The following is a 51,312-nucleotide window of genomic DNA, read 5'->3' on the forward strand; positions in this document are numbered from 1 at the left end:
GGACAATTAACCTGCAAGCGATCCGTTTTATTTTGGCAGTGGCTTGTCATTCGGGCCATCCATTCTCGATATGGTTGATATCGGTTTGCCCTCTAGGTAGAGGTAGCGATCCGCAAATATCAAGGGTAAACATGAAGGAACTTTTCAAAATTGTCTTCAATTTTGCACTATTGGTATACTGTTGTGGATAGCACCTAGAATCAGGTAGCCAGAAGTTTTTCAGCACGTATCCGGGCCGATCAAATCCGGTCTATTTTACAAAAAAACTTGAAAAAATCCTGGCATTTGATTTAAAAATTGACGACCAGAAATCCAGTAGATATCCGGGCGAATTTGGTCAAAGCCCAGAAATGCTTTTCATCAAGACTCATCGACAGATTTTAAATGGTATTTTTGGCTTCCCAAAACCATTAATGATTATTTTTATAAAATTTGCTCAAAAAAGTTCGTTTTGGATGCATAAATTATAAAAATCTATAAAAAAAACCGGGTTAAACATCCGAGCAAACCCGGATAATATTGGACAGCCTGACAAAGAAAAAAGAATGGTATTTCAAAATTCAAAAAAAAAATGGAAGTTCAAAATTTTCTTAAAAATTTCATTTGAAACTTTTCGGGGATTTCAGTACGAATCCAGAATATTTTTTTACATTAAAAACTTCAACCCAGAATTCTCCATAATTTTCTGCATGAACTTGAGTTTTATTAAAATAAAGAAAAGAAAAAAGGTTCAATGTTTATTGATTGTTTATATTGTCTGTTCAATGAAGTGTCAGATTTATCATCAATCCTGAGGCAGAATTGTCCGCAGTTGCATCTTCTTGGGGGTCGTAAAATTTGTTTACGCTAATTGCCGTGACAGCGAAAAGTGGTTTTATGTGTTCACTCCACATACATCGTGTTTAAGATTTAATGATAAGTTTTTGATAGTCAAGGTTTTTGTTTTCTTTTTTTTTATTGAATAATTTTAAATTTTTTTTTTGTTTTCAGGGATCGTTCTATGATTACTGAAAAACATTCTTTACTTTTTTATTTTTGAAATTATCTATTGGCGATTTGCAGCTCAAAACGACTCTAAGATGGCACTGAGATCAAAATGATGATGGATGAATGGATGAATGGATTCAAACGTCATATCGCATAGTATTTTTTCAAAACAAACCCGAAAATTTGAAAATTTTGCTATTTAAAGAAATGTTTGATAAGAAAAGATTAGAGAATAAGGTAAGAAAAATTGATTTACCTAATCCCTCATGGTTTTACTATCCAATCTCTGATACTTTCTAGTTCCCGGAAGGAAATATCTTGTGGAAACTTGCATCAGCATTGAAAGCTAATCTGGGATACGGCCTTTGGAAAAATACACTATTGAAATGAAGATGAAAAAGAACGTTTCGTTTGTAATGGAAAGCTGACGATTGCACGCGCAAAACAAGACCGAAACTGAAAAAATGGAAAGTCAGAAATTATTTAAATTGAAGTCGATAAGGATAACATCTACCCTGAAATCCACTCAGAACATTTTGATTCATGCATGGACAAATTAAAAAAAAAAAAAGATAATATTTTCATCAAGTGTTGTAGAATTAATTCAAATTTTTTATCCATAGTATCGAGTTCTCACTAGAAAGCAAATATCGTTCCGGTCAAACTCGTGATCCAATTCGTCAACCTAACTAGAATAAAACAGAATGTCGAAAGAGGAAGTAGTTGTGTGGATGTCTGAGGTTTGCAGAGGAGCAGGTCGAAAAACTTTTCTCTATTGAACTCTTTTTTCTCTAGACAACTAGCTTTGAAAACGTGATGCACATTTTTGTTTTGCGGAAATTTTTTGTAAAATTTTCGAAGATTTTTTATATTTAATAAAATCAAAGTTCAGAATATAGCAACTCTGTGATTACAAGATATTAATTATGTTCATATTTTATATGAATTCCCTTTAAAGTAAACCAAATCCCTTTTTTCCTTACTTCTTGTATTAATTTGTGGGTCAATTTTCAACCTGTTATGACTGCTTCTGTTGCCTACATTCTAATCTTCGGAACCTACATAAATAAAGTTGATTGATTCATAACATCAGGTCAACAACTTTATTCATAATTCAAATCTAAAAAGAGATTTTTGATAAAAAGAACGTGAAAATTTTTTTTCTGCGTGAAAGAAAAACATAAAAAGCTTCTAATTTTAAGATTTCTTATGCAGTACAACAATTATTTTTATCCGGAACTTAATAGTTTTCTAAAAAATCACAATTTTGAAAACGATTTGTATTCACTCATGTGTTAAAAATCAGATATCATAACCCTTTTGTTAGTTCTGTAAATGAGAAGTAGTTGGCGCTGCATGTCAAATAGTTTTGCTGCAAATCGCCAATACCTAGGTTCAAATATTAAAGAAAACTAGCCTACTTGTATAAGTGTTTTTGACAATTTTGAAAAAAATAAGATGTCTGTTAAGATTCGTTTTCGTCACCCACTTAGCTTTTTACTCTGTTCCCGTAACATTTTCGTAATGATTTTTTTTTAACAGGAAGAACAAATTGTCAAACAGACCTGTGAAGCGGTCTGTTCTTAGTGGTCTTGAATTCTGGATGGTTTTTTTATGTTCTCTGTATACTCGAAAAAAATATCTTCCTGGATTTAGGACTACTTTTTCCAAGCTGCCAGACGTGATGTGCAGTAACGTCCATTACAAGAAGGTTCAAATGAGCCTTTTGGTGTAGAGAAGTGTGATGGGCTGCTAAAAAATAAATTCAAAATAAAAAATTGAGTGTCTCAAAATACAGAAGGGTAATCATTCAAAACTTGTAAAAACCTAGCATTTTTTTATGATTCAAAGAAACAGTATGCGTACTAAGTTTGTAGAAATATAACGTGTAAATTAAAGCAAAAACACTATTTAGGCGGAAGTTACAAAAGCAGTGTATAAAACAGCTTATAAAAAAGAAAAAAAATTATAATTTCAATACTATTTTAAGGTACGTAAAAGTTAAGATTTTGATAAAAATCAAAAACTTATCTGAAATATGGTGAAAAAGTGTAGATTTCAACAGATGTATGATTTAGAGCGTTCTTAAAAATTAAAAAAAAAAAAGTTTTTGCAAAATTTAGCATAATTTTTATACTGTGACCTTAAGTGCCATTTCTGACTAAATTCATTCGAGTTTTCCATGGTGTTGACTTAAGTATCATGTTTTTCAAGGCGTATATCGATTAAAGGCCAGTGTTTTTCAATATGTCGCAGTTTGAGCCATTTTGATGAATTTCGGTATTTTTCGATAAAATTCACTTTTTTCTTGGTTCAGTCGATAAATGGTATGAGTTGTAAAATGATGAGATTACAAATTGGGCAAATGCAATAAGAGTGTTGTTATTGCATTGTTAATGTTTATTTAAATAAATATGTTAATAAAAATGAGCCAGAATAAAATATGTTAGTTTAATTTTTCCAGAAAGTCTCTTTGTGTTTTGAAACCAATGTAAAAATTCAAAGCGCTTCAAGTCGTAAATACAATTTTGTACCATTTATGTTCACATTTTTTTTTCTTAAATGCATTTTAGGTCTGATGACATATCCTTTTAGTACCAACGTTCAAAAATTTCAAACTAGATTGCCAACTAGTGTCAAATTCGGTTAAAGTTTCATTGTTCTCTAACTACCACATTTTTTTACAATGTTGTATTTTGAAAGAACTCGTATAAACAAATACAAATACGAAAAAAAATTAAAAATATTTCTATTGGAATGACGATGAGCAATTTTTTTTTGGTAATTTCTTAGAAAAAAAAATACGTATTTCTAGAATTTAAGAAGCTAATGGTAGCTTCCTCTTTATTTCTATTACCTGATCTCTTTTTGAATCTACAAGAAACTAAATTTCTGCAAACACCTTAATTATTAGAAAAGCCGAAAACTTCACATCCTTCAAAATTTTAATACATTTCTGAAAAAAATATTTTGTCGCACATCATTTGTGCAGAATTTATTTGTCCAACGACTGCGATTGGTTCACTCCACCTTTGCCAGCTTTAATCCAATATTTTTAACCTTTTTTCATAATTTTTACAACTGTAGCTGGACTTACTTCAGCATATTTAATAGCCTGTGTCCACTTTCTTTCGTAAATAGTCCATTTTCTTTTTTATAGGAATTTTACCCATCAGGGTCATTTTTCCTTGTAATTTATAAACTACCAAAAAGTCTTCTTGTCTCTGAAAATAAAATTCTAGGATTAATCTTAATGTCAGACTTGAGCATGCGAATTCTTACAAAAAAAAATATCACTTTTAGTTTATATTTTTTTGTTTTTTACTTTCACCCTATGTTAAAAAAAAGCTCTTCTTCTCCATATTATTTAAACAAGAAATTTAGTCAAAAAATATCCAGTACTGATGTGAAAATACAATATAAATTGCATCTTTTTTTATAGGAATTTAACCCATTAAAGTCATTTTTCCTCATAATTTATAAATTTTGAAAAAGTCTTCTCATCTCTGAAAATAAAAATCTAGGCAAATCTTAAAGTCAGACTTGAGCATGCAATTTTTTACAAAAAAAAATCTCAACTTAAGTGTAATTTTTTTAGTTTTTTACTTTCACCTCCTGATTAAAAAAAGGCTCTTCTTCTTCATATTATTTAAACAAGAAATTAAGTCAAAAGCTTAACAAGTACTGATTTAAAAATAAGATAGAAATTAAATAAATACCCCGGAAAGCAAACGATTTTGAATATATCGTTATCAACTCTTCCTTGCTCCAATCCAATCCTTATAAAAAAATATTGCAACTGGACGTTTATTCTGGTTGAACTAGTTAATTTTATCACATTGAGGTTTTCTAAATCAAGAATTTCTTTAAAAAAAATTAGTCTCAAACAGCAAAACTTTAAAACGAAAGATCGCTTCTGCTTTTCGAATTTAAATCCGCCTGCCGTTATGTTCGAATAAAATAACAAAACAGCGTTGAAAGCTTGAAAAATAAACTTGAATCACACCGATAGAAATTATACACTAAATTGGTAAGAATATCACAATATTATTCGTTAAAATATTTCTGGGAAGTTTGAAAACCAAATGATTTACATTCATAGAAAGTAGTGATGAACCTTTTGATACACCTTGTAGAATATTTCAAACATTGTATAAGTAAGCTTTTTTATTGATTTATTTTCGATAAATTCGATATCCTGTTGCTTTATTTGAGATATTACAATGTTGGTGAAAACAGTCTATTTTCTCCTAAATAAAAGCTGATAGAATTCTGTTCGGTCTTGTCAAAGCCCTGCCAATTAATCTGACTTTAACAAAATATGTGTGTTTTATGAAAAAACGAACAGGTAATTCATAAGTGTGGAAGTGAATATGAAGAAAAAGTAGACTGAAGTGAATTCGTACGATCAAGCTTTATCTGGTCGCAAAACATAAAAGCAGAATGAAATATATTTTATAGCACCGGGTTAAACGCCTGTTGGGTAGGCAATGCATTTTAGAAAGTAACGTGTCTTGTTAAACCTCTTGTGAATCTTACTTTGGCATACCTGAGGATAATGCTTATATCATTAATTGATTTTAGATAATTTAGTCTCGCCGTCTTTCACAGGTTTTGAAAACATGTAATTAACAATGTATATGTTCCGTAAACCGGGGTAACATTGATCAACATGAATTTTTTCCACCCATCAATTACTAAGTCTAAAGTTAAAATATCTCAAAACCTTTTCAACGTTTAAAAACCTATAAGTGGAATTTAGAATTGGGAAATCAAAGCGTATAAAAGTAACAGGTTAATTTCTGTGAGAGTTCAACTATTTTCCTTAGTAAATTGTATAGTTTTGGTGTAGTTTTAACTGTATTTTGAGGTTTATTTTTGATATTTAATAAAATAGGGACGGAGTTAGCCAGTCTAGAACAAAAGGCTTGAAACCCTATGAAATGGTTTAATTTGAAGGAAAAAATTGAAGGGGAATAGTGCGAGGTCCTAGTGAATTGACTGAATGCAAAATTTCATTATTTTTTTGTAGATAAAATGGTATAAATAATATTAAACAATTTAGCCTCTTAATTGTTAGCATTGTCCATCTTTGGATTTTAATTATTGTTCGGCCTTAACACATTAAGGACCGCAATGTTGTCTGTTTTGGACCGCGAAAAAATCTAAACCAAGAATCACTGAAATGCAGCATTGTGTATATCAGAATTCACTGAACCAAAAGTCTCAAATTTAGCATTTTGAGCCACCAAAAGTGTTTTGTTTCATTTCAGTATGTCCCGAACTGCCGTAGCAATAGATAAACTAACATTTGTAAGTATTATGGAGGTGTTTTGTATCCTTTATGATCAAGAACACTCATTAAACCGTCAATTAGAACTAGAAGAAACTGATCCATGTAACCCCAAAGCATTAACTTCTAAAATAAGACAAAATCGATTTTTAAATCAAATTTCAAGAAGTCTAATAAATTTTTGCAACAATGTTTTACGTTCATAAGAGTCCAGTACTGGTTTTAAAAATTTGAAACATGCCACATTCCCCTGAACAGAAAAAAACAATCGAAAATATTGAAAAAAGTGATTAATTTTACCCCGTTTTACGGTTATTCAATCTATTTTTTGTAAATTTTCGCAGTAATTTAAAATTTTTAGTATTTTTATCAGTAATATTCTGATTATATTTCATTTGAGATGCGGTCTTTGTAAATAAAATTTCACACTCTGACTAACTTCACAAACTTAAAAAAAAAACTTTCATATGATTTTTTGAGAAAACTATGCAGTAGGTAAACTCTTTTATATCCTGATTTCTTCCAAGTCACATATGTACTTAGGGTATTACGAGAGCTACATAATATTCAATGTTTTATAAGAGAGAAAATTGATAAAAACTATACTCTTACATTATAACCCATTGTGATTCTTCAAATGAAACGAACACAAATCATGGTGAATATATTTATTCACAGTTGCTCAGCGTTTACATAATTCCTTATAAATGTATTCAACAAAAAATCTATGAACAGAATATGTACAAAATGATGCATTCATAGACTTTTCGAATGTTAATAATAGTTTAAACAAATAATTTCCTTTATATTTTACGGAAATCACCAACTAACTCAATTTATTTAAAACATACTAATTCTCGTCGACATCCATAGGAGTTGAAATGCTCGCTGAAGTGGTCCTCCGAAATTCCTATCCTTCTGGCTCAGTCTGAAAAAAAAAATAGAAAACAAATTCAAAATCAAGAAACAACGTTCGTCGCTTTACTGAGAATAGGAGTTTATTTAAATCTCTCGAATCGTGTTCATGATCAGTGAATCTGCATGTAAGAGACGTCGACGTGTGAAACCCAAAATTCAAATCTATAAGAAAGAACTGTCGAAATCGATTGCAATCGATCCAAGCATTTCAGGGTGAACCAAGATCAACATATCTAATAAATGCAGTTTGAGGGAAATCCGCTATTGACACATGGCAAGAAAAAATTTGATTGATGTATAAAGTTAAAAAAATTTAAAAATTCAAACCAGATTTTTAACAGATTTGTTAAAATATATTCAACTTTAATACTCGTGCCTACAGAATCTGTATAAAAAAATGTTAATTGTTTTTCTTTCGTATTATTGGAATAAGATACCAACTAACCGAACATTATTATAACTTTAAAATACAAAAATCAGAGAAACATTTATTTATTTATTTATTTACTATTTATTTATTATTTATTTAGGACAATGTAAGAAATCAGGACGGTCTTTCGAAAATCAGTACAAATCCTTATTTATCAGGACACCTGGCATCTCTGCAAGAGAGAAACAATTGATGTCTTCAAAATATTTCTGTATTACATGGAGCTTATTATAGTATAAAATAAGGTTGCCAGATTGCCCGGTTTTATCCGGGTTTGCCCGGATATTTGATACTAAATTTGGGAACAGTCCGGCCCGTCCCGATTGTCCGGATTTTATTGCAAAAAGCCCGGATTTAGCTGGGATTTTTTCACTTTATTTGGCAATTTAAACAACAAAAAAACAAATTTTGTTTTAATTTTTTTTTATGTATGCCTCCAAAACTAAATTATTTGAGTAGGTTTTTCAAAAATAATCATGAAAGGTTTTTGGAAGCCTAAAATACAATTTAAAATCTGTTTATAAAATTTCAGGAAAAATATTTTTTTTAATCTTGTTTTTTTGTTGGGTAAGTTATGGGTTTTGACTAAATTTGCTCGGATATTGCCCGGATTTTTGGTCATCAGTTTAGAAATGTTATGCTCGGATTTGCATTGATTTGGGTGTTTTTATTTAATATTTGCCCGGTTTGTCTCCCGGATACGGGCTGAAACAATTCTGGCAACCTTAGTATAAAAGCACCGGGAAAGCGGGATAAATATGCTAACTTTTTTTCAATTCAAATTAGGACTTTGATGTCTTGGACGAAGTTGTTTATCTGATTCAAATACATAAATTTGACAAATATGCTAAAGTTCTATCCAAGGTTGCCGAAAAATTTTGTGTTTTGACGAAAAAATATTCTGACTTTTTGTGATTATACTCGAATATTCTGTGACGGTTTTCTTTGATGCTTTTCCCAATAATTTAATTCAAAAGTCATGTCAAATTGCGTCTTTTTTATGTTTTACTTAACAAAAATCAATAAACATTACCAATTTTATAAAAGGTGTCTTTAAGAAACACAATTATAATAATAATCATCTTAAATTTATATTGAAATAAAAAATTGAAAAATTGTACGGAAGCTTGTATGCAACAATCTTGCATACAAAATCATTGCTCAAAACCTATTAATCAAATAATGTTTTATCGAAAAAATCTATAAAATCACACTTATCTTTCAAAATTTTATTTTTTTTCTTGTGATCTTTCGGATATCTGATTTTTTTTCGAAATTTACATAAAATACTTCAAACTTTATTCATTCCCTCCTTCGGGTTGTCTGGAAATTTCGAAGGGGGGAGGGTGACAAAAGAAGAAATTGATATTTGTTCCAGCCTTAGTATAGGGGAGAGTGGGGATACTTGATCCCCTTTTCTTATTTTCACCATACCTTTTTGGAAAAATTTAGCAACTTGCACTCTTTTACATTCTCAACTTTTTATGCTCCTAAAATTAGAACGATACTTGAACCCGTTGATGAACTAGAAGCATTTTCGTGGGAGTAAAAAAATTGCGATATTTTTGAAGTTAAGGGAGACTTGATCCTTTATTCAGGAAGCTCTAATCCATGGAAAAAATCAAACAAAACCCCAAGATAGAATGTTAATTGGCTATTTTGGTCATGTTTGTTCTCATTTCACAAACTATAATTGTCAGAAAAAAAATTCTATAGCTTATTCTCAACCCTTATGATATTGCAAACTTACGGGCGCAAATTTTTATAAACTAGAGAAAATCAATTATTTTAGCCCTTTTCTTCAGATAATTGATGAATGAATATTAGCAATTGGATAAATATTAGTAATCTCGTAATCAGCAATGACCACGATCCATTGAGAAGAAGAATATACCGGGATCATTTGTACCCATATACTAGGGATCAATTGTACCCAAAATCAACATTTTAGAAAACTTTTTCTGAAAAAAGTTGGGAGTTTTCCATCGCTTTGAAAATATTGAATTTTGAAGTTCATTTTACACTCGAAAGATTGATGTATTGGAACAAATATTTTTGTTATGATATTTCCATGTTAGGAACATTTTAAAATGATGAAAAAAGATCTTCAAGTCACATTTTGTGAAATTTTTCAAACAAAGTTCAATAACCCATAAACTTATTTTGTTAAAAATTTTTGAGCTTCAACCATTGCTGTTTTGTTCCATTTGGCACATTTTTCTAGAACATTTGATCTTTGTACGACATTCCAGTTTGGAGATATAGCTAAGGAATCAAGTATCCCCAGGGATCAAGTATCCTAATTCTCCCCTACTAATAGAGAATTCGTTTTCGCTTGGTGGTGCACCGGGGCACTACCGGTAGTGCACTTTTTGCTGTTTTCATGCCCGTTTTCACGATGAGTAGTCCACTGGTAGTGCACCATAAAGTGGACAGTGGAACACTCTGAAAATATTCGGTGTTGCTGGCGCTCTCACCAATACTATCATGAATTTTGACAGGACTTGCTTCCCGATGTAAACAAATATCAGCTGGTCTTGTTTATTTCTATACCGCAAAAATTGCATTCTAGCTATTTCCACATTGTTTTTTTTTCCTTAATTTACGGAAACTTGTTCCGGATTCAATACCAGTGCCGTTTCCAGCAGAGGCGGAGAATTTTACCCGGAGAAAACGTTCTAAAGCAAACAAACGAATCTCGGCCCTCAAGCAACTGGAGACAGCCGGTAAGCTACCAAGAGTCACTCGTTTTCATATTCAAGCAAAAATGGAGGATGCGGATCGGACGCTCCCAAGAAGAAATGTGCCCAGAAGGCTTGCTGCAATCGGTTCCAGGAGATGCCGAAGAAGAGCAGCAAATCCGAGTGTAAAAAGTGCAACCCAAAGATCTGCAGGAATCGTCCAAACAGTTGGCTCGCGCAGTAAGAAGCGTTAAGCTGCTTCGAAGCTACTCTGCTACAAGCCAGCTTCGAGCATTGAAGCCCCCGAGTGTGTGAAAATCGTGAAAGAATTGTGCTTAATTTAGGGTGACGATGCTCGGTTGCGTCAAGTTCCGGATTCCAACCCGTTGCTCTTCAAAAAAGGCAGCTGGAGACTGCACCCGCATTGGGGGCTTGAATTTCTTTTTTTTTTATACGGGATGCTTGAATTTTGTTCGTTTCGGTATGTTATCAAACTTTTCCGCGATCCAAACTCACCGTTTTGGATTATTTTTTGTAATCTGTAACGGAAATACTTGAACGAAGAAGATGAGATTTGCGAGGAATAAACGCTACTCTCAAGACAAAATATCGGAACCACCAAGCTGGGGTAACTGCAGTCCAGCAGCAACAAACATAGACCGCCCAGAATCAGCCGGTATTGCAGTTATTATCATCAGGGCCAGAGGCGAATCTACCAAGCAAGCCTCTAATAAAATAAATCTGAAATTTTCACAATTTGACATAGAACCTAATACATAAATTCATGCTAAATTTTTTATATTATTTGCAAGACAATGATCAACTAACGTAAATTTGATTTAAATTTTCGAAATTAAACGAAAACAAATACCAGCTGCAATGGATTTTTGAGAGCTTGATATTTTCTGTTGACACTGCCGATTTCACGCACACCAACAAAGGTGAGGGCAAAACTCGATTCATGCTCGTTTTCAGCGTTGATGGTGCAACACTTTCGGGTGGTGAAAACGAATACGGTATAAGTTAAAATTCAACTTTTCAAATGTTTAAACACAAAAATATTAATATAAATGTGGATGTAATTTATCGGCCTAGCGGTGAAAAGTGATGTCCTTTTTAGTAGGGACATCTAAAGATTATGAAGTTTTTATATAGGTGGATAGAAGGTTAGATGAAAATGAAAGATGTTGAAAATGAGCGGGTAGAATTTATTTAGAAGCATATCATCACATATCAAATTTTTGTTCCTCACGGGCCTACTACTATGAAGCGGTAAAAACTTCATAATCTTTAGATGTCGCTACTAAAAAGGACATCACTTTTCACCGCTAGGCCGATAAATTACATCCACAAATATAAATTACGGTGATTAATTCTTCATTAAATTAAATAACTTTGGCCAAAAAGATATAAAAAAACACGACATCATGGCATCGGTGATAGGTCACTATCAGACTATCGACCGTACTGTTTCGCATCCAAACCCCGGATGTAACAGAAGCGCGATGATAACAAACTGAGAAGACTAAACATCGATAGATGCGTTTCTGAGTTAAAGGGAGTATATCTGAGCGATCACATATCATCTTTTTTGTTCGTCCGCACTGCAAGTTTTCCCTTGTGGGGCAGACCACGCTTGGCCTACTAATGTGAGGTGGTAGATGCAACTCTATTTGTATCTACCGCTTCATAGTAGTAGGCCCGTGAGGAACAAAAATTTGATATGTGATGATATGTTCTAAATAAATTTTACCCGCTCATTTTCAACATCTTTCATTTTCATCTAACCTTCTATCCACCTATATAAAAACTTCATAATCTTTAGATGTCCCTACTAAAAAGGACATCACTTTTCACCGCTAGGCCGATAAATTACATCCACAAATATAAATTACGGTGCTTAATCCTTCATATTAAAAAAATAATGTGTCAAAATTAGCAGAGCACTTAATTAGAACTCGATATCAGTTAAATGAATAAAAGATTCAGTTTGCCAGTATCTGCTATTAAATACTAATTTAGAGCTCTATCAATTTGACACATTAGTTCCATTAATGTTTGGAGTTTAACCTTCCAAAGCCGTTCGCTAAAAATCCGTTTCGGGGAAATTTGAACTGTAGTTTAATTTCGTTCTCCTGGCTGCAAATGTTAACCGATTTTGATGATATTATATTCATTGTCTAGGTAATTTATTCTAATTACTCAACATTTCAAAATAAAGTTGATAAGTATTACCAGATCATCAGAAACTGGTCCAGAAAGTAAAAAGTCCGAAAAATCAATTTTATTTTTAAAATACTCATAACTTCTGACAGCTTTTCTGTATTTTACTGATTTATTAATGTTTGAAATCTTCAAGAATCCATCTATCCGACATTGTATTGATATGTTGGGGTCCAATGAAAGTGTTGACCGCTATGACTAATCTTCCGGTAGAAAAAAATCTTACTTTAAAAAAACGACATCCAATTTTGGCTTTGCTTAGCTGTATTTCATTACCCAATGAACCGATTTTCAAAACTCAAATTTTAATTTTATGGCGTTGATTTGATCACTATTTTCATAAAACATACTTGGTCTGTCAAAATTACCAGTTCATTAGTATATTGGAATGATGATAAAGATGTTTGAAATGTGCGCTTCGGGTCATATTGACCCGAACGGCTTTGGAGGGTTAAAATATTTGAAAAATTATATTTCAATTTAGTTTAATAATTCAAAATATATTAAAAAAAAAGCAACACTTAATCAATACATTCAATATTTTCAACGGTTTTTCGGTTTAAAATAGTTAATTTTGATAGAAAAAAGAGTATTTTCAAAAATTCTAAACTCTGTTAGTTCCACCGCTTTCCCCATTTATTTTAAATGAAAATGGTTCCACTTGTCGTGAAAAATAATCACAAAAAAGCTGGTGTTGCAAAAATGTAAAATGATAGAGGATCCTTCTTAAATTGCCAATAAAATACACTGGATAAATTGTTACTATAGAGCGTCAGTAACTTCTAAAATCATCATTATGTATGAGACAATTCTAGATCTTGGCTTGTATCTACTTAGTTTCGAAAACAGCGAACCATTTTATCCATTATACAATGTGTCAGATTGAAAAAGCTGTTTTTTCAAGGTTATTTTTTAACATTGACTGTAACTCCTGAGGGTGATATAAAAGGACTTCAACATATTCGACAAATTTATGTATTTTAATCAAATAAACAACTATGTCGAAGACATCAAAGTTAGCATTTTTATCTCGTTATCGGTTGACCCCTTGGCAAAACTTTTTTACTATAATACGCTATATGTAAAACTTAACAATTTTGCTTAAGACTTCAAATTTTTACCTCTATATCCCTGGGCGCTATTAATTTCGTACAGCTAGACTGCCCCTACTCGCATAACAGTCCCATATGAATTTTCGCCATTTTTCATCTAACCTGACAGTTCGTAATTTTGAACAAAGGGCTTCAATAAAAAACAGTAAAAAAAAGAGATTTTGTTCTATAAATTTCGTGAAAAATATCAACTCGTTGTTGTCTCATATGAAATATACCCTCATAACAGTCCTATATGTGAAATACCACGGATTTAGTTACTTTTCAATGTTTCTTTCAGCGAAATAGTCTTTGTTTTATTGCTTTGAATCATTTAATAAAGATTCAATTCATTTGATGTCGAATTATGCACACTAGTTTTCTAAGGCAAACCAGTAAGAAGGAAGGAATGTCTTCCTCAGCGAAAAACTATTTAGGCTGGAACAAATATCAATTTTTTCTTTTGTCACCCTCCCCTTCGAAATTCCCAAAATCCCGAAGGGGGAAATAAATAAAGTTTGAAGTATTTTAAGTAAATTTCAATTAAAAATTCAAATATCCGAAAGATTACAAGACCAAGAACCAAATTTTGGAAGATGGAAGTTAATTCACATCTTGTATTCTTGTTTTTATTGAATTTTTCGATATAAAAAAATACATGATTTATAGGTTTTATGCAATCATATAGTATGCAATTTGGTTGCATACAAGTTTTCGTACAATTTGTTCCAATTTATTTGTTTTTCGCATTATTTTTTATTGTCCCCCCCCTCGCGATGTTCCAACTCCGAGTGACAAAAGAAGGATTTGAAATTTTTTCCGGCCTTATCAGATGCAATCAAAATCCTAAAAAGATTGAACTTCCATTGAGGAATTCACGATATATTCCAAAAATATGTTTGTTTGTCTGATAACTGCGTTTAGAAGTTCTGAAATGATCAAATTTAAGTCTCAGGAAGTAGCTTGGTGAGCAAAACATATTCTGTGTGGGACTGTTATGCGAGTAGATTTGAAAAAGGTCTCAAATATGCTCACATAACAGTCCCATAACGAATAAAAATGGTGCTCCTGACCTTATCAATGTCTTCATTCAGATCCATCGGATTCAACTATCCGGTGAATGAATTAAAAGCTGAACAAACTGTCCCTCCTGGCACTAGGAATCAAAATTCGACAGGCCTCAATCTCGGCTCGTGTTCCAACAGATCAAAACGGAAGCACTCATCAACGGTACAAATGCACAAAACAAACAGTTACATTGTTCTGTAATGAAATTGACTAATTTGACGTGGAACATGACGCGGCACGATCTTTAAACACAGTTCCATTCACAAGCATCGATCGAGGTACAGATACACATATAGCCGAAAGGGTACGAAACATAGAATTTCGACTGACAATTCGATTAGCATATTAATAGCTTGTTTCATCTGCGGAGATCACATCTCCGATTGAAGAGGCAGCATAGTGCATCTGACATTCGAACAACTTTCCGTTTTGTGGGTACCGTTTTTTTTTCGTGTTCTAGAAGTACAAGTGCAAATAGTTTCCATTCGAGTGAAGACATTTGCACCTTAGGAGGGCTGCGTATTTACCTGCAATTAACTTCACCGGTTCAAGGTCTTACCATCAGATTAGGGTTCATTCATCAGCCGTAGCGGTTGTAAGAATTTTGCTGGGTCCCAAACGGTTGTTGACTGTAGGCTTGGCTAAACTTTTGCGATACTGGCTGAGTGGCAGCTATCAGTGCAAGGGATTTTTGTATCGCTTCCGGTATGGGTGGGGGTGTAGGTAGATGTGCTCCTTCCGCTCGGAATCCTGCGGAATAGAATAAATTTTCTTAAAATATTGATAACAAACCTAAGGTATTTTACCATTTTCATCAGCGATGTATGTGACCGTTATCTGTTGCCCCTCGGGTGATGTGTACGAGTAGGATCCCTGGACGGCTTGTGCTTCCAGGTCCTTTAAGCCGGGATTCTTCAGATATCCTTGAGCCTGTTGTTGTTGTCCATCTCCAGTAGTGTAACTATAAGCATAGCTACCATCGTAAGATACATCGTTATTGTACGATGTGATGGGCACGAAGGGTCGCGATGGGTTGAGGTAACCTTGCTGAAATGAGGTTAGCAGTCATGAACAAGCTTCTTATTTTGAAAAATAAAAGAAATCAATGTTTTTCGGTCAGAATTTTCAATGCCTTAATTGCCAAAATGACTTGACTATGAAGTCTTCTAGGCTAACGATCATGAGATCAAATCTCGATGGTGACAAACTTACCACCTACTCTTTCTATGGTTCAGTGAGTTATGCATGCATGCATTCATGCACGGAAAAATGCAATGGTTGCGGATGATCTTCTGCATTTCCAATTTCATGAAAATTTTGTTTAAAATATGTATATGACCCATTCCAGCGTGACGTCACAACGTTTGCAAAACAATTTTTTGGTATATTGTATGTAAGTTTTACAGGTCATATCGCACATTGGTAAAAATTGTACATTATAAGGTCAAAATTTAATTTTCTACAATTTGAAACCAAAAGTATTTGTATAGAACAAAGTTAACAAAATATATGCAAAAGGAATCGTGACGTCACAACGCGCCTCTTTTTACACTTTTCAGTTTTTTTTACAACGCCGCATTTTTCTGCTCTTCTATTTGATCAAATTTTATGAAAATTTCAGGAAAGTATTGATTCATTACAATCAACAAATCCCTGTTTTTGATTTTTTCAAATTTTGATTTCAATTCATTTTAGAGCGATTCAGTTTCGTGACGTCACAACGCACCATTTTTTTTAAGCAGGGTTTTGCAAAGCGTTGTGACGTCACGAAATTTTATGGTTAGCTACATGAAATAAATCAAAGTAAAATCTTAAAATGAATACTTAATTTACTTAAAATGCTTAAAAACTTAATAAATAATGTGATTTGGTGATGAAATCGAACCATTTATTCCCAAAAATTAAAAGGAATTAAATCTCAAAGGCCCATATAAGCAGATAAGGTTTGCAACACTGCTCACATCAATTTTATTGAAAGTTTTTTTGTGCGATCATGTGAATATTATTTAGGACAAAACTAAAACTAGGAAATATTTATTCGTAAAAGCGTTGAAATGTGTTTCTGAATCTTTTTAATCTTTTATTGCAAAGGAAAGGAAAAATAAATGATAATTTCAAAGCCTTCGATCTTTTCAAAGATAGTTAATCGACACTAGAGTGCCTAAATCAGCCATCTAATTAAAATCTCATAAGTTGCAAGCTTAAATAGATCCTAGGCCTAACACAAAGCCCAGTGTCAAATTTGGGGATTGGCCCACGGAAATAGAGGGCACAATGAGCCTAAAATTTGTATGGCATTATGAGAAATTGGGTTTTGAAGGACATGAAAACCAAGTTAAGCACCAATTTCTGAAGTCCCTATCGGCTGATTTGTTTTAATTATAGTCATTCACAAAACTTTCACTATGACAAATAGTTTATCTCAATATCCCATTTCGACAATGGTTTAGTTAAAAAGTTTTTTGAGTTTCAAAAGTTTGCTTCTGATGGGTAAAATACAAAAAATACCTGAATAATCGTTAATCGACGCCAATTTTGAACGTTATAGCTGTTTTATGATAACTCTAATCGAAACGCGTTTCTCCGATGAAATATTGTCATAATCAAAGCTTTGTAATACTCAAATTAAAAGAAAAATTGGTTGATAAAGACCTAAATTACTGACGAAAAACAGTTTTTTTTATCATGCCGAACGAAATCTTCATAATTCCATACAAACTTCAGGTGCGTTGCGCAACCCCTTTCCTTAGAATAATCTTACCCAAATTTTGCATGAGACCTTGTACATATTTGAATTTATTTGATTTTGTTATTTAGTTCAAAGTCTCTTTTGTGAGATTTTATGTGAACACGGGGTTCGATTTGGATTTTCTAGTGACATTCTTTGAGGTGGAAATTTCAATTAGGGCAGTTTTTTATTAAAATAATTTAATTAATTTTATTAATTATTTTCTATTAATATCTTATGATTTTTTTAATAAAAAAAAAGTTAATCTGTTAAGTTTACCATGTTCAAAGATTTTTTGAATCTCATTACATTTTTTTCATGGAACTTATTTTGTTGGAACATAATGCCAGAAAGAAATAGAAGCTACTAGCGGTGTTTTTCATTCTAACATAGATATATGAAGAACTTGATCTTTTGCAAGATTTTTATTCAAATCACAGATAACTACCTGCTTTATGATTCACAAATATTCTTTTAAAATATCGATGAGGATTTCATTTGTTTGATAGTTTGTTTGTTCTTGAATCAAGCGTTTCAAGCGCTGTTTTATATGTTTTATTAAAAATGTTTGAAAACAACTGAGTTAATGCAAAAAAAAATATTTTCTTTAAAAATTTGATAATAGAATTCGTTCATTGAAGCACATTGTTGTGTTGAACTTGTATTGAAGAAATACTATCATAGTGTTGAAGTAAAAAGTCTTGAACGTTTTCGAAAAAAAGTAAATAAAATTTCGTGACGTCACAACGCATTCTTTACCCGGGTGCAACTCACAACCTGCTAAACCGATTTTCAATCTAAAAATTGCATTAAATTCCACTCAAAAAGTTTGAAGAGACCTCCAATTTTGGACAATATGTGAAATTTCAGTAAATCATAAATTTAAAAACAGTAGAATTTTCGTGACGTCACAACGCTTAAAAATAGATACCTTTATTTACGATTCTAGAGCGTAAACCTGCAGTGACTGTTTATCTTATATCATGCTTAAAAGATGGCATTTCTGCCATCATTTTGCAATAATTTTTTTTGACATAGCTAGATTTTTGACAAAGTTATGTTATAAATAAAGAATATTTGCAAAAATCAATTGAATTTCATACTAAAATTTTTAAATTTCATCGTTAACATACTCAATTCTAAAAAAAGGAAGCTGAAAATCTTTTAATGGAAAATGACACTCAAGAAATAACCTTTCTAACGCTATGTAATTTATTTTTGGATAATGAAAAATAAAAATCGGTTCTCCAGTTGAGGGGTGCTTGGAATGGGTCATATGTTTTGAATTTTAAAAAATACAGGAGTTAATTTATTTTAAGTATTTTATTTGGCATGGATTGTTTTTAACATACCGTGCCAAATAAAAAAAAAATTAAAAACCTAACTTTATCTCGATTTAATTCGAGATAAAGTAAGGTTGCCATTTATAAGAATAGAATTAGCTTCAAGACATAAAAGTACAAAAATTTTGCTACAATTTTTGTTTAACCCTCCATAACCCTTCGCACATTCAGATCATGTAAATCTTCAATCCAATATACTGAAGAACTGGGATTTTCGAGAGTCCAAGTATGTTCTATGAAAATGATTATCAAATTAACGAAAAATATAACAACAAAATGCGAGTTTAAAAAATGCGTTAGTTGAAAAACGAGATACAGCAAATCATTGCTAAAATTCAATGACAAGTTTTTCAAGTTAGATTTTTTTCTATCGAGAAATACGGGATAGCGGCCAACATTGTCATCGGACCGGACATTGCCGGATAGATTTATTCTTGACAAATTCAAAGATCAAAGAAACACTTCAATACATAAAAGCTGTTAAAAATTATGGATAATTTAAAACCTACTGGTCCAACACTCCCGAAAATCTAGCTCAGGAGCAGGAGACCCCTGAACTGTGTCTCAGGGTCGGCCTACTACTGGGTAAGGGAACGCGAACAATTACTTTACGGGGTAAGCTGTGGAGTTTCTTGCCAAATTAAAAAGTTTACTTTAAATGAAAAAGATAAGCTTTATTTACTTGTAATTCGAGGGTTTTTATTGATAGCAAAAGTGTGGATGTGGGTGTGTTCAGTGTGGTTCAGGGGCACTTCAAAATTGATTGACGGATTTACCACAATCGTTGGCGCGCTTTCTGGTTGCTGGTACTGATCTGCTGCTTTCGGTTGCTGGTAGATGATGTAACGTGGCTTGCGTAGGTGACTCAAAATGGCGTATTTGGGCTTCGGAAATTGATGGTGAAGGCTTCTTCCCTCTTTGACGCAATTGGCGGACCACAGCAAGGCCGTATTGGTCGCGCCGAGAGGGGGTCTCCTTGATAATTAAGACGATTAGGCCTGAGACGTCTCTCCTTAATGATTATGGTTCCGCAGAACCAGAGAGCTGAGTCCTTTATGGTTTAGACGTAGACAGTCTTGGACTTCCTAGGCCGAATCGTATGTGCGTGTGAGGTCTTGAAGGTTTTTCCAGGAAAAACCAATCCAAAATTAAAAGGTCCTGAATGATCAGATTGTCCTGTTAGACTCCTGCCACGTATTTTACACAAATTAAAAAGTCACACTCACAACTCGCACATACGAACGCCAAGATAGAAATGACCTATAACGGAAGCTAGGCCATCTTCTTCTTTGCCTTCATACAATTTCCATCATTCGCTACGCCACCCAAAATGGAGGACCATCCCTCCATGTTGATAGTACCATGAACATACACCCTCGCTGAAGCCCGCCTGACTGATGCTAACAATATGTGTTCTTGTGAATTTGAAATTTGAACAAAAACCTGCAAATATAAACATCGTACCCTAATTTTCTATTAGGATATATTGACAGTTCTACACGAACACAACCCAAGCAGGAGGCCTCAGCCCTAACCTCAAACCATGGGAGAACAGAATTCATTTTTGAGAAGGGCGCACGATAAACGCGATTTTCTGGTACTAATATCGAAAAACTCGGCCTGTGGAAAAGCGATATACAGATGTTCTTGTTTTGATTTTTTGGGTGTTCAGGGGTGCCAAGTGCATTGAAATTTGGAAAATAATTTTATTTTTTAATTGCATTGTTATTGAAAAACCTTTTAATGAGTACTGAGAATTTGCAACTTTCCCGTAGATTTCTATTCGAATGTGAAATTAAACGCATCATTTATCTGCACGACATAACAACTTACTGTATTGCATAATTAAACGATGTAGCGAATTATGTGGATATGTTATAAATAATCAGAGCGTGTTGGCGATTATTTTCAAAGTCAACATAGACGGGGCTTCATTGATTTACTTGCTTGAACAGTGAATGATTTTGCATTCGTTTAGAAGTTAGACACTGCTCTTCTTTTAACCTATCAAGCAGTACATGAAAATATATTTAAGATGTTTCGAATTCACCTTGAAAATTCATTAGCAAAATATGGCTTATCTTCATTCATTATTTAGGGACGCCCCGTAATGAATTCAAACGTTTAGCTGAAGATGTTTAAAAAATTTAATCAATTCAAAACTATTATGAGTTTAAAACAAGCAAAAACTGATTTTGGTAACGCACCTAGCATCACTGGTGAGGCCGCCAACAAATCAAAATTTGAGGTTATGGCTGAGGCCAATTTTTCGCCAATACTATCGTCCGTATATACCCTTATTGAAATTTAACAAATGACACAACAGCTTACACAAAACGTTTGGAAACATTGAAAAAATACCTTAAGCATTTTGTAACAACGGTTACAAATTTTAAAATAAATTTTATTTTCGTGACTTTTTTTAATCGGAACCAACTACCGGTAACTTGGTGGAAAATATTTACCTACTTTATTATAAAATATTAAGAAAATACAATAAATCTCCTATTCATTAATCTAATATCTTTAAAATCGGGCAACCAAGTCCAGTTAAGTTTGGAAGGTGAATCTTGCAAATAATATGAACTACTGAGTTCAAATACAAACCGACCGACTTTCGTGACTTCAGAGCACCTGGTAAGGACCAAACGTCTCAATACAATAACATTGATTATCCAGAAAATCTGAATTGCTTACGAGCAAAATTTCAATAAAAATTTAATGCACCTTTCAAAGCCGTAGGAAGAACCGCTACATGGGGCGAAGAGAGGTTTGATGTCAGTTTTTTTAAAGATATATATAAATAAAATTAATTAAAAAAAATTTGAAAAAAGTATTTCTATTTTTTGGATTATTCATTTCTAAGTTATATTCATTTGGTTATTTCTAGATTTACATACAATAAGCTCATTTACGAGCTTAATCTGAACCTTGAATTTGAATATTGATTTAGAACCTGCTGCTGTAAATTTTGGTTCCGGAATTTCGGTGAAAGCATATTCTTAAAGGAAAAATATTTGAATTTAAAATTGGTTAATATGGTAGTTAGAAGATAGAGTTTTTATAAATGTTGAAAAGAGCGAAAGAGCATTTCGCGAGGAAAACTTATTAACGTACATCAAACTTGACCCTGCAACATTTCATTATTTAGGAGAAGTAGGACAGGGATAAAGGTGGCACTATCTAAATCTATACAATGAGATATAATACCTAATTTTTCTCCAAAAATTTGCTTCCACCGAAATGTCGGAACCTAAATTTACGAATCAATTGAACGGTGGTGAACTTAGCTTAAAGAACCTGCATTTAAAATTTGAATATTGAATCTGTTTCTGAATTTTTATACGATTTGTAAATTTGAATTCCTCATCAGAATATGAAATATAAGCTAAGATATGAAATCTGCTTAACATCTCCTCTATCAGTAATTTGTAATTTAAATTTTGAAGTTTTGGGTTTCAATCTGGATTAATTTTTTTTATATCCGGCTTGTGGAACTGAATTTTAATTTTAATTCCAAATAATTAATTTGATTCTGAGATTTCAGATTTGGATCGCCATATTGCATTGATATGATTTTTTTTAATCAAAAAATTTATTCAGTAAAATAAAATTTACTAAGCCGAATCTTGGCATGCAATTAGATACACTAATTGAACGTACTAGTGATGGCATTTCACAGGTGGTGTTTTACAGATAAAGTTTGCTTCTGCTAAATAGCTTCAAATTCCGGGCTTAATTGGACTAAAGCGTTAAAAAAGAATTGGATTGTCTATAATTGAAACTTACTTGTAACTTATTGTCAACTGGATATTTTTCATCCACTCTGGTTTTGAAATTACCTTGTGAAATTTGATTAAGGAAGCTATAATATTATCAAATCAAAGTAATTGAAATAAAAACAGATTGTTCTGGACGCCGCACAGCCGTACGTCGGCAGTCGACTCACAGTGGCCTAAAAATGAAAAAAAAAGCGGTCACAAGTAAAATTAATGAACATATTGAAATAACTTAAAAATATCATCATAGTAAGATTTATGACCCTCTGCTTCTCCTAAGCGTGTACATTTGGAAAACCCTTCCTTACCTCCTCAAATGATCTCGTGGGCAAATTTAAAATTGATTTCCTAATTAAAAATAACATTTCTTTTTGGATTTTTTTTATAAAATCGTTGAATTAGAGATACTGGTATAAGATAAAAAATTAAATATTGAAATGCACAAATTATCATGTTTATCACTTGGATGTTGGAAACTTACTAACACATTATTCTTCAGTAGATCAAAGTGATGATACTTGTTCCCGAAAGGTATGATGGTTCAACCGTATCTGGTAAGCGATATAACTTTTACAAAATTTGGATGAGTATGTGCCAAATATAGCCTAAACTTTATATTGGATTGCGTTGGAAAGCAACTTTAAACACTCACTGTTTTATGTTAACTTTAACAGGAACAGATAAGGTACATCATGGTTTCTAGATAAAAAAAAATCGACGAACGATTTGTTAGCTTATTAATGAATGAATATGAAACAGTTTGAAAACTATTCTTTCTAGATTTGAATTCGTTGAAAAAAAATTCATACAAGCAAAAGCAAAAACCTAGAATTAACAAGTATGACTTTTTTAACGATAAAACAAAATTCTGAGTGCGAATCAATTTTAAAAGTTTATTGACGTTTTGTACATTCAACTTTTTGAAAATAATACAACCCGTTGTTGTGCTTCGTTGCAGGATAATATCAACGAATTCATGTGGCCTGTTGTTGTATAAGTGAGGCGCGTATTCTATAGAGATTTTAGGAAAGCAGGAAGGAACACAATTTGGAGCGGGGGGCCACAATAAGGAGCATTTCAATCAATTATTTGGACGAATAAATCTCAAATAAGCCACAGTTTTCTTCCATGACATATTTTTTCAGCATTCCATGTAAGTAAGCAATCAATTTGTCGAAAGTCATTCAAAGGTGTAACTTACAGAAATACTTAAATTTTGAGAAAACTAGTCAGTGACTAAGTCAACCATGCCTTAAGGACCAGGATCAGTACTTCCACTCCATACTTGTTTTTTTTTTAAATGCGATTACCTTGTCCTTTGCGTAAGAAAAACCTGATTGTATAATTTTGTTTGGCAATGTTCCTTATTTTGAATACGAGAATTCAAGAGTCAATTTCAAATGAATGAACATTTAAAATGGACGAAAAGAAAGGAAATAGTCTAAAAATATTTTAATTGAAAAATACCGGTAAAAGAATTTACTAAACATTTTTTTCTGGTAAAACAGGCAAAATATTAAAAAAAAAACTTACAATTGGATTTTATTTATTATTGACTCTTTACCATCCTTTGGAATTCACACTTTTAGGTATGATTTTCAAGCAAATAATCATCAATTTTTTCCAACATTAGTAATGTATCAGATAATATTATACAACCGATATTTCTCTGCTTGATAAAACGTTATTTAAAAAAATTTAAAAAAAAATAGATTACTAGATTACGGTTGCCAGACTTTTTCCAGCTCGTATCTGGGTCGGTCAAATCTGGTAATTTTATATAAAAACTTGGAAAAATCCGGGCATCTGAATTCAAAATTAACGATATCAGATAATATTTTATAACTGATATTTATATGCTTTACAAGACTTTATTTAAAATTGAATGCCCTGCATTTACCGGGAAAATTTTGTCAAAACCCGGAAATTACTCAACAAAAATCAAGAAAAAATGAAAAAAAAAGATTTTCATCATGATTTAAATCGTATTTAGGGCTTTCAAAAGTCCTTTCATATTTATTTCTATAAAACTAGCTTAAAATATTTCGTTCCGGAGGCGTAAATAAAAAATTTCTTAGACACAATTTTATTCATTTTATTTCGCAAATAAAATGAATAAACGCCGGACTGTTCTTAAATTTTGTATTAAATATCCGGACAAGTCCAGATAAAACCGGAAAATCTATCAACCTTAAACTTGATATAGATTTTTATTTACAAAACATGATTATTTTTAAGAAAAATCATGCTTTCGAAAAAAACAAACATTGAAGCTTGAAAATTTTTCCCAAAGTTTCATAAAGAAACAATTTCTCATCAATTTATGTTTAATTACTGTGAAAAATGTTCAATCCCAACTGTTTTAAGATGCAAATAATCAATCATGAAAGAAAGTATTATGATTAAGGTTACTGAAAGGGAATAAAAAAGGCAAGCAAGATTTTGTCATAGAATCTGCGTCACAGAACACTGATTTTTCACAGACTTCAAAGATTTTTGAAATTGAAAACTCTATAAAAACTATGAAAACAACAGCACAGAAAACACTCAAATAATTTTTTTGGTCAAATCACAGAACAACAGATTTTTTAGTCAAAATGACAGAGTTTCTTCAACATACTTGAATAAATTTACATATTGAAAGAAGCATTAGATTATTGGAGCGTTATACGGACTTAAGTGTAATTTATTACGAATTGCTCATAAATCATAATCCATTTTGAAGTTTCATTGACTGAGTCCCTTAAATCTTAATTTAAATGCAGCTTCTCACCATATTTGATATCTTAAGAATTAGTATTAGCTTGAATTAATCAACTTAAACCCGATTGAGATCCGAGATCCGCTCATCAAGTTATGTCGTGAGACGGTATACATTGAAAATAAATAAATTATAAACCTGACTGAAAAAAATGTTGTAATAAATATGCGCAAAACATAAAGCATAAGTCAACAAATTTTATTAACACATTTTATTTTCCATCATAAACTTTTCATGGTTTTACCCAGAAGCAAGTATCAGCACCCAGCTGATCCACCCACAGGATCAGAGATCACATGACGAAAAAGTTCAACCATAGTTTAACACTGCCGTTTATGACTTTTTTCCAACAGCTTCATGCTTGTTTTGTGCATGAAAATTTATGACCAGCTTATGTCTTCATCACCCATCGTCTGAAGCCGAAGACAGTTATAAGGATTTTTTTTTTATTTTGGTCGGCATTGTTTTGAAAAAAGTTGCCCTTTTCTTGAGGTATCTATATTTTTCACATTTCCCAAAATCAAAATAAAATCTATGGTTGGTACCTAAATAGGGAAAAGTGGAGTTATTACATTTGAAAATAATGAAAAATTATAACTCCTTTCATTTATGGGACTTGATTTAAGCTCAGGTTATTTGGATTTAAATTTTATTTCGTAAATAAACGAAAGTCAATAAAGAAAGTAGTTAACCCTTTCCTTCCCATGGTAGCACAGGTGATCCACAACTTTGCAAAGCTCGCATTTGAACTGGGCGCTTTGGATCAGCACCATTTTTTCACCGGATGTGTAGATATATGTGAAGAATCATTGCACGAAATTTGAAGAAAATCGGTTTGCTAGGTTTTGCTTGGCAGATCAAAAGCTGCAAAAAAGTCGGATTTTTTTCGAATTTAAATCAAGTTGTCATTTGTTGTTCAATAACTTGACAAGTTTTTATAATTTCTTTCAAATAAAAATACTGACGTGCTAAAGATTGCTTATGCAAGCAGAATCAAATGATGGTTTACTTAGATTTCAACTAAAACATGTAAATTTTTGAGTAAGTAAAGTGGATCACTGGTAATACACTGGGAACAAAACGTACTTTTCTTCTTGTGAAACTTCTTATCAATACTCATGAAAATCATTTCGTCTACAATAAAAATCGCTTCAGGATAGTTATTTCATCTGCTTAAATGACCACATGTCTCGAAATATTTATAAAAGTTCGTGATTTTCTCGAAAAACGGCATGTTTTGTTTATCTTGCGCAAAGTGTCATGGCGGCCATTGTTCCAAGGCAAGAATGAAAATTTCAAATATTTCAATAAAAAGACTTTCGAGGGATGCGTATACAAAAGAATTTTTTTTATCAAATAGGATCGTTTTAGTTTGTCATCAATGAAGTGATGAAATTCCATGTTTTTTTGCAATTATTTCCTGTTTTTCATTTGCACCCTATGTGTTGTTATCTCCCCAATGGAGCACAATAATGATCCACCTCAAAACCCAAATTTATCAAATGGATCATTAAAGTAGGCTTAAATTATGCATCTTTTGTTCTAAAACTTTAGCTGTAAATCAATATTTCTGTTTTTAAAACGTGAAAAACCTCGTGGGAAGGAAAGGGTTAAACTGGATTATTAGAGAACTGATGTCGAAACTTTCAACATCAGTTTAGGTTTAGTGAAAGTGAAACCTTCAATTTTAAGAGATTAACTCTCAAAATTTCATGATCAAATATTTTTAAGTACAATATGGTTGTTTATCTTACTTGTTGGTTGTACTGTTGACTGTACTGTGATTGCTGCTGCTGAAAGGGCTGAGGGGGAGGAACTATCGTCGATATCGGAGGCACCCTTAGAGCTTGTGATCTTTGGAAGGGTTGACCAAATCTCTGCTGATGGTGCTGATGATGATGCTGTTGCTGTTGTTGGTGTTGATTTTGTTGATGGTGTTGCTGATGATGTTGTTGATACTGTTGCACTTGGTTTTGATCCTGTCCAAATTGTTGCTGCTGGTGATGACTTTGGGATGAGGGAGCTTGAAGATTACGACTGAAGGGCACATTTTGATTCACATTTCTGGCACCGAATTGATTTTGAGGTTTTGCCACTGCACACAATATCAGCATTGAGAAAACTATTAACTGCAAAATTGATACACGAGATGAAATAATTTATGAGAAAGTGTCTATGGTATAAATGAAAAATTAAATTCACTGAGCACTTTGGAAAGGTTATTACCGAAACCATTTTCACTAGATATACTACGGTGCACTTTTTTCCAACCTTGCATGAAGGCTTTTTATTCTAAAACTACAGATTTTAAATTCAAACCAAAGTCCGTTTAATCTTCCACTGGTTTATTTTCCCAAACTCTTCTCTACCATTTGAAGACCACTTGTCGACTATCACCAAATCCGTCAACGGCAGTTTCATTTATACCGCATCTAGTACAATCAGAATTGAATGGGTCAAAAATTCTACTGAGCCAAAATACAACAGTATCATAGATATGATCTCGGTTCACTAATCACAATAACCTTAGAAAAAAAAACGCGCGCGCGCACTCCATGTATGAATATCATTACGCGGTCGCGGTCTATGTCTGTTTATTTGAAGATGGGATCGATAAATCTGCGAAGATCGTTTGCGTATCTACTTACTCTTGGAACGAGGTACTACAAGGTCCCGACGTGCTCTTTTACTTCCAACGAATCCATCTCAGACCCAGAAGATTCAAATTTCACGGTCTAGCCAATAGTCGAGTTCTCACCTTTTGCCACAACTGTCTGATCTGACTGATGGCAAGTTCAACGTCAGTCAGTTTTGACTTTGGCAACATTCCGACACATTGTTGCGGGTTCGAGCAGCTTCTTCGTCAACACTACGCGCCCCCAACAGAAATACAAACGCGTGCAGTGCCGCGTGAAATCATAAACATGTTAAAGTATGTAGCCTATGTACCTGCCTAAAATTCAGCAGCATCCCCCAAGCCGGATTTTTGGATAACCGTACGTGTCTTGTATGGAAATGAAATTTTCATGCAATCAAGGATCGACCACCGCCGTCAAAACTGGGTACAAACTATATTGTGATGCCCGTCATCGGCACTTCAAATGTGTCAAATTTTAATTCAAGTGGCTACAAAATCTAGCAACGGCATTTTGGAAATTATCGAAAACACTGAAAATTAAACGACAAAAATGACAAAAATGACAAAAATGACAAAAATGACAAAAATGACAAAAATGACAAAAATGACAAAAATGACAAAAATGACAAAAATGACAAAAATGACAAAAATGACAAAAATGACAAAAATGACAAAAATGACAAAAATGACAAAAATGACAAAAATGACAAAAATGACAAAAATGACAAAAATGACAAAAATGACAAAAATGACAAAAATGACAAAAATGACAAAAATGACAAAAATGACAAAAATGACAAAAATGACACAAAGGACAAAAATGACAAAAATGACAAAAATGACAAAAATGACAAAAATGACAAAAATGACAAAAATGACAAAAATGACAAAAATGACAAAAATGACAAAAATGACAAAAATGACAAAAATGACAAAAATGACAAAAATGACAAAAATGACAAAAATGACAAAAATGACAAAAATGACAAAAATGACAAAAATGACAAAAATGACAAAAATGACAAAAATGACAAAAATGACAAAAATGACAAAAATGACAAAAATGACAAAAATGACAAAAATGACAAAAATGACAAAAATGACAAAAATGACAAAAATGACAAAAATGACAAAAATGACAAAAATGACAAAAATGACAAAAATGACAAAAATGACAAAAATGACAAAAATGACAAAAATGACAAAAATGACAAAAATGACAAAAATGACAAAAATGACACAAAGGACAAAAATGACAAAAATGACAAAAATGACAAAAATGACAAAAATGACAAAAATGACAAAAATGACAAAAATGACAAAAATGACAAAAATGACAAAAATGACAAAAATGACAAAAATGACAAAAATGACAAAAATGACAAAAATGACAAAAATGACAAAAATGACAAAAATGACAAAAATGACAAAAATGACAAAAATGACAAAAATGACAAAAATGACACAAAGGACAAAAATGACAAAAATGACAAAAATGACAAAAATGACAAAAATGACAAAAATGACAAAAATGACAAAAATGACAAAAATGACAAAAATGACAAAAATGACAAAAATGACAAAAATGACAAAAATGACAAAAATGACAAAAATGACAAAAATGACAAAAATGACAAAAATGACAAAAATGACAAAAATGACAAAAATGACAAAAATGACAAAAATGACAAAAATGACAAAAATTACAAAAATTACAAAAATGACAAAAATGACAAAAATGACAAAAATGACAAAAATGCCAAAAATGACAAAAATGACAAAAATGACAAAAAATGACAAATATGACAAAAATGACAAAAATGACAAAAATGACAAAAATGACAAAAATGACAAAAATGACAAAAATGACAAAAATGACAAAAATGACAAAAATGACAAAAATGACAAAAATGACAAAAATGACAAAAATGACAAAAATGACAAAAATGACAAAAATGACAAAAATGACAAAAATGACAAAAATGACAAAAAAGACAAAAATGACAAAAATGACAAAAATGACAAAAATGACAAAAATGACAAAAATGACAAAAATGACAAAAATGACAAAAATGACAAAAATGACAAAAATGACAAAAATGACAAAAATGACAAAAATGACAAAAATGACAAAAATGACAAAAATGACAAAAATGACAAAAATGACAAAAATGACAAAAATGACAAAAATGACAAAAATTACAAAAATGACAAAAATGACAAAAATGACAAAAATGACAAAAATGACAAAAATGACAAAAATGACAAAAATGACAGAAATGACAGAAATGACAGAAATGACAGAAATGACAAAAATGACAAAAATGACAAAAATGACAAAAATTACAAAAATGACAAAAATTACAAAAATTACAAAAATGACAAAAATGACAAAAATGACAAAAATGACAAAAATGACAAAAATGACAAAAATGACAAAATGACAAAATTACAAAAATTACAAAAATTACAAAAATTACAAAAATTACAAAAATTACAAAAATGACAAAAATGACAAAAATGACCAAAATGACAAAAATGACAAGAATGACAAAAATGACAAAAATGACAAAAATGACAAAAATGACAAAAATGACAAAAATGACAAAAATGACAAAAATGACAAAAATGACAAAAATGACAAAAATGACAAAAATGACAAAAATGACAAAAATGACAAAAATGACAAAAATGACAAAAATGACAAAAATGACAAAAATGACAAAAATGACAAAAATGACAAAAATGACAAAAATGACAAAAATGACAAAAATGACAAAAATGACAAAAATGACAAAAATGACAAAAATGACAAAAATGACAAAAATGACAAAAATGACAAAAATGACAAAAATGACAAAAATGACAAAAATGACAAAAATGACAAAAATGACAAAAATGACAAAAATGACAAAAATGACAAAAATGACAAAAATGACAAAAATGACAAAAATGACAAAAATGACAAAAATGACAAAAATGACAAAAATGACAAAAATGACAAAAATGACAAAAATGACAAAAATGACAAAAATGACAAAAATGACAAAAATGACAAAAATGACAAAAATGACAAAAATGACAAAAATGACAAAAATGACAAAAATGACAAAAATGACAAAAATGACAAAAATGACAAAAATGACAAAAATGACAAAAATGACAAAAATGACAAAAATGACAAAAATGACAAAAATGACAAAAATGACAAAAATGACAAAAATGACAAAAATATGACAAAAATGACAAAAATGACAAAAATGACAAAAATGACAAAAATGACAAAAATGACAAAAATGACAAAAATGACAAAAATGACAAAAATGACAAAATGACAAAAATGACAAAAATGACAAAATGACAAAAAATGACAAAAATGACAAAAATGACAAAAATGACAAAAATGACAAAAATGACAAAATGACAAAAATGACAAAAATGACAAAAATGACAAAAATGACAAAAATGACAAAAATGACAAAAATGACAAAATGACAAAAATGACAAAAATGACAAAAATGACAAAAATGACAAAAATGACAAAAATGACAAAAATGACAAAAATGACAAAAATGACAAAAATGACAAAAATGACAAAAATGACAAAAATGACAAAAATGACAAAAATGACAAAAATGACAAAAATGACAAAAATGACAAAAATGACAAAAATGACAAAAATGACAAAAATGACAAAAATGACAAAAATGACAAAAATGACAAAAATGACAAAAATGACAAAAATGACAAAAATGACAAAAATGACAAAAATGTCAAAAATGACAAAAATGACAAAAATGACAAAAATGACAAAAATGACAAAAATGACAAAAATGACAAAAATGACAAAAATGACAAAAATGACAAAAATGACAAAAATGACAAAAATGAGAAAAATGACAAAAATGACAAAAATGACAAAAATGACAAAAATGACAATAATGACAAAAATGACAAAAATGACAAAAATGACAAAATTGACAAAAATGACAAAAATGACAAAAATGACAAAAATGACAAAAATGACAAAAATGACAAAAATGACAAAAATGACAAAAATGACAAAAATGACAAAAATGACAAAAATGACAAAAATGACAAAAATGACAAAAATGACAAAAATGACAAAAATGACAAAAATGACAAAAATGACAAAAATGACAAAAATGACAAAAATGACAAGAATGACCAAAATGACAAAAATGACAAAAATGACAAAAATGACAAAAATGACAAAAATGACAGAAATGACAAAAATGACAAAAATGACAAAAATGACAAAAATGACAAAAATGACAAAAATGACAAAAATGACAAAAATGACAAAAATGACAAAAATGACAAAAATGACAAAAATGACAAAAATGACAAAAATGACAAAAATGACAAAAATGACAAAAATGACAAAAATGACAAAAATGACAAAAATGACAAAAATGACAAAAATGACAAAAATGACAAAAATGACAAAAATGACAAAAATGACAAAATGACAAAAATGACAAAAATGACCAAAATGACAAAAATGACAAAAATGACAAAAATGACAAAAATGACAAAAATGACAAAAATGACAAAAATGACAAAAATGACAAAAATGACAAAAATGACAAAAATGACAAAAATGACAAAAATGACAAAAATGACAAAAATGACAAAAATGACAAAATGACAAAAATGACAAAAATGACAAAAATGACAAAAATGACAAAAATGACAAAAATGACAAAAATGACAAAATGACAAAAATGACAAAAATGACAAAAATGACAAAAATGACAAAAATGACAAAATGACAAAAATGACAAAAATGACAAAAATGACAAAAATGACAAAAATGACAAAAATGACAAAAATGACAAAAATGACAAAAATGACAAAAATGACAAAAATGACAAAAATGACAAAAATGACAAAAATGACAAAAATGACAAAAATGACAAAAATGACAAAAATGACAAAAATGACAAAAATGACAAAAATGACAAAAATGACAAAAATGACAAAAATGACAAAAATGACAAAAATGACAAAAATGACAAAAATGACAAAAATGACAAAAATGACAAAAATGACAAAAATGACAAAAATGACAAAAATGACAAAAATGACAAAAATGACAAAAATGACAAAAATGACAAAAATGACAAAAATGACAAAAATGACAAAAATGACAAAAATGACAAAAATGACAAAAATGACAAAAATGACAAAAATGACAAAAATGACAAAAATGACAAAAATGACAAAAATGACAAAATTGACAAAAATGACAAAAATGACAAAAATGACAAAATTGACAAAATTGACAAAAATGACAAAAATGACAAAAATGACAAAAATGACAAAAATGACAAAAATGACAAAAATGACAAAAATGACAAAAATGACAAAAATGACAAAAATGACAAAAATGACAAAAATGACAAAAATGACAAAAATGACAAAAATGACAAAAATGACAAAAATGACAAAAATGACAAAAATGACAAAAATGACAAAAATGACAAAAATGACAAAAATGACAAAAATGACAAAAATGACAAAAATGACAAAAATGACAAAAATGACAAAAATGACAAAAATGACAAAAATGACAAAAATGACAAAATGACAAAAATGACAAAAATGACAAAAATGACAAAATGACAAAAATGACAAAAATGACAAAAATGACAAAAATGACAAAAATGACAAAAATGACAAAAATGACAAAAATGACAAAAATGACAAAAATGACAAAAATGACAAAAATGACAAAAATGACAAAAATGACAAAAATGACAAAAATGACAAAAATGACAAAAATGACAAAAATGACAAAAATGACAAAAATGACAGAAATGACAGAAATGACAAAAATGACAAAAATGACAAAAATGACAAAATTACAAAAATTACAAAAATGACAAAAATGACAAAAATGACCAAAATGACAATAATGACAAGAATGACAAAAATGACAAAAATGACAAAAATGACAAAAATGACAAAAATGACAAAAATGACAAAAATGACAAAAATGACAAAAATGACAAAAATGACAAAAATGACAAAAATGACAAAAATGACAAAAATGACAAAAATGACAAAAATGACAAAAATGACAAAAATGACAAAAATGACAAAAATGACAAAAATGACAAAAATGACAAAAATGACAAAAATGACAAAAATGACAAAAATGACAAAAATGACAAAAATGACAAAAATGACAAAAATGACAAAAATGACAAAAATGACAAAAATGACAAAAATGACAAAAATGACAAAAATGACAAAAATGACAAAAATGACAAAAATGACAAAAATGACAAAAATGACAAAAATGACAAAAATGACAAAAATGACAAAAATGACAAAAATGACAAAAATGACAAAAATGACAAAAATGACAAAAATGACAAAAATGACAAAAATGACAAAAATGACAAAAATGACAAAAATGACAAAAATGACAAAAATGACAAAAATGACAAAAATGACAAAAATGACAAAAATGACAAAAATGACAAAAATGACAAAAATGACAAAAATGACAAAAATGACAAAAATGACAAAAAAGACAAAAATGACAAAAATGACAAAAATGACAAAAATGACAAAAATGACAAAAATGACAAAAATGACAAAAATGACAAAAATGACAAAAATGACAAAAATGACAAAAATGACAAAAATGACAAAAATGACAAAAATGACAAAATGACAAAAATGACAAAAATGACAAAAATGACAAAAATGACAAAATGACAAAAATGACAAAAATGACAAAAATGACAAAAATGACAAAAATGACAAAAATGACAAAAATGACAAAAATGACAAAAATGACAAAAATGACAAAAATGACAAAAATGACAAAAATGACAAAAATGACAAAAATGACAAAAATGACAAAAATGACAAAAATGACAAAAATGACAAAAATGACAAAAATGACAAAAATGACAAAAATGACAAAAATGACAAAAATGACAAAAATGACAAAAATTACAAAAATGACAAAAATGACAAAAATTACAAAAATGACAAAAATGACAAAAATGACAAAAATTACAAAAATGACAAAAATGACAAAAATGACAAAAATGACAAATATGACAAATATGACAAAAATGACAAAAATGACAAAAATGACAAAAATGACAAAAATGACAAAAATGACAAAAATGACAAAAATGACAAAAATGACAAAAATGACAAAAATGACAAAAATGACAAAAATGACAAAATGACAAAAATGACAAAAATGACAAAAATGACAAAAATGACAAAAATGACAAAAATGACAAAAATGACAAAAATGACAAAAATGACAAAAATGACAAAAATGACAAAGACAAAAATGACAAAAATGACAAAAATGACAAAAATGACAAAAATGACAAAAATGACAAAAATGACAAAAATGACAAAAATGACAAAAATGACAAAAATGACAAAAATGACAAAAATGACAAAAATGACAAAAATGACAAAAATGACAAAAATGACAAAAATGACAAAAATGACAAAAGTGACAAAAATGACAAAAATGACAAAAATGACAAAAATGACAAAAATGACAAAAATGACAAAAATGACAAAAATGACAAAAATGACAAAAATGACAAAAATGACAAAAATGACAAAAATGACAAAAATGACAAAAATGACAAAAATGACAAAAATGACAAAAATGACAAAAATGACAAAAATGACAAAAATGACAAAAATGACAAAAATGACAAAAATGACAAAAATGACAAAAATGACAAAAATGACAAAAATGACAAAAATGACAAAAATGACAAAAATGACAAAAATGACAAAAATGACAAAAATGACAAAAATGACAAAAATGACAAAAATGACAAAAATGACAAAAATGACAAAAATGACAAAAATGACAAAAATGACAAAAATGACAAAAATGACAAAAATGACAAAAATGACAAAAATGACAAAAATGACAAAAATGACAAAAATGACAAAAATGACAAAAATGACAAAAATGACAAAAATGACAAAAATGACAAAAATGACAAAAATGACAAAAATGAAAAAAATGACAAAAATGACAAAAATGACAAAAATGACAAAAATGACAAAAATGACAAAAATGACAAAAATGACAAAAATGACAAAAATGACAAAAATGACAAAAATGACAAAAATGACAAAAATGACAAAAATGACAAAAATGACAAAAATGACAGAAATGACAGAAATGACAGAAATGACAAAAATGACAAAAATGACAAAAATGACAAAAATGACAAAAATTACAAAAATGACAAAAATGACAAAAATGACAAAAATGACAAAAATGACAAAATGACAAAATTACAAAAATTACAAAAATTACAAAAATTACAAAAATTACAAAAATGACAAAAATGACAAAAATGACCAAAATGACAAAAATGACAAGAATGACAAAAATGACAAAAATGACAAAAATGACAAAAATGACAAAAATGACAAAAATGACAAAAATGACAAAAATGACAAAAATGACAAAAATGACAAAAATGACAAAAATTACAAAAATGACAAAAATGACAAAAATGACAAAAATGACAAAAATGACAAAAATGACAAAAATGACAAAAATGACAAAAATGACAAAAATGACAAAAATGACAAAAATGACAAAAATGACAAAAATGACAAAAATGACAAAAATGACAAAATGACAAAAATGACAAAAATGACAAAAATGACAAAAATGACAAAAATGACAAAAATGACAAAAATGACAAAAATGACAAAAATGACAAAAATGACAAAAATGACAAAAATGACAAAAATGACAAAAATGACAAAAATGACAAAAATGACAAAAATGACAAAAATGACAAAAATGACAAAAATGACAAAAATGACAAAAATGACAAAAATGACAAAAATGACAAAAATGACAAAAATGACAAAAATGACAAAAATGACAAAAATGACAAAAATGACAAAAATGACAAAAATGACAAAAATGACAAAAATGACAAAAATGACAAAAATGACAAAAATGACAAAAATGACAAAAATGACAAAAATGACAAAAATGACAAAAATGACAAAAATGACAAAAATGACAAAAATGACAAAAATGACAAAAATGACAAAAATGACAAAAATGACAAAAATGACAAAAATGACAAAAATGACAAAAATGACAAAAATGACAAAAATGACAAAAATGACAAAAATGACAAAAATGACAAAAATGACAAAAATGACAAAAATGACAAAAATGACAAAAATGACAAAAATGACAAAAATGACAAAAATGACAAAAATGACAAAAATGACAAAAATGACAAAAATGACAAAAATGACAAAAATGACAAAAATGACAAAAATGACAAAAATGACAAAAATGACAAAAATGACAAAAATGACAAAAATGACAAAAATGACAAAAATGACAAAAATGACAAAAATGACAAAAATGACAAAAATGACAAAAATGACAAAAATGACAAAAATGACAAAAATGACAAAAATGACAAAAATGACAAAATTACAAAAATTACAAAAATTACAAAAATGACAAAAATGACAAAAATGACAAAAATGACAAAAATGACAAAAATGACAAAAATGACAAAAATGACAAACATGACAAAAATGACAAAAATGACAAAAATGACAAAAATGACAAAAATGACAAAAATGACAAAAATGACAAAAATGACAAAAATGACAAAAATGACAAAAATGACAAAAATGACAAAAATGACAAAAATGACAAAAATGACAAAAATGACAAAAATGACAAAAATGACAAAAATGACAAAAATGACAAAAATGACAAAAATGACAAAAATGACAAAAATGACAAAAATGACAAAAATGACAAAAATGACAAAAATGACAAAAATGACAAAAATGACAAAAATGACAAAAATGACAAAAATGACAAAAATGACAAAAATGACAAAAATGACAAAAATGACAAAAATGACAAAAATGACAAAAATGACAAAAATGACAAAAATGACAAAAATGACAAAAATGACAAAAATGACAAAAATGACAAAAATGACAAAAATGACAAAAATGACAAAAATGACAAAAATGACAAAAATGACAGAAATGACAGAAATGACAGAAATGACAAAAATGACAAAAATGACAAAAATGACAAAAAATGACAAAAATGACAAAAATGACAAAAATGACAAAAAATGACAAAAATGATAAAATATTAAAAAAATGATAAAAGTTTCGAAAATCAAAACATTTCAAAAACATTTCGAAAATTTGATAAAGGTTTCTAATTTCTAAAAATTTCCAAAATGCTATAAATTTTGAATGGCATTTAACGTTTGTTCGCAATATTTTGGAATTCTAGATTTTCGATGGTCACAGTGTTAATTTTGTTCACTTGGAGGCTTTATTTAATTAATTCGAATTCTGTCTGTTCCCTATAAACTCGAAAACTTCTGAACCGATTTGCTTGATACTTTGCAAGTGGGTGCTTTTGTGACCGGAAAAGGTTCATGTTTTATTTTGAGATCCCTTCCTCTCACTGGAAGGGGAGCGGGGATCTCCTAAGCAAAAGACAAACGTTTGCATAACTCAAGAACCGTTAGGCGAATGGTACCAAGTTTGGCTTGAAAATGTATTTGGGAACTAAAAGATTTATATGAATATATGGAATCCCTCATTCCTTCAACTTGGGTAATTGGAAGAGGGGGTTCCCTTTACATGTTTTTTATTACTCGAGAATTGATCAAGCAAATTGAACCAAATTTCGTATTAAACCTTGAGGATTAAGGAGGGAGGGGTTCTTTCAAAACAGTTTTTATTGAATGACTCCAGAACCGACCAAGCAAATGGATCCAAATTTGGTTTGGGAGGGTATTTGGCTACAGGAAGTAGTTCTATGGATATGTGGTACCTTCCTCTTTCCCCTTTCAGTTGAGAGAGAGCAATGGAGGAGAGAGGCTCCCTTGCATATGTTTAGCTTAACTGCAGAACTTATCAAGCAAATGAAATCAACATAAGCATGAATACAAGAAATTATTTTATGAATATGTTTGGTATACTTATAATTTTCTTTGCATAATCTAAGAACTATTAAAGCTAAATTTGACAAGGGAGGGAATTTTAATTCGAGCAATATTGCTGTGATTATTTGAAACCAATCCTTTTTCCATTACTCGAGAACTAATCGAGCAAATGAAATCAAATTTCACATGGGTGGGCATTTGGGTAAGAGAGAGTGGGAGGAGAGGGATGAAGAGGTTCTTTAATACTTACTTTAACTTTAATATGAGAGGGACGATTGGGTAAGATAAAAATTTAAAAAAAAACCCATACCTACTCGCAGCACTGGGGAACGGGATGAGTTATGTTAAATTTTATTAAACTTTGGTTTTAATAAATTCAATTTAGTTTTTTTTTAAGTTGTAGCAAAGCACAGCGGGTCAGCCAGTTTTTAATAGATACATGAAACATTAAAAGCATGAAGTAAGTCAACTAATAGGGTTCCTTAAATATGAAATGTTCTCCAATATTAATATCCTGGGGCATTAAAACTTTTTCAAATTCAAATAAAAATGAACGTGTGTGTTTTTTTTTTATTTTTCTGCGAGATCAACTTAGTAATGGCCATGAGTGGTAATAACGACCTGAAAACATTAAATATAGATAATCTCGTGTCACCGGTTCTAATAATGCGATTTTTCTTGACAGCATCTATGAATTAGTTGATTGACTAAAATTTGAATAAAGTATAGGGATGAAAGTTTTCATTGATCTTCAAAAACTGAAATATAAAATTTTGTGTATAAATTGTTTTAGTTTCAAGGTTAAAAATAAATTAACTTAGACAAATGTACAAAGATGAAGATATCCATAGACTGAGTCTACAATGAATAAAGTAAGAATCTAAGAAAGTTGGTTACCTGTGTAAAGGAAAAAAAAATAATTCAATGTATTATAAGGTTCACAATAACATCTCCAACATAGTTTAACCACAACACCTCAACGAATCTTGATGCGTGTTGCATTCTTTTCGATCTGACAGTGGTGCAAGCAACAATCAATCGACGCATTTTTTTGTTCGCAAAAGTGCCCCATTGATCCAGTGACTTCATTTTTTTCCCCCTGTAGAACATCAAACGTCGTCGTCGATCGTAACGACTTTGAAGTGCAACTAAACTTGCCTTGAAACGACAGCCCAACAAAGAAACGATACCCGCCAACAACCATTGATCGATTGAGAAGAACGAACCTCGATCGATGGATGAGCTGTATAAGGTCATAAATTATTCATAAAGTTCATCATTCGGTCTTCGGTTCCGCTTGGTAAAAAGCCGCGCATCAAGTTTCTTATGCTGCTGGTACCCTCCGGATCTTAAGCGATAGGTAGGTACAAACGCGGGCTCACATCCGACACAGAAGCGATACATTCTTCGTGTGATATCTGTTAAGTTAATCATCTTCTCACCAGGAGGCTGCTGCATTGAGGCAAAAGGGCGCCACTTGGCATGTATTAATAGCTGTTTACAACATTTGAATGAATAATTCCGTTGCTTGTACGTTTCGATGTACTTCAATCAAAGTTCTTCAAGTAATTGATTTTTTCTCGGGCTTCTAGTTATAATTATAAACAGATTGATAGTTTATAAATCATTAAAAATGCATGTTTCTAATATTTTTAACCAAAGGTCACAATCTCAAACAGCCGTAATGAGCATTCCATAGATCTAATGGAAGAACAAATATTGCGTCTGCTCAGAAGACGTGACAGTCGAATAAAATAGATGAGCCGATTCTAATGGAAAATTAATAGTTATCGACCCGCACTTGTTGGAAGAGTTCGAGCAATAACCATCAGCTAAAATTTGTGAACCATACACCTAGAATGATTGACAGGATATGGTCGATATGAACGAGTACTTCAGTCACAGGTGATTGATGAAAAGATAATGATGGATGCTGCTCTAAGGTTCGTTGATGATCATGTGTCAAAAGTTGTCCCAACATCGGTTAGTTTTTACGCCTTTTTGAAGTGCTCGTCGTTTGTGACAAAATTGATGAGATTCAGCATCCGTGGTGATCTTTCAAACTATAAGGTGCTCTCTTGAAATAGATAATCGAAAGTTAACCAAGATTCCAGTTCTTCGAGTCAGTGTCAAGTGTACTCAATATATTTTAAACAGTTATTCAAACATACTTAGATCACATATCCTTCTTAAAGAATTGTAGAGCTGTACCGAATGTCAGTTTTAAATAAACTTAAATTCGACTTACCAAAAAGTTTGCGAATTGGCCGAATATTTGCAAACTGTCATCAAAAATTTGAAATCAACAATGAAAATTAGCTTGGAAATATTATAAAAGTTTTGAAGAAGGCTGTAGAGTCTTTCTAACAGCATTTAACACTAGACGAACCGGCGAATTGAATATACCTATTCGAACCGTGACAAGTCAAAATAACTGGTTTAGGAGAAATTTTGTATACGACAATATTATTTACTTTTTTCTTTTAATTTTATATTTTTTACTTATTCGAAAATATTTTTGTTATACAATGGAAATATTTTTCACCATGGGTGCACGGAATTATCCATTTAATTAGAAATTCATGTTAAATGTTAATAAGCATTGGTCATCGGTGCACGGCTTCACTTCAATTTTATCATAGTAGATATTTTCTAGCACCCATCGCTCTGAAGTTTTTCAACATGTTACTTATAAATTATCCTGATATTGTAGGTTTTAAGGTATAATTTTTCTAGAAGTAGTGCAATTAATCATGGGTGCAGGGATTCACCGTCATTTATTGAAACTCAATTTTTTTTTCATGCAAAAGGTAAAGAATAACGGCATTTATAGATTCGAATTAAAATTTGTGTTCTATACATGATTTTTTACAATGGATGCACGGATTCACCACATTTTCCACCATATTTTTGAAAAAGAATTTTGACCAATCTGAACTATAAAAATCTCGAAACCATATCTCAACATGAATTTGAAACAAAATATTTTATTTATAGTTCCGTTTTTATCATTTCCGGAAAAAAAGCTTGTGATATAGCTCAGTTGGCAAGTCAGTTGCTTCCTGAGCCGTTGTCCGTGAGCTCGAGCCCAAGAGTAAACATCGATCACAGTTGTACCGGATAAGTGTCTCGTTGCAGCAAATTTGCAGCCATTTCGTGCACCCATGTTGAAATATCATTTTAATTAATCAGTATCCGAACTTATTTTTTCAAATATGATTAAATGAATACAAAATATTCATAACTATTTTACTCATACTATTTAATGTATGTAATATGTAATATGAATATGTAATGTAGTAATGTAATATGAAAGATATTATCACCAAAAATAGCTTAAATTACTCGAACGGACATGTATCAAATCTATCATAACTTTAACAAATCTTGATGAAATTTCGTCAAATTTTGACAAAAAGTTTATTATCATTGAGCAACAAAACAGAAAAATAAAATTGGGAGTCAAATGCTTGAAGCGCGATACAGCGGTCAATCCAAGAAATACTTCCACAAATATTTAGGGAATCGCATCAAAAATCAATAACTTTATAAAGAATGACACACTTCTGCTCACCATGAACCAACTAGGGCTTATGTCACATTCCAAGTGTCCGTGATTAAATTTATTTCACTTATTGAAAGAGCTAGTAGAATACAAAAATACACAGATTTGTCGGGATTTAAAATTCATGAATAGTCGCATTTTTTACAATTTTTTTAACCAAAGTATTTGAAAGATAGTCGACAAACAAAGTATCAAACCAGTCAACAAGTTTTTCGTATTATTTCAGATATTTATCCAAATCAGCAAAGTAAAGTAAAGTGTAGTGTAGTGTAGTATTAGTATAAATATAAAAGTTTCAATTATTGACCACTGATTGACCTTCTGCAATCAACTATAAGTATTTAAGATACATCTATAATAATATGATTGATCCAACTATAATAAGATAAATCCAATTAAATTGAATGATTGATTTTAGTGAACTTTTAAGTGAATTTTCGAAACAGTTAAAATTTGATCTAGTTCACTAATTTTGAAATTTTTGTGATTTCCAAAATACCAGTCATGTTTGTTATATTAAAGTCATGGAGTTTTCCGAAATCATTTAAAGTTTTCAGAGCCAAAGGGTTTTTAAATTGCAAAAATGATGAATTTTGAATTTAATAATGCCAAACGGTTCTTCATATTAAAAACAAATCACAGCAATTAAAAACTGCGTTTTCTCGAAATTACATTTCTGCATTCAAATAACTCCTAGAGCTCATTTTTGACATTTCTCAATTTTTCCATTTTTTTCAGATTTATCATTTTTTCCTTTTTTTTCAGATTTATCATTTTTGTCATTTTTGTCATTTTTGTCATTTTTGTCATTTTTGTCATTTTTGTCATTTTTGTCATTTTTGTCATTTTTGTCATTTTTGTCATTTTTGTCATTTTTGTCATTTTTGTCAATTTTGTCATTTTTGTCATTTTTGTCATTTTTGTCATTTTTGCCATTTTTGCCATTTTTGTCATTTTTGTCATTTTTGTCATTTTTGTCATTTTTGTCATTTTTGTCATTTTTGTCATTTTTGTCATTTTTGTCATTTTTGTCATTTTTGTCATTTTTGTCATTTTTGTCATTTTTGTCATTTTTGTCATTTTTGTCATTTTTGTCATTTTTGTCATTTTTGTCATTTTTGTCATTTTTGTCATTTTTGTCATTTTTGTCATTTTTGTCATTTTTGTCATTTTTGTCATTTTTGTCATTTTTGTCATTTTTGTCATTTTTGTCATTTTTGTCATTTTTGTCATTTTTGTCATTTTTGTCATTTTTGTCATTTTTGTCATTTTTGTCATTTTTGTCATTTTTGTCATTTTTGTCATTTTTGTCATTTTTGTCATTTTTGTCATTTTTGTCATTTTTGTCATTTTTGTCATTTTTGTCATTTTTGTCATTTTTGTCATTTTTGTCATTTTTGTCATTTTTGTCATTTTTGTCATTTTTGTCATTTTTGTCATTTTTGTCATTTTTGTCATTTTTGTCATTTTTGTCATTTTTGTCATTTTTGTCATTTTTGTCATTTTTGTCATTTTTGTCATTTTTGTCATTTTTGTCATTTTTGTCATTTTTGTCATTTTTGTCATTTTTGTCATTTTTGTCATTTTTGTCATTTTTGTCATTTTTGTCATTTTTGTCATTTTTGTCATTTTTGTCATTTTTGTCATTTTTGTCATTTTTGTCATTTTTGTCATTTTTGTCATTTTTGTCATTTTTGTCATTTTTGTCATTTTTGTCATTTTTGTCATTTTTGTCATTTTTGTCATTTTTGTCATTTTTGTCATTTTTGTCATTTTTGTCATTTTTGTCATTTTTGTCATTTTTGTCATTTTTGTCATTTTTGTCATTTTTGTCATTTTTGTCATTTTTGTCATTTTTGTCATTTTTTTCATTTTTGTCATTTTTGTCATTTTTGTCATTGTTGTCATTTTTGTCAATTTTGTCATTTTTTTCATTTTTTTCATTTTTGTCATTTTTGTCATTTTTGTCATTTTTGTCATTTTTGTCATTTTTGTCATTTTTGTCATTTTTGTCATTTTTGTCATTTTTGTCATTTTTGTCATTTTTGTCATTTTTGTCATTTTTGTCATTTTTGTCATTTTTGTCATTTTTTGTCATTTTTGTCATTTTTGTCATTTTTGTCATTTTTGTCATTTTTGTCATTTTTGTCATTTTTGTCATTTTTGTCATTTTTGTCATTTTTGTCATTTTTGTCATTTTTGTCATTTTTGTCATTTTTGTCATTTTTGTCATTTTTGTCATTTTTGTCATTTTTGTCATTTTTGTCATTTTTGTCATTTTTGTCATTTTTGTCATTTTTGTCATTTTTGTCATTTTTGTCATTTTTGTCATTTTTGTCATTTTTGTCATTTTTGTCATTTTTGTCATTTTTGTCATTTTTGTCATTTTTGTCATTTTTGTCATTTTTGTCATTTTTGTCATTTTTGTCATTTTTGTCATTTTTGTCATTTTTGTCATTTTTGTCATTTTTGTCATTTTTGTCATTTTTGTCATTTTTGTCATTTTTGTCATTTTTGTCATTTTTGTCATTTTTGTCATTTTTGTCATTTTTGTCATTTTTGTCATTTTTGTCATTTTTGTCATTTTTGTCATTTTTGTCATTTTTGTCATTTTTGTCATTTTTGTCATTTTTGTCATTTTTGTCATTTTTGTCATTTTTGTCATTTTTGTCATTTTTGTCATTTTTGTCATTTTTGTCATTTTTGTCATTTTTGTCATTTTTGTCATTTTTGTCATTTTTGTCATTTTTGTCATTTTTGTCATTTTTGTCATTTTTGTCATTTTTGTCATTTTTGTCATTTTTGTCATTTTTGTCATTTTTGTCATTTTTGTCATTTTTGTCATTTTTGTCATTTTTGTCATTTTTGTCATTTTTGTAATTTTTTTTTTTGTTTGAGAAATGATTCATTTTCGATATCCTTCTAAGATACATTCATATTTGCCACAAGAGATAATTCATAGATGCCTTTATAAAAGTTATTTAAAAGTTTTTCGAATGAAATCGAATTTGAGTTTTAATCCTCTCAAAAAAGTTTAGAAAACTGCCCTTGCTAGTTACTCGACATTGATTTATCATTTGATATGTAATGTATTCATGAGTGGTTCGTCCTTTGTCAAACAGTGAAAATCTCTCTTTCAATAATTCGAATAACAACTTTAGCGAGAAAAAGCTCATAAACTGGCTCACCAACAGTGATTCGGCATAAGGATTCGAAATAGTTTTGCATGGAATCTGGTAGTTAAGATGGTTGTAACGATTCCCATTAAATTAACAATCGACTATTAATTCGATGCCAAGTCGTTAGGCTCTCATTTAGGGGAAGCGTTTATTGAAAACATTAATCCGGCCTTCGTTAATGGTGCACTCAATTTTCTAGGGACACGCCTTTCTTTTCTTGCCTCCGCCCGCTTGGCGATAACCGATGTAAATTTTTGCTAAAGCCAGAGGTTGGGCATCATCTTTGTGGCACCAACTGGTAAAAGCAAACGCAAACTTGGGCTTTCAAAGTGTCTTAATGATTTAATGGTTGTCTAAATACTGAACGTTGTAAAGCTTGAGCTGAACTCACTTTCCATAAGTAGAAATAGTGGTTTTGGAAATTGTAAACATCGATCGTACACGACATTTTGAAAACAAACGCTAGAATTCATTTCGAGGTGACTTTTAGCCCCAAGTGCCAATAATTTTTGTGTTGCAAATTCTTGTGCAGTTTAGATCCGCATATCATGGGAGGTTATTTTTCAAATGCTTAGTGTTTACGAAATCCCTCTTACTAATTTACTCATCAAATAGTTGCTGCCTGTAGGTTTGACTACTGTGTGGGATTCGATGGATGTGCTACAACATGGTTGGTCTTTGAAGAATGTATAAATCAGAAGACTTTATAAACGATGGGGCTCCTGAAGCATCGATTTAGATTACTATGCTTATAACTTGCTGACCTAATTTATGCAACTCTTGGGGAATTGGAGCATCATCGTTGCAGACCTTGGCTGGTTTCATAACTTTCACCTGCAGTTCTGTATTGCTTTATCGTGCGCCATCAATCGCAACTTGTTGCACCAATTATGTCAGGTCGAAAACCCTACCGCGGCCTACAGATTTACCGTGGAAGAGATTCTGTCAAAGCTTAGACGATGAAGTTTAGGATGAATGACCCCAGGGGAGGCGAGAAAAAGATAGGGATCTGAATCACAAGACCCAACATTAGGTAGCCATTTATAACACCTCTTTGGAGTTTTATCGGCGCTGCTGGCACTCCAGAAAGGTGTGAACATTAACAGAAAGTTAGTTTAGATGCGATCCAACAGTAGGGGTTGTGATGAAGATTCGTCGTTCGTTCTTTCATCTCGGCAGAACCGTTGACCGATAAGGTCAGGACGGAAAGATTGGATCGAAATTTTGATTGAAAATTATTTTGAAACACTCAAGATCAACCAAAACGAAAAGCAAAGTTATAGTTAAATTCTTCCGTTAGGAGATTAAATTTTGAAATATTTTTATTTTGAAAAACTTTTTCTGATGAAAATTGGTACCGGAGGTTTATCCATTTGTAAATTTTTAGAACACAAAACTTGATGAGTAAAAATGTTAATTTAAATGTTCATGTGATATAGACCTGTTAGTTTTAACTCAATTCTAAAAGTGCAAGTTGGAATCAATAGAACAAAAACATAGAAAGTTGATTCGAATCACTTACATAAGTCTTTTGGGAAGGGTTTGTGAATATTGAACATCCTGAAAGCCTTTTATATAAGTTTTTTGTTGACAAACGAAAATGCAACATTTATTTCTAAAAATCTTAAGAGGCTTTATTGGCTAGTCAGTTGCTTCCTGAGCTTATGTAAGTGAGTTCAAGCACAAGAGTAAGCAGTGATCACAGTTGTACAGGATAAGTTAATCATGCCAGATTGTATGGTTTTATCCGGGTTTGCCTGGATTTCAATGAAATATGCCCGGATTCAGTCACTTCATTTGGCAATTCAAGCAAAAAAACAGAAAAGCCTCCAAAGAACAAGTTTTAAAAAAACAATCATGAAAGGATTAGTGGGAGCCTTAAATACGATTCAAAATCTGTCGATGAGTTTCGATGAATGATGAAATTGAGTTTTTACTAAAAATTGAGATTTTTATTAAATAATTTGTTGGTTTTAAGAAAATTTGCTCTTATATTGGCCGGATTTATGGTCATCACTCTTGAAATTAAACGCAGGTGCTTATAGTGTGAAGTGTTAAAATGGTTTTTAAGCATTGAAATTAATATAAGAGAATTATAATAGAAATAATACACGATAAACTATACCCGCATTATTTTTAAATTAGTTTTCATTTCCCACTTTCATCAATAACTTGATACTGTGCAACTTCTGTTCATATAATGTGATTATAAAATTTATTTAATTTGAAAGGTTTTATATCAAACTCCATATAAATGTTTGGCTTTTATGTCTAAGGCAAACTTAAATCAATTATCAATTCGATACCGGTAGATGGGTGATTGATGAATTAAATGCAACTATCGTTTTATAAAAACAGAAGTTCACAGTACCAAGTTTGTGAAAATAGGGGGAATTGTGCACTGATTTAAAAAAAAATCCGAATGTAATGTGTTAATGTTTCAAAATGTAATTTTTATGCTCAAACCAACCATTTTTACACTCTTCTAATTGATAATTGTTGAATATTCATCAGCCATTTTAAAAAATTGATACTCTGCACTGCTGTTATTTCGAACAGATGGAAAAATAATATTTTCTTAAAATCAGTGAACAAACGCGCAATCATTCAAATAAAACATAAACAAACAAACAAACAAACAAACAAACAAACAAACAAACAAACAAACAAACAAACAAACAAACAAACAAACAAACAAACAAACAAACAAACAAACAAACAAACAAACAAACAAACAAACAAACAAACAAACAAACAAACAAACAAATAAACAAACAAACAAACAAACAAACAAACAAACAAACAAACAAACAAACAAACAAACAAACAAACAAACAAACAAACAAACAAACAAACAAACAAACAAACAAACAAACAAACAAACAAACAAACAAACAAACAAACAAACAAACAAACAAACAAACAAACAAACAAACAAACAAACAAACAAACAAACAAACAAACAAACAAACAAACAAACAAACAAACAAACAAACAAACAAACAAACAAACAAACAAACAAACAAACAAACAAACAAACAAACAAACAAACAAACAAACAAACAAACAAACAAACAAACAAACAAACAAACAAACAAACAAACAAACAAACAAACAAACAAACAAACAAACAAACAAACAAACAAACAAACAAACAAACAAACAAACAAACAAACAAACAAACAAACAAACAAACAAACAAACAAACAAACAAACAAACAAACAAACAAACAAACAAACAAACAAACAAACAAACAAACAAACAAACAAACAAACAAACAAACAAACAAACAAACAAACAAACAAACAAACAAACAAACAAACAAACAAACAAACAAACAAACAAACAAACAAACAAACAAACAAACAAACAAACAAACAAACAAACAAACAAACAAACAAACAAACAAACAAACAAACAAACAAGCAAACAAACAAACAAACAAACAAACAAACAAACAAACAAACAAACAAACAAACAAACAAACAAACAAACAAACAAACAAACAAACAAACAAACAAACAATATGACAAATGAAAACAAACATTAACCCGTTCGAGACCGATTGCACACCGTGTGTGCAATGGAATTTTTGTGCCTTTGTCAAAACAATCATTCATTGTGAGTTTACTATTGCTCAGAAAAATAATATTCTTATACCAATGGAATCCGCAAATGTTAGGCAAAATGTATTGGGAATTAATTTTGATGAAAATCAAACGACATAAAAGTTATCTAAGAGTAAAGTACTATGAGTTCGAATGTCGTGAAAAGGCCTCCGTCTCGCATGGGTTAAATATACACAAAACAAGAAAACTGCTAAATGAATAAAAAACATGATGAAAAAAAAATTACTACAAATGGTCGAAAATTGACTAAAAATAACGTTTTTGATAATTATAATAATAGTTATTTTTAAAAATAACTGAATAAAACGTTGAGAATAAAAACCGTTCGATTTTGTAAACATTCGATTTTGGCAACACAAAATATACGGGCGTGTTGTCAAAATCGATATATAGATAGATTTGACGTTTTGACTCACATCCACCCTAATTAAATTATACCAATGTTACATTTTTTCCAATTGTTACGCTAGTCTTTGTTTTAGTATTGGATAAAACAAGAAAAATGGTTTATCTCATACATATATCAGATATTTATATCTCATCTGATTTTATCTTAAATATCTTAAAATCTTAAATAAAATTCCTTTGCAAGCTTTGTATGTAAATTTCAAATTTATTAATGTTTACTGCTGACAAAAACAATAAAAATTTTAGAAGCGATTTATTAAGGCCTGTATTTGCGGAACAAGTATTTATTTCGTATGGAAGTTTGCACAGAAAAACCAAAATTTTCATTCAAAAATCACCAGAAATGTACTGAAAGTTAAAAAAATAAATAACTTAGGATTTTTATTATACGATTGGATTTCGCAGTACATTTAATGAGAACAAACCACAAACCTTTTTAATTGTATACAGAATTTTTTTTATTCAAAATACAATTTGGGATGCTAATTTGAACGCTTTTTAACCGTAGGATAGAAATAAAAAAAGGCAAAAAGCTGCTTTGTTTGGCCAAAGAGTTTGTTGATTTTTTTAACCTGGGCGAAAATTTTTCATGATATCAATTATTTACAGCTCTAGAGAACAAATCCGCAATTTGCAAAATTTTTCAATGGATTCAGATGTTTTATTTTAAAATATTACTACTTTTTTCATGCAATACTTAGCTTCTTCTCATGTTAATAAAAAAAAATAAGCTTATTAATTGGCAAAACAAAAAAGACAAATTTCACTTCAAGCCTATTTGAATTTCCTGGACAATTTTATATGCAAAAATTTCTTCATCCATACCAATTCCCATGTAAAACTGAAACGCGGTACGGTTATAAAGGAATCTACTAAATAATTTAATTTGTTTCCCTAATGCTTGGTGACCCAAAAGGCATCGAAAAAACATATGGGAGCAGAATTAAATTTTTGCAGCGATCAAGAGTACAGTCTAATCTGCCCCAAATTTTTATGGGAAAATCAAAACCTGTGAAATGTTATACACTGCAGGCTTAAATCTATCTCAAGCCTAGAACAAGATCTCATGCCAAATTTGGGAAAGATCGGATCACGGGAAGGGGTCGCTCAACGAGCCTAAAGTTTGTATGAGATTTTGAGACAATTTGCTCGGGAGGAATATGAAAGACCAGTTTTTCAACAATACCTTTGGACCCCTTCGGCCGATTTCATTTGAAAACAATTTTTCTTAAAGTCTAAATTATAACAAGTATTTCATCCCAAGTCAGCATTTCGATAAGAGTTAAAATAAAAAAAAGTTATTAATCTTCAAAAACGGGCTTACTTTTATAAGGGTGGTATTCTTCACTTAACGAGTCGACAGTGATAAATACCACCCTTAAAAAGTGATCCCATTTTTGAAGCCTATTAACTTCTTTATCTTAACTCTAATCAAAATGCAGTCTTGGGGAGCAATATTTTTTTCATAGTTTGGGTTTTAAGAAAAACAATATTCAAAAGAAATCGACCGAAAGGAACCAAAGTAATTGATGAAAACTGGTTTTTCATGTTTCTCCCGAACAAAATGACTCAAAATCCCATACAAATTTT

The 51,312-nt window shown here is 30.1% G+C and overlaps 1 protein-coding gene across 2 annotated transcripts; it reads right to left on the reverse strand.

The window, feature by feature from the left end:
- Window positions 1–7,025: 7,025 nt before the first annotated feature.
- On the reverse strand, window positions 7,026–28,067 carry LOC129748139 (endocuticle structural glycoprotein SgAbd-2-like). Of its 2 annotated transcripts, none has more exons than XM_055742641.1 (5): window positions 27,951–28,067; window positions 27,057–27,431; window positions 15,498–15,738; window positions 15,251–15,441; window positions 7,026–7,208 (listed from the first exon to the last, which is right to left on the reverse strand). In XM_055742641.1, the coding sequence occupies exons 2-4, from the start codon at window positions 27,414–27,416 to the stop codon at window positions 15,272–15,274; spliced, it is 771 nt and encodes a 256-aa protein (XP_055598616.1). In that variant the 5' UTR covers window positions 27,417–27,431; window positions 27,951–28,067; the 3' UTR covers window positions 7,026–7,208; window positions 15,251–15,271. The 2 variants fall into 2 exon arrangements, with proteins under 2 accessions (XP_055598616.1, XP_055598615.1); XM_055742640.1 differs by lacking the exon at window positions 27,951–28,067 and adding an exon at window positions 27,529–27,666.
- Between the last annotated feature and the right edge of the window lie 23,245 nt (window positions 28,068–51,312).

Source organism: Uranotaenia lowii, chromosome 2 (genome assembly GCF_029784155.1).
Source record: "Uranotaenia lowii strain MFRU-FL chromosome 2, ASM2978415v1, whole genome shotgun sequence".
Lineage (NCBI taxonomy): Eukaryota > Metazoa > Arthropoda > Insecta > Diptera > Culicidae > Uranotaenia > Uranotaenia lowii.

Excerpts from the sequence above, each read along its gene's own strand:
- LOC129748139 (XM_055742640.1), bottom strand. Across the intron at positions 15,739-27,056 it reads GTCAACAGTACAACCAACAA|CAAGGTTACCTCAACCCATC; the intron begins GTAAGATAAACA and ends ACCTCATTTCAG. Across the intron at positions 15,442-15,497 it reads ATACATCGCTGATGAAAATG|GATTCCGAGCGGAAGGAGCA; the intron begins GTAAAATACCTT and ends TCTATTCCGCAG.